Source organism: Rhinichthys klamathensis, unplaced genomic scaffold, assembly GCF_029890125.1.
Source record: "Rhinichthys klamathensis goyatoka isolate OS25496 unplaced genomic scaffold, OSU_Roscu_1.1 h1tg000011l_1, whole genome shotgun sequence".
NCBI classification, from domain to species: domain Eukaryota; kingdom Metazoa; phylum Chordata; class Actinopteri; order Cypriniformes; family Leuciscidae; genus Rhinichthys; species Rhinichthys klamathensis.
In genome coordinates, this window is record NW_026606564.1 from 15,384,638 (window position 1) to 15,456,726 (window position 72,089).

A 72,089-nucleotide genomic window follows, 5' to 3' on the forward strand; every position below is an offset into this window, starting at 1 on the left:
TTGTCTATATCAATATATGTTTGGAAAGAGTTTCTGATCTTTTGGCTGTTTTTTTCCATTTTTCTTTGTTTGATTCTTGATATACATTATATCCTTCCCAGGGTATTTTGCAAATATGATCCCCCCTTTATTTTCTGTAACTCATCAGTTCTAAGCAGCTGGGACAGTTATAGTCTCACACAACAATCCTCACAAACACACAATCTTCAATCCCCTTCCATGCAGTCAGAATGTCAAGAAACCCAACAAGGTATGCACTGTTTCAAAATATCCAATATGTATAAAGTTTATCTCTCACAATTATAAACTGCTGTTTTCATAGAATTCACACACAGGACCACACTGCTGCTGCTTGACCTCACACAGATGTATCTGCATCTGTACTATAGAAAAGATGGCATTTTACAAAAAGCTTGAGCAAGTTTTCAAAGAAAAAGGTTACAACATTGCGAAAAATTGCGAAAAAGTGTCGGTCAACAGGAGAGGTAAAAGTTACATGGGAGTATTACAAGGTTGGTGTGCTTTTTGTATCAAAATTACTGCAGAATCACTGAGTTTACATTTAAAATAATTTCTAAAGTGTCTCTATTTACATTGTTTCACATGTTTTCTCAAAGCAAATGGAAGACTTATTTGGGAAATGTGGAATTGGGAGTGCACCATCAGGCACAATATGCTCAACTCCTCTGTTCAACACTACCTCATCCCTACAGTGCCGAAGTCCTCAGTTGCACAGGCCACAAGCTCCCAAGAACAGCTTCACACAGAAGAGCAACCAGGTCCTCCCACTGCTGTGCCCTCCACAGAAATACACAGAAGGAGACAAACAAGATCCACATTCTGTGAAGTTTTTGAAGTGCATTCAGAGAGGAAAACAGCTGCTCTAGAATTACTAGTGCGGCCTGACTTAGAGCGCCGAAGAACGCTTAAAGAGAGGCGGAGAAGGGTGTTTGAAAAGTAATCTCTTACCTGCCTTGGAGAAATAATTGAACTCAAAAAAAATCAGTAAATCCCAAGAAATGATAATCGATCTATTAAAAAATAAAGTTGAACTTTAAAGTCCATTCCCATGTGTATCACATCATTTTTATTGCTCAACACATCATTATTATAGAGATAACACAAAACATTCCTCCCTAGACAGGGGACAGTGGTTGACTGGTAGAATACTCTGTCAATCATTTGATATTAAGTGCTTAATATCATTCTGTACAATCCCATCCACCAGCTCACAAAACAGTAAAATAAAAAAGCTTTGTTCTTAAGATAAGTTTAAGGCAAGTGTTGGATGTAGAACAAGTCATTGTGATGTTCACAGGCGGCCACAGATTGCATCTCTATGATGTGATGCATTTTTTTGAATGTGGGTTTCTGGTGGGTATGGGTCATCCTCCATATCATCTGCCTGCATATCCTCCTCAATGTGGTCATTGGATTTTAAATGCATGCTCAATGACTACACAAGCAGAATTCAGTTTCCTATTGAACAATCTCTGCCTGACAGTCAAGTGGCCACTGTCTCTGTATGGCTTCATTAGCTGAAGCAAAAGAGGGTATGCAGAATCTCCAATTATGTGCATGCCCTCAGGAACCAGGGAATGTGGATCTTCCTCAAGAAGTCTACCTCTGACAAACGAAATGCCCTTGAATCATGCCAGCTACCAGGGTGACCCACACTGACATGACAGAACCGCCGCTGACTGTCACAGAATCCTGTAAGTATAACAGAATAGAACTGTTTCCTATTGCTGTAGGCCAAAGGATTCTCACATTGGGGTTTTACCATTGGAATGTGGCATCCATCAACTGCACAGACAGTTTTAGGAAACCCAGCTGTTTCGAATTCTAACTGGGATATATGCAGGGCTTGTCCTCTGGGCCAGGAGATGTAATGTGACAAATGCGTTATTACAAGAGAACAGAAATCATGCAGGTGTGTTGAAACTGTAGATTTGGTTATCTGTCTGCCACTACTCTATAGGACTCTTAGTTGGAAAGAGTCCATAGAGATGCAAGTATACTGTTTGTCAGCGGCACCTTAGTCTGCTGTGTATTCATGTAGAAAGGACCAAGTGTATTTGTCACAGACGGTCAAAAAGTGAAGCGAGGATTCATGTGCAGGAAACTCAGGATAGTTATTAAACAAAACAAAACAAAACTACAAACCAAAACTCCCCGTGGGGGAAAACAAGACAGGCAAATGGCATCAAACAAGAAACACGATGGAACATAGACACCGAACCAGCACAGGACTGCAAACACAGGGAGACTAAATAGGAAGCAAACAAAAGAAGGTAACGAACAAGGCAGGTGGGGCAAATTAATCATTAATCAGGTAACAAGATGGGAGGGGCCAGACAATTGACAAGAGAGCACATGGCACAAGGAATACAAGACAAGCCATGTGCTCACAACAAACCAGACTAAACACATGACAAACCGGGAATGTCAGAGCTCTGTCACAGAACCCTTGACAGTATTTATAAGATCCTGCATTAGGAAGAGAAAAAATAGTTATCATATAATAAAAACATGGACACATGTATACATCTCACAGATGACAGCACAAGAGTTGAAGAATTCACACAGCATTTCTCATTGAAGAATTGACTACCCAGGGCTTAAGCAAAAAATGTAATGACTGTACATTTTCACAAACTATGTCCCCTTAGTACATTTCTGTGTTTTTCTTTGTTATGGACAATTTTTTGTATTTTCATAGCATGCTATTCTATCCCCCTATGTTATGGCTCGTTTCCACTGAGGCTTACGGTACGGTACGGTACAGTACACTACGGGTCGGGTCGGTACAGCATGATCCGGCTAGCGTTTCCACTGCCAACAGTCCCCTTACTTGATAGGCGTGGTGTTTGCCGGAGAGAAGCGATCGACGTCATTTTCGCGCGAAGAAAGCGACATAGTAAACAACAATGGATGACAGACAGCAGATCTTGTTCTTGCTTCTCGGGATGTTTGTCTCAAGAAACAAGTGCTGGCATTAGGCGTTTCTCAATACCAAGTAGCCACGCAAAGTCCGACTCAGGAGAATGATCCCGAGGACGCGAGTCCAGTAATTCTGCTGATGGAACAGCGCGCGTTCTTGAATGCGCCACTCAGCTCGCTCTGCCACTCCGAGTCCGGTTATGTACATTTTAGGCAACAATAAAACAAAATATGTTATAAAACACCACTCTGCTTCTTTTCGATTTAAATACATTTTAAACATTATAAGCACACAAATGTGGTTCAGGCAACGCATAGCCTATATTGATTATATTCACTGCATGTAACGTTATATTTATAACAAAACTAAATATAAAACACAATCCTGCCTCTTTTCGGTTAAATTTTAAAATATTAAACATATTCCAGGCAATGTATTGCATATTGCATTGGTACAAATGTTGCAATAAACAACATTACAGATGATCTTGTAATAAAATAAAATAAATGACAAAACTATCTATTTTTGTTGAATTTCAGTTTTATCAATAATAGCCATTATAAAAGTATAAGTAAAAGGTACAAAAATATATACAGTAAAGCTTTAATAACAAAGCAAACAATTCAGTCAAATATACAAATTCAGCGCTCAAATATATGAAACTTCACTTAGCCTTCTGCCAAAACTATTGGCCAGGGAACGAATTATAGATTCACGAGACCAAAGATCGCCTGTTAGGTCTGTACAAGACGAATTATATCTCATGTTTAACCACTACAGAGACGTCAGAGTCAGCGGCAAACATCAGAACGACTAGCCGAGGAAAGGCTGTTCCAGGCTGGGAACATGAGCGCCGAGCGCCCGGTGATTGCTTGGAATGGATCTTCAAATGATCATCAATCTATAAATAAACCACAGATTTGAGCTTTAAAAAACTACTTTCTCGCCTGAAAAACTCTTAAAACTACATTTCGTGACACAATAACAGTAGTATTATATTTTAACTGTATGCTTAATGCCCTTGTAGCACGCGCAAGTGACGATACTCTGTCAACCAATCAACGTTCTGCAGTGAGTCTAGCTCCACCTTTTAGTACCGTACCACTGTGCTAGGTACCCCAACGGAAGGGTACCCAAAAAGTGGTACGGTACGGTTCGGCTTTTTGGTACCATTCACAACTTTTGATAGTGGAAACGCAAATAATTGCGTACCGAACCGAACTGTTCCGTACCGTACCGCTCAGTGGAAACGAGGCATTATATAGTTATGTACATGCTGTTTTTTGTTTGCTTGGGGGAAAAACAAAATGGTCAAGTTAAAATTTATTTCAAATTTGATAATGAAAAAAAAAAATTTTACACTAAACAGCATATTCCTAACAGGATGTATTGCTTGCTTCTCACAACATGTAGGCCTACATACCTCCACATGCCCTCTAGAAAGTCTGAAATGACTTTGAAACTCAGAAGGACTGTACAATTCTCAACAAAGTCAGGAATTTTAGGGACATTCCTAGGAGAGAGAAAACATTTCTTATGACCCCCCCCCCCCCCCTCCCTCCCTCCCTCCCTCCCTCCCTCTCTCTCTCTCTCTCTCTCTCTCGCAAAAGCAACTTGCTATTGGCTTTATTTAAGTTTTAATGAAATCCTTTAAACCTTTCTTTTATTTGGAGCTGAATTATCTGCAGTCTGGCAGTTTATTTTTTACACGACATAAGTTTCATTAGATGCAAGTTGCAACATACCACTCTAGACCAGATAGATTTATATCCCTACCATTTACTGAATAAGCCATTTTAAGTAATGGGCACTGTTACCTTCGGTGATTCTCCTCATCATAACCATCTTCGTGTAAAAACAGTGCTATTTTAATTGCGATAAAGAACGCATTCTCTTCCATTGCTGATGTTTGCAGTCCACAACACAGATTCAGGAAGTGTCCGGCTTGCCTGCTCTTTTTTACTCCTCCCCTCACTGCAGCCGCCTACTCTCAACTAAATTTCAGACGAGGCAAGGCGCATCTCAAACAAGCCTAATTTCTCCTGAATTTTATGTATATCATGGTAGCCTATGTGCGTGCTGGTGTCTTTGAGTTTGAAATCTCCTTCATAAAAGCCCGCAGAAGAGATGGATTTTATATCTGCATTGAGCAGTGTTGGGGAGTAGTTAACTACAAGTAGCGACGCTACTAACTTAACTACATTTTTCAGTAGCTTGGCAGTAGCTCAGTTGCTTTTTAAACAGTGTAGCTTTTCCAGTAGCTAACTACTTTTGCAGCAAGTAGCGGTGTAGCGCGAGCAAAAGCTACATTGTGTTTTGTTGAGCCTGCGCAAATCAGCGCGATGCAAGGATATTCTTCTTCTTGTTAGATTACAAACTAATTTGTTTTGCCATTACCGCCACCTGTTGTTTAATCACGCATCTTGCGGCTAACGGTTCACTGACGTACAGAAGACCTCAAGCACAAATTTAAGGACGCACATACAGGTGATTAATGGCCATTTTAAAATGTATTAAAATGTATTAATTATCCTGCTTTATTGCTCTCTATGTTACATCAAATTTCTATTTCTGATTTAATTACAATGAACCGCCATGATCTGTCCGCGTTTGGTAATGAACATAAAAGACCACTAAACTAAAGTTTGCGCCATCGTGTTTCAGTTGAACAAAAAATGTAATCTTAGTTTGTTTATCGCACGACAAAGGCTTTGATCTAATTAAATTGCTGTATAGATTTGTTGTGACTGGATCCAGAGCGAACCGAACTGTGCTCACAAGCAGCTTGTGATTCAGGTTCTTCTTTCACAGTAAATTCTGCGAGCTCCATCACTGCATGTGAGCGAGTTTAACGTGCATTGTCAGTGCCACATGTGAGCGGTTGTTCAATGTATTTTCTTGCCAAAATGCAACCATCTCACAATCGGTATTTTTGAGAAAAAGTCTATACATGCAATTTACGTTGGATGTATATTTTGTTCTTGCAATGTTGTATTTGTTGCAATTTTGCACTTTTGACAAACAGTCTGAGATATTTGAGTGTTGTGTGTAATAAAACAATAAAAATCATAATTGTATTGCATTGTTTTAAATACTAAATATTTTACTTAAAACATTCCTCAGACACTTATTCAGTTATTTATAATATATGTTGTTCAAAAAAAGCAAAAGTAGTTTCAATGTAGCTAGCTACTTTTTGATCGTAACTTGTAGTGTAGCTAACTACTTTTCCAAAAGGGTAGCTTGACTGTAGTGTAGCTAACTACTTTTCCAAAAGGGTAGCTTGACTGTAGTTTAACTACTTTAACTAACGAGTAGCTTGTAGCTTGTCAAACTACAGTTTCAAAGTAGCTTCCCCAACACTGGCATTGAGAGAGAGAGGTGTCCCAGAGGAAAACCTGGCAAAAATGGAGGAAAATAAGGTATGTCACTTGCTACTATGGGGTTTACTTGTGCCATTGTAACTTCTGTTAATGGTTATTGAAATAGTTGCCTTGATAGCACCTGTTTTGAAAATTAATAGGCCCTATGCCTTATTAGCGGGATGAACACACAACATGTATCCAGTAATGTCGGATTTGAGAATCAATTACTTTTTCAAGTTAAGTCATCTTTATTTATATAACGTTTTATACAATATGGATTGTTTCAAAGCAGCTTTAAAGCGATACACAGGAAAATATTTATTTAAATATGCAAAGAGAATTCTATTCATAATTCCTCTGTAAAGCAGCTGTAAAGGAGATACGACTTTCGATTTTCCACCACTAGATGTCGCTGGAAAACTAGAAATCACTGACTTGTGTAATTGTTTGCTCTTTTTCATTTATGTCTATACATTTGTATGTATATGCAAACAATCCCCTGTAGATGGGCTTAATAGCTACTGAACAAAATTAATTTAAAATTCTATACTCTGCATCATCTCAAGGGGCTATTCCTCTTCAATAAATAAAATGTCAAATAATAATAATAACACATTGACAAAAACTGTGAATGTGTTCTTAAGGGTGTAACTGCAATTTTTAGATGATTTGTAGCCATTTTTTGCCTCATACATTTATATATTTTCACATAAAAAAAATAAGTTTTAAGCCAGTAATTTATATCTTTTGCTGTAGTGTGTCAGTAAGAAATATCAGCTTACATTTCCAAACATTCCTTTTGCTATTAATTGTTATAATCCAGTGACATTTTTGTATGCACTAGGAGTCTGACAGTAGCGTCTGATCCACACGGAGATCTGATCTCAACATCATTACCTCAAAAAAACTACAGAGGACAAAAACTGTTTTAAACACAAAGGGTGGTCACACCAAATATTGATTTAATTTAGTTAATATAAGTTAATTGATAAATACAATCTGTTTATGACATTATTTTTAAAAGCATCCTCACTTTAAAGCAAGTGTAAAAGCACAAGTGCCGAAAAATGTTCACTGTACTGTAGCTTTGTCTCAGTTTTTTTTTTGTTTCTTCATGTAATCAGAGACAGACTCGATGATGGTGAGATCAGATCATACCAGCTGCTGTCAGATTCATTGTGCATACAAAAATCTCACTGGATTATTAAAATTAATGGCAAAAGGAATGTTTGGAAATGTAAACTGATATTTCCTATCAGACACACTACAACTGTTATGATGCAGCAAGGATGAAGCGGAGAGTGAATCCAATAGCAAGCACTTTAATTAAACAAACAGGTAATCCAGGGAAAATTACATCGCAAGGAACTCAGGACAGGAACAAGGAACATCTACAGCAAACAAGCTAAACAAGATAACAAGGGGGCGTGGCTAATCAGAAACACATGGGGAGACTAATCAGCAAAACGGGGAACAGCTGAACAAGAAAAGACAGGGGAACACATGACAGACAAGAACAAGGAACAAAACACAAAACCCACACCGTGACAACAACAAAAGTTATAAATAACTGTCTCAAAACCATTTTTTTGGGGTGAAAATCCTAATGTTATATTTATATAATATGAATATATATAAATATGAATATAGGGAATTGCGGATCAGATAACTTCTATGTCCTTATTTTTGAAAACACTTTAACACCTAAATCAAAAGAATATTATGATGATATGTTTTAGATTGATCATGCTGTTGCCAGACTTCTGAATGAAGAGGAACTGTCTAAGTATATCCCTCGATATGGTGACAGGGTCTTTGCAAAGAACTGGATGCCGATAAATGCAGAGGATCATGGGAATGAAGACAGAAAACAGAAATTGATTAACCAAATAAGATAAAAAATTAAACTACCAGCAATTCAAAATCAGAAAAAAAGTATGGAGTTGGCAGTAAGAATGCTGAAAGCAAGACAAGGAAAATTGAGCTTGGTTCGATGAGCTACCAAGATGGCAGTTACAAACAAGTTAGAAGACCCAAAGGTGGTGGAACATGAGAAATTGTTGTTAAAAAAGAAGACACTGTTTCAAATGTTCTGGATATCGGGAGAAATCTTTTTTTCCCTGATGGTGAATCAGCAAAAGGGAATGCTGACGATTTCAACTTTATTGTTTGTGTCAGTGGGTCTGAAGAACCACTCAAAGAAGTTCAGACGGCTTGTACGAGGCAACACATTACAAAGTTCTTAGACTGTATGTGTGCACAAGACTGAAAGATCAGGATTCTGATCAGTGATGAAACTGACAGGAATCTGACTCTAAAGAAACTCCGGCTTACTTCCGGTGGCGGTTTCCCGGGTAATGATGTGAACACATCTTTTGACATGGTTTCTGACACACTTGTATATTCACCTGTACATGTTGATTATGTGGGGAACAAAACATTTGTTGAAACAATATTGGAAACAGTTCCATCCGAGTCAGATTCAGTCTTCATTCCAGGAAGCACATTCAATGAAGTTACAGATGCTGAAGGAACGGTTTCAGAAGTGCCACAAGATCCACCACAGGCAACTGATTCCCGGGAGCCAACGAACAATGACTCGTTCTTTGAAAATCCAAGACATGTGACTGAAAGTGAAACAGTTATGATTCGCAGAGTTCACTGTGTAAGTGATATGATTCAAGCTTCCTCAGACAAAAACATTCTGCATGCAAATGTAATGCAAACATTCTCCATGCAAACGGGTACTCGAAAATGGAGAGGAGGAAACTGGCATCGTTGATGGAGTTTTCCAGGACTGTATTACTGAATTCTGGGACACATTTTTTTGTTACAAGAACTCGTGGACCAACTTACAAGATACCTACTCTGCATCACATTTTCCAAGAAAGTGAGTGGGAAGCTGTTGCATGTATTTTTGCCATTGGATGGCTGCGTTTTGGTTACTTGCCAATTCAGCTGCTGGCACCCTCCTTCACCAATCCCTGCTGGCAATCCCTTCCTTCACCAGAAACCAGTCTAATGGAGGTGTTTTTCAATTACATTAGTCCAACAGAGAAGGATGTTTTAAGTGAAGCGCTCCAAGACTTCCAAAGTGCTGACATAGATGAAGTACTCAAGTGTTCTCAGCCGTCACATCTGCACAGTGCTACCTAATCAAAACAATCTCCAGAAAATACTGGAAGGAATTGCACAAAGAGATCGTGTAACAACCAGCCTACATAATAAAATGCTGGAAACCCATTCTGCGATCTATTGGGGAAACCATGACTGCTGAAAATCTGGACAAGATAACCGAAAATCTCCAACCAAAGGCAAGAAATGTGGCAAAATCCATTAAGTTCCCACAATCAATGTCCCGGTCCGAAACAATCGTATCAAATCATCTCTTGCGATTCATTAGGAAGAGAGACCAGAGAGAGCTTGGTCTTTTTCTCAGATACTGCACAGGGTCTGATTTAGTTCTCTCTAAGACAATTGAAGTACCATTTAAAGAAATGAGTGAGTTTCCAAGAAGGCCCATTGCCCACACTTGTACACAGCACCTGGAACTGGCAAGCGACTACAGCACCTATGCAGAATTTAGGGCAGAGTTTTGCTCTGTGTTAAACAGTGGAGTGTGGGTAATGGATATGTCATAGATATATGAAGGTTAAAGTTGAAGTGCCTGCATAAAAGAAAAAGATATCTATGAGTTGTTAAATTATCATTATAAACTCAAAGTAATGTTTTCATGTTTAAATGGTATATGCCATTTATGAAGTTGAAATAGGAGTAATTTTAAAAAGTACTGGTAATTGAATAGAGGGGTTGTCGATGAATTTTTACAGAAATTTAAATTTAGTTAGTTTGAATGGGACAGTTTGATGTTCTCCTGTCAGGTTTTTATTCCATATTTACACATTTTACCATTTATACATCCAACACTAAAACTAAATTTAAATCTATGGTTGAAGCAATATGGTTGCATATTAATTATTTTATTTGCATCAACTGATTCATATATTTTTGTAAACAATAGTGTACTACATTACCATTATAAATTGAAAGTAATGTTTTCATGTTATATCCAGTTCATGAAGTTAAAATGGGAGTCATTTTAAAAACTATTGTGAATAACATAGAATGGTTGCCTATGGGTTTTTAAATTTTTGCATTATTTCTAATATAAATTTAGTGGACTGATTTTTATGGGACAGTTTTGTTTTCCCATGAGGTTTTTCTTCCATGATTATTTATACATCCATAATAAATAATCTGTTGTTGAAGCAGCAGTTGCACTTAAATAGTTTTATTTGCATCAACTGATTCATTTATTTTTCTACACAGTTGTATGGATCTTTCTATTGCTGCATATTAAAACAAAGTTATTTGACTCATCCTTTGATGTTGTTTCGGTTCCCTTTCGAAAGGGAACTCGCACTGCGTCGATTGAAACTAAGGGGAACGCCTCAGGCGGTACAGGTGTCTGAAATCACAATCAAATCACAGCAATCCTATTGACCGGCGAAAGCCCATGAATCATTAACGTGCGACCTGGAAGTATATAAGGGCGCCTTGCAAACATGATAATCATCTTTTCGTCTTCAGGGACTGTTCTGTCTGTAAGCGCTTGAAATCAGGTAATTATGAAATGCACTGAGAAGGCTGAGTGCTTTCAGAAGTGTGCAGACCCGTGCTCAAGGTATTTGACGCCGAGTGACACACACGAACTGTGCGTTTTCTGTCTGGGAAGGAAGAGCGCGCACAGGCAGGTCTCGAGGAAAGAGAGTTCCTCGCAGGTCTTTGAGAAAGCTCCGCTCTCGTCTGGCCCTCTTATCAAGAGAAGAGTGTTCGGCATCTGGACCTCGCGGCTCGTGCTGAAGAAAAAAAGAAAAGCAGAGCAGCGACGTGCGTTATGGGGTTCCTAGATGGAGCTCGCCGATCCCCTTGAGAGGGATGTAATCCTCTCAGACGATGATGAAAGTTTTTCTATAAAAAAGAGAACTTAGTCAGGCAGCTAGTGCTCTTCCGGACGAACAGGAGATGGCTGATGAGGGTGGAATCTTCTCAGCCACCCTGCCTCGTGTATGCTGAGCATGGTTGGTGTTATGGAACGCGCCGTGGGCAGGCTGTAGCTGCCATGGCTGCGCATTGGGGGGGAATCGCTCGCGATAAGAGTGGATTCTCCCCGGTCATAAACCACCAGGTCAGGTGGTAGACAGGGCCAGAGAGCCAGTGTCGCCTCTCGTGCGCCGCCTCTGTGGAGGAGTAGGTCGCAGAAGAGGCGCGACTCCCACAAGAAGAGGGATCTGAGCACAACGCTCAGCACAAACGCAACCATTCGAGCACAAATGCACACAGCGTCAGTGATGGATCACCTCCCCTGAGGGCGTGATTATATCTCCTCTCTTCCCCGACTCCCCAGGCGCTTCTTTTATCAGGCCTGAGGCTGGCCCCATGATGAGAACAATGTTTTAATGGCCCGCCTCGGCTTGGTTTGTGAGTCTGCCTCTTTCAGGCATGTAAAGGTGGTAGACCCCATGTTCATAAAGAACTGTCTGGTGAGTCTTCACTTCGCACGCCGCAGGTGAGCTGAGTTGGTCTTCTTTAAGAGTAATTTTTGTGTGCATCTAACACTAAAATGTATCTCTCTACAGAGCTCGTTCCCTGTATAGAGTTATGGGGTCATGTCAATGTCATAAGGTAAGGTAAAAGTTTTTGGTACTAGGGCCCTGAAGTTCCCCTGTTAGGAGTCTAGAACAATAGAGAGAAGCACCAGTTGTATGGGCTTCTTTTGTGAGTATGTGATGGCTTCCCTTAAAGCGAGGTGTGCCACCACTCATTCTAGTTGTAAAACTATGTTTATAGCTTAGGCTTCCTCTCATGGTGAAAGCATTTGAAGCCGCCGCTCATTCATATGAAATATGTTATCGGTGGAGAGTTTTGCTCAATTTTTTTCACATAGAAGCAAAATAGACTTAAAACACTCCGTCATTTATGGTCATACATACTTAAGAAATATGAAAAAATAAACTGTAAAATGTCTACTTTTTTATGTGTCCACTTACAATCGAAACAAAACATTGTGCTTTTGAAAAAAAAAAAAGAGAAAATAAACAGGCTGTCACGTGTAAGGAGAGAGGACCCAAAAGCAAAAGGCAGTTTGACAATACTTAATAGATGACAAACAGTTCAGGAAAAAAAACACAGGTGTCCGCAAGGCATCTAAATCCAACAGAAAGTCTCTCGGTATTAAATCCAACAGAAGAAGGTCTCAGTCTAAGGGAACAGAAAGTCTCTCAGTAATAATGGAACAGAAATACGCGGTCAGGACTCGACAAGGACAGAGGCTGAAACAGCAGGCAAACAGGTACATAACATATGGCAATAATCTGACAAAGAACAAAAGAAAGGAAAGCCTAGAAATGGAGAGTCTAATCAGAGAAAGTTGGAAACAGTTGAGGAGGAGAGAGAGTGATGAGATGAGGTGATGAGAAACAGCTGAGAGCGAATGAGATAATGAATGAGAATGTGTGTGTGCAAAAGGATGTAATAATGAGTGTGACCAGAAGAGGGAGGAAGAGTGTAAGAGAAGAATACCAGGATCATGACACAGGTTGTGCTTTCTGCCTCTCCATGAACTTTTTTTCTGGAGCACATCTCTAAACTTAAACAAAACTCAGCGAATACTATTCACCCAGGCATGAGCAATACATCTTTATGATCATTTAAGTGTCTACTATTAAATGATCTACCGTATTTTCCGCACTATACGGCGCACCGGATTATAAGGCGCACCTTCAATGAATGACCTATTTTAGAAAATTTTTCATATATAGGGCGCACCGGAATATAAGGCGCATAAGATACTGCAGTCAAACGTTTGACTGGGTTTGCGTTATGCATCCACTAGATGTCAACAAATGTCAACAAAACAGTCAGATAGTCAAACTTTATTAAGCGTTCTGACAACTCGGTTCACTCCCATGGTAACGTTGTTCAAACATTAAAGGAAAACTCCGGTCAATTTTAACATTGAGCTCATTTTTTGTAAATTGGGAGTGCTGTCAGTACAGATAACAACGACAAAAACCGGTGTTGCCTACACCGTGTTATCCTCTTTTTAAAATTTGCACCCTGTTGACTTAAACTGGACCAGTTTTAAACATGCTTTTAGCCTCTTAACAACCTTAATGTGTCATTACAAGTGCACAGCCGAGCCATGTGAGTGAACACGGTGAATCTGACTGCACATACCCGTATTTTCTTCCTGTTTTCGGTCGAAGTCCACAGTAGGCGATTGTCGAGTGCGCGCGCGCGCGATCATTGGTAACTAAGCGACAGTGGAGACTCAGACTGTCAGCTGATGACGGGGCTGTGTGGTGTTCTGAGAATATCAGCTCAAATGGATAGTTCATCCGAATCAGATGTTGAACACACGGAGGAGGTTTGATCGCGCGCGCGAACTCGACAATCGACTATTGTGGACTTCGGCCGAAAACAGGAAGTAAATACGGGTATGTGAGCTGGCTGAATAAAGCTTTCTTTTACTGTCTATGGAATAAAGAGATTATTCCTGCCTTCGTGAAAGCTCGAATCACAGTTGAGACTGATATATCAGCCCAGGGCAGGCATCCACGATCCATTGGCAAATAGTGGCGTAAGTTGCTCGGCGCTGTCTCCCCGTCTTGGTGAACGTGTGTTCCCCATCCATATATAAGGCGCTCCGGATTATAAAGCGCACTGTCGTTTTTTGAGAAAATTAATGGCTTTTAAGTGCGCCTTATAGTGCGGAAAATACGGTAATTCAAAACGAAAACAAATATTCTCTGTTTATGTAATCTGTATGAAAAGAGAGAGATATCAGTCGTTCTCATTATCGTTCTCACAGCTCATTATCTGCTAATGTGAACACGCCCACGGAGAGTGCGTCCTATTCAAATGCAAATGTTCTGAGTCAATCCATGCAAACCTGTGAACCACATCAGGTCGATAAAACACAATAAGTTTAAGCAGATTCATGGTACTTTACGTTCTCTTGCGACGCTTTAAGGAATAATACTATCGTAATAATAATCCTGGAAAATTTACCTCAGAAGTGCTGGTTTAGTTTTTATTCTTAAGTGCTTTGTTCTACTCACAATATGGAATAGTGTCTGTAAATCGCAAAAAGACTGTTTAACTGATCCAGAGGAACAGAAAAGCTGAAATGAAGAACAGGGCTCCAGTAACCTTCCTCTCCTTTGTCTTGACATATAATAATAAAATGAGACCTCTTGGCAAAATGACTGGTGCCGTGATTCAGGGACAAAGCTTAATTTCCAAGTCTACACTAGGAAATGCCCTGCTTATGGAAAACAATGCACAAAATGCAAATCACTTTTCCAAACACACTTTTCCGTGTTTCTCAAAAGAAAAAGACAAAAACAAAAGAAGTATGCCTTAAGTGAAAGAGACTGACTTGAATGAAACACATAGTGTTTCATGGTGTGATAACATGTGAAAATATGCCGTGTGATAATGCAGCGAATGCAGATCAGTTCTTTTTAATGCAAAGTGATAAATCTGTGAATGCTGTGACCAATGATAAATTGATTGTGCCAACTGAAATTGATGGGTCAGGGATTCCAATGAAATTGGATATTTGAGCAAAAGTGAATTAGAACCTTATGAGTGATATAAAGTCAATGAAGTAATAACCACACATCCAAAACAAGAGTGTACAACTAAAAGCATACAATGGACACACGATTGATACTAAAGGGGTGTGCAGACTTAAAGTGGAAGTGAGAAATAGAATTCACATTTGATGTTTATCATTGTACCAGAAGGCCATGATTCTCTACTTGGAGAACAAGCATGTGAGCATTTGTCAATGGTGTCATGCCTAAATGACTACCGCCCTGTTGCACTCACCCCAGTGATCATGAAGTGCTTTGAAAAACTGGTCATGGCTCACCTCAAAGCATTCATTCCATCCACACTGGACCCTCAACAATATGCATACAAACATAACCGCTCATTTAACACAATCATCCCATATACACTAATTGAAAAACTGTCAGCACTTGGATTAAGCACATCAATGTGCAACTGGGTTCTTGACTTCCTGAGCAACAGACCACAGGTTGTTAAAATCAATACACAGACCTCTCAGCCCATCACACTGAGCACAGGTGCACCACAAGACTGTGTAATGAGTCCACTGTTATACACCCTTCTGACCAATGACTGCACTGCAAAAAAAAACAAAAAAAACAAAGCAACAGCATTGTGAAGTTTGCAGATGACACTACAGTTGTGGGGCTTATCATCAAGAATGACGAAGTAGCCTACAGGGATGAAGTGGACCAACTCATAGCCTGATGTGACTATAATAATCTCGCCTTGATTGTCAACAAGACAAAAGAAATGATAGTTGACTTTAGACGCACCAAAGCCCCACACCAGCCCTTATCCATCAAAGGCACAGAAGTCGAAACAACACAGAAGTTTAAAGTCCCTGTAAAGTCAAAATTAAGTATGTGTTTTGAGTTTGTCACACCACAGAAAAATTTGTTATTAGTCACCCAGCCAAATTTGAATGTTAAAAAAAGCCAGCAAGTACATAAAATAAGCTATCAAAATCTTGAAAAAATGAGCAGTATTCTCTGCTCTCAAACGCTGGGGGCGTGTCCGCTGGCTGCGCTGAAACCACGCCCACTCGCGGGAAAGCTGCCGTCGCCACACTCAACTCTACAGCCGGAATGGATGCTCGCACGGTGGGCACGCACTGCCGATGATGGCACCAGTTGTCGGCGCGACGGGAGGATGAAGGCTGAGGCGGGAGTCGGTTCAGCCCCATTCACCAGTAACAGCGGATTATCAGTGAATCCCAGACAGTTATCTCCGACGAAAGTTTATAAAACTATCCCGTGTAAAATGATCACCGGGTTTTGGAGGTGATCCTCAGCTCTCCATCAAGGTGGCTCTTCACAAAATTAATCCACTTCTTCTTGATGTAATCGTTTTTCGGAAATTTAAACAAGGACACCGATCTGTTTTGTACGTGATCCGGTGATCGCATCCAGCTAGTACGCATTTCCGTGACGAAGGCATAGCTAGTAGCTAGCAATCTGTAGGCTGTGTTACTAATAATAGTACTGACAGTAACTCGCGATTGAGCGGCAAACTGATGTGAATGTGCTCTATAATATTGTTAGGAGCGGCCAGCCTCAGGGGCTCCAGTGCGTCATCAAGTAGGGGCGTGTCCACGAGGTCAGGGGCTCCAGTGCGTCATCGAGCCCTGTTTTAGCCCCGCCCAGAAAATCCGGAAAATAGCAATGGTGAAAAACTGTTTAACGGTCTAACTCCACAATTCAGTACTTCACAGTTCACAGTCTTTGTAATATGTTTTAGCAATACATTTCTAACATTTATAATGTGTTTAGATTTTTTTTTTGAAATTGCCTTTACAGGGACTTTAAATTCCTGGGCCCAGTGGTGTATCCAGGACATTTTTACTGGGGTGGCCAAGATGGGACACAAAGCTAGAGTGGGATGGCCATGGCATAGCGAAATTTAATGCGTGTACATACGCAGCCGACCGCAGTTTCGAATCCCGGTCCTTTGCTGCATGTCACATCCCCTCTCTCTCCCATGATTTCCTGTCTCGTAACTGTCAAATAAAGGTGTCTATGCTGTTAAATTTTTTTTTTTTTTTTACAGCCATTTTTTTATTCCATTTCCCCCTTTCACAGTCCTCAAGTATCTCTGGTTATTTTAACATGTCTATTTTTAATCAGTAATTATGTTCAGGATAGGGTACACATTTTCTAAGAGCTAGGCTATTTCCTTGTGGTGGATTAAAGTCCTCGTCTCTTCACACATGTGTTTGTCCATGTGTGTGTGTGTGTATTTATGCATTATGAACATTTTATTATTGTTCTTCTGTCTTTTACAACTGTTTTAACTGTTGTTCTTGTGTAGTGATGTTTCAGACAGTTGTAATTACTGGAGTGACAAACAACTTGAATCTGAGCCTACATGGTAAATTCAAACTATCCAAGCATGACTTACCATCCTGTGCAGGAGGAGCTGACTGGTCTTCATCACTACTGCTGGACCTAGTCTGACTTGACTGAGCCTTTTCACTGCTGCTGGTAGAAGCTGTGGCTGGCTCTAACTCTTTTCTTTTTTTGAAGAAGCAGCTCTGAATATCTCTGCTTCTCTTCATATTCTCTTAACCCTAACCCTGGGGGAAATGTAATTCAATCAATCAATCAATCAATCAATTCACTTTGAAGTAATAGCTATAACTACAAACGTCAAGCAGGATCATTGTCAATTTGGGTTAGAATCAGTGTGCAAAATACAGATGTTCGTGGGGCTCTGGAACCCCTTAAATAACAGCTTTGACTCCAATAAAATGTCAAAAAGAAAGGAGGTGTCAACAATGTGCCTAATTATGTCTATTTATAGCAGGGTTCCTCAAACTCGGTCCTGGAGGGCCACTGTCCTGCAGGGTTTAGCTCCAACCCTGATCAAACACACCTGTGAGTTTCTAGTGATCCTGAAGACCTTGATTAGCTTGCTCAGGTGTGTTTGATCAGGGTTGGAGCTAAACCCTGCAGGACAGTGGCCCTCCAGGACCGAGTTTGAGGAACCCTGATTTACAGGATCTACAAAGGTTTATTTTTACATAACTGCATAACTAAACTATTTTTATAACTACTCTTTCCACTCACTTTTAATAACACAATTAACACATATTGCATCTCAAGCATTTGTGTCATTTGAATGCAATTTGCTCTGCCTCTGCCTTTAAACATCTACAAATATGTGAACTGTGAAGATGAGCTAATTGATACAAACAAAAAGTCCTTTATCTCCAAGAGAAAAAAGTCTTTAAACAGCCCTTAAATCACAGAACAAATAAATAAGTCACAGCTTTTCTTCTGTTATGTCTACATTAATCTAGACTGTCACACTATATTTCACACACCGGTTGGCCAAACATATATAACATTAGCTCTATTGAACACACACATCTGCAAAAAACACCCTCAGTCTTCAGTCCAGAAAATAACGTTTCATATTTCATGGCGGTATCCATATAACAATAATAAAAGTGCTAGACAAAGTTTTTCTACACATTCAGAGGGAACTACGTTATAACTAAGCATTAAATTACCAAATCTCTCAATCGACAGATTCCAGCGTTTTTATCGTTGTTGTATTGTTGCTGTTGTAACTGTGACCGCCCTCCTGTTTCACGGACCAGCAGCAGCAACAGGTGCAGCGCGTGCTCGTCTCATGGGTCACCTGACCTGGATGGCCAAACGTCCGCTGAGCAGAAATCAGCTCTCACAGCCTCAGTATGACCATTACTGTGTTAGTTAAAAATGTAAAACTGGCTCTAAATCAGTTGATCAGCTGTCATCATTGATTTAAAGCATTTCTCTTGTTTCTTGTGTTGACGAACTTGACCAACTACCTATCAGATCTGGGGTGGCCACAGGGGTGGCCAATGAGCTTTCAGGGGTGGCCCCGGCCACCCCCTTAGAATCGCCACTGCGGGCCTGCACATACTGTATCCAGTGATCTCACATGGTCATCGAACACCTCGTCCTTAGTAAAGAAGGCCCAACAACGCCTGTATTTTCTAAGAAGGCTGATGAGAGCTAGCCTGGCTCCGCCCTCCTACGCACTTCCGCTCAATTTCATTTTCCTTCAGTACTACGTCTGGGATTGTGCTGTAGACTTTGGTTTTCTCCGATCAATTTTTTGTAGGGCCAATCAGCGAACAGAGGGAGTGGCTGAGAACGATGACGTCGTGCGTTATTTTGAGTTGTAGTTCAGTAATGGCAGCGGAGAAAGATGCGAGCGAAGCCATTCGGTCCGTTGTAGCAACACTGCCGAATATTAAGAAGTTAAAGCCGGAGCAAGAACAATCTTTGCTTAGGTTTATTTTGGCCATGATGTTGTGGCCCTCTTCCCCACGGGGTTCGACATACATCACGAGCAAACGTTAGCGATTGGTGGCAGAACCAGATTGACTCTGGGCAGATCCAATAGTTTTAGACTTCAATAGAGTACCCGCCTACAAGGAAGTTAACGATTGTCAATGGAGCGGTGCCAGACTCTCTGTACAAATGAAATGTACGAGAGTCTGGTAGAACCAGGCTAGATGAGAGCAGGCATGACCCCCCTTTATCCTCACTGCTTTCTACAGATGTGTCATTAAGAGTGTACTAACCAGCTGTATCACGGGCATTTTTTTTTCTCACCACCCTCAACAACCCCCCAGAAAAGGCATGAGTATTTATCATACCAAAGATGTTATTATGAGAAAGTGGCTCACATACTGTAAGAAAGAAAACTCACTGTACTGCACAGTATGTTTGGTATATGCAAAGCCATCTGCAAATGAAAGTGCATTCATTAAGGGGGGAATGACAGCCTGGAAGCATGTACATCAGAGAATAGAAGAGCACGAAAGAAGCCACGTTCACAGAGACAGTGCAGAAGCATATTTGATGATGGCCAGTCAAGCAGACATAGCAAGCTTACTAAGTGGAAAACAAGTGTCTCTTCAACGTGACCAAGTCAGAAAGACTTGAAACTTAAACTGGAATGTCACTGTTTCTGTCACTGCGACTTCCCGAACAGGCGCACGCACGCACACATCACTTTTGAAGTAAAATTGAAACTTGAGGATGCGGTGCATCGTAATGCATCGTGATATCGAATTGAACTGAATCGATGACATGATAATCGTAATCTAACTGAACCATGAGACCAGTGTAGGTTCACACCCCTAATAGAAAGTGCATCCCTTTTCTCCATTGTGAACGATGTTGCTTTATTTATCAAGGACTCATACAAGCGTATGAAAATGTGGGAAGAAGTGAGTGATGACAAGCCACACAGACGGCTGTCTTCTATCGGGGAGACAAGATGGTGGGCCAAGGACCAGGCCCTAAGCAAGATATTTAGCTGTTTTGGTAACCCAGACAAAGCTTTGTTGATTTAATCATAACACTGAAAAGAATAGTGGAAGATATGTCAATCAAGGCACATGTCAGAGCAAGAGCTAAGGTGTACATGGAGTCCCTACTGAAGCATGCGACGGTGCTGACAGCGCAGATATTCTTGAGAATCTTTGAGATTACCTCACCACTCTCCAGATACCTCCAGACCAGTGGCATGGACCTAGTCACTGCTCATCGACTAGTTATGGGGGCCCAAGACAGCCAAAAATCCTGCAACAGGGACATGGATGGTGTCACAAAAGCTGCAAATGTCTTTGTTGAATGGGCTAACAAGGAGCTAGAGGAGAATGGATCTAAAGAGGTGGTTCAGGGGGCTCTACCTGAAAAAAATCAGAAAGAAGAACTCCATGCCAGGTGAAGTAGCAGAGGAAGAACATTCGTTGAATACAGAGGATAAGTACAGGATCAAGGTCCACAATGTCATTTTGGACACAGTGACTCAGAGCATTCAGACTCGCTATTCTGCAAATGGAGCTCTTTATAATGATTTTGCATGCCTCGACCCAAGGAATTTTGGTACACTAAGAGATAGGGGGCTTCCATCTGAATCACTCAAACACCTCAGTAAATGCCTCGACGAAAGAGCAACATCTGGAAGGCTCAATGCCGAGCTCTTTCGTCTTGCCAACCAGTGGGAGAGACTGAATAACACCAGCTGCACCTCCTGTAAAGACTTTGCAATTTGTTTTTTATCATATCCTCTCCAAATACAACCTCCTCACTGATGCCTATTATGTCATTGGACTGGCCTACAAGTTCTTGCCTACACTTTCTTTCAGTCAAGTGACCTGTGAGAGGACCTTTTCTACACTCAAGTTTGTAAAGAACAGACTGAGGAGCACCCTGACACACGAGCGTCTTGAGGCATTCATGCTAATGTGCACAGAGAAAGAGATCCTAATAACTTTAGACAACGATAATATATAAATATATCCAAATATTTGCTTTGATAAGCTAATTGTTTTTATTCTCTATTATTGCACACATACACGCATACACACATGTGCTACATAATTTAAGAGCAGGAGAAATAGGAGAAGCAGGAGAAGGGAGAGGAAGAGGAGGAGGAGGATCAGCAGGAGGAGAGAGGAGGAGGAGGAGAGAGGAGGAGGAGGAGAGAGGAGGAGCAGGAACCAGGAAACAGACAGGTAGAGGGACAGTGTGCAGGGCTGGGTAGGCAATCATATTAGGCATATCAATCAATCAAAGCTTTATTAAGGACACACACACACAAATAGAAAATAAAGCAATATATTACATATTTACATATAGGATAAAATACCAATAGTTCCACATACTAGATAATAACCTGACTGAAGCACAGATTGAATTAGAAAATGTATTATTCTTAGTCATATTTATTACCGATGTTCTTCTCATGCATATGTAGCTCTACAATCAGTAAGCAGAGGCAGGGTCCAGCACAGGGGAAGCTGAGCCAGGGAGAGTTGAAAGTGAGGACACACACACACAAAAATCTCTATTTTATGGGACTGCATTGAGGCAGGTGTCATCCTAAAGTTTCTTGAAGGTCTTCAGCGCAATCTGATTCTCTTTATACCATAAAAACACTATTAGAATTAAAATTACTGCAAAAAATCCTTCTGCTCGTGCACCAAGGGCACTCGCGTAAAAGGTCTCTCCATCTTAAAGTACCGGGCTGAATTTCAGTCCCAGTACGTCCCTGGATGCACTTATCCTTTGCTCTGATTCCTCGATTCTGTTCTCAAGACTTTTAACCACCTCCTTAACTTCTTTCACTGATGCGTCTATTCTCTCTAGCTTAAAGTCAACATCTTGTCTCAAGGCCCTCATCTCCACTAGTATTTCAGCCGCCATATCGGCGCACACTGTAGCGTCCTTTTCCGACAAGCCAGTGTTAGTTTCCTCCTTTTTGTTATTAACTATTAACATAACATGAGCAAAGTGGGTTGAGTGTTTTTTTAGGTGAAAAAGGCATATGCTACTGAGGGAGCTCAAGAAATGATCTCGTGATAATGTTTCAGTTTGTAAAACAAGGAGACACAGAGTTGAATTGGCTAAATGTTGAGAATACATTTGAATCAGTTATTTGAACTAAATCAGATGATAAAACCCAAGATAGAGTAACTATTTCTAAGAAATAGCAGGATGTCGAGTAGACATGTAACATATTTTGTTGCAAAGACATCTTCAGCTCGTAATACTTTTAAGTTTGTGTCCTTATGTCAGCTCATACGAGCTGAAGATGTCTTTGCCACAAAAAGTGTTACATGTCTACTCGACATCCTGCTATTTCTTAGAAACAGTTCCTCTGTCTTGGGTCTAGAGAATGAGACTTTTTTTGTCTCCTTATATGATGTACTGTAGATCTCTCTCAATTAGCATAACAGGAAAACAGCAGAATGAGGTGTGAGTGATGTATAAAAAAGCAGCCTGCACTAGGCGAGGTTTCCCTTCACTGCAGACAACTCTGATGTCTGTATGTGAATGGCCTTCTTGCAAGAATAAAGCACTTCAAAGACAAGTAGGTTTGGATTTCATTGCAGTCTCACCACTAAATAGATAATTTCCGCAACAACAGTATGAACATTCTATTGTCTTACATGATGATATCAACTTCAAAACACAACTATTATGACCAGATCATATTTTCTCGCCATAACAAATGTGCTTTACAAAGTTGGAGCAGCCAGAGAAAAACTAATATTAAAGGTCCCCTGACATGAAATTTTCACTTTCTGAGGTTTTTTAACATTAATATGAGTTCCCCTAGCTTGTATATGGTGCCCCAGTGCTAGAAATTTCAATCGGTTTAAACCGAGCTTTGGCTATCTTTCTCTGCCTTTGAGAAAATGAAATCTCAGACGGGCTGATCTTGAATCTCCTCTGTACATCTAAAGTAAAAGATCAAGTATAGTATACAAATTATTTTAAGTTACTGGGACGCCAGAGTCACTGTCGAGCCCTCTTGAGGTGTCGTGGGCTAGTCGACGAAACACTGAGGATGGAAGGTGCCCACTTGAAGACCCTAGAGATGTCCCCTACTCAGCTCAATCCAGACTGTTGTCGTGCTGGTCCACTGGTGAGACCACACTGTAGTTGCAGCCATTGTGTGTGCTGACGCGCCAAGTACACTGCAGCCGTTAACGCCGGACAGAAGGAGATTCACATCACCATATGGAAGGAAGCGTAAATGGATGGAGAAGCATAGGTTACTGTAAAGCTACGTCTTAGTTTGTGCTTATCTTGGCGAAAGCTGAGTACAAATCAGCATGAAGTTTTAACATCTACTCTCGTGTAATGGAAATCATTTATAAAATTATAAAATAACACCATGTCAGGGGACCTTTAAAAAGTCAAGGGGTAAGAGCTCAACTAAAGCAAACACCGATCACCATCATGGTGACTTCAAACAAAACATAATTAAAACATCACCATCTAAACCTCTGTAAATTCTCAATAAGAACTTTTGTAGATGTATGATAAGTGTAATAATGTGTAATAGCTGGAAGTCAGTTGTAGTTGTTGTGTCTCTTTTTTTCTGTTCTTCTTGTTTCTCTTTTCTTTAGTGATTCTGCTTATTAACATCAGGGGTCACCACCAATAGTCAATTATCACTCAATTAATCCCCTAAATATCTCATGAACTTCAACACTGCTTCAGTGTTACTTTAACACTCTGTAGTGTGGACATATATGTACATGTCACAGCTCCACCAGATCTACAGACTCCGCCCACTCGTTCACTCTCCCCTGATTACTGATTCTCCACACCTGTACCTTGTCACCTGTTCACCATATAACATTCACTTGCACCTCACATCCTTGTCTGATCTCGTCTTTCCATGGACACACAGACATACCTCAATCCTTATCTGTTCCACTTACCTGTTATCCTCGTCATCCGCTCCCGTTCCACAGACCTTCGACCATCTCCAAAGACTGTCATCAGTGTTTACCATCCAGCTCGTTCCGATCTCCACCTGTGAACAACATTACTGTTATTCATCAGCTAAGTTCCTTTCATCTGATCATTATTGTGTTCAACTTACCATTTACATCTGCTGGCATTTACATCTGCTGGCTTCCGTGCTTCAGTTCAAAATAAACATCTGTTATATTTTACTCACCTGTCTGCTTCGAAAGATTCAGCCAGATGACAAGCGTTTATTTCCTTCACAGAACGCACTCAGGATCGCTGCCTGCCTGGGAGTAGTGCTCCCTAACGACAAACGCTTTCTATTAAAACTAGTGCCTGCCCATTCTGTAAGAGGCCAGCGTTCAGTGACTCTACAAGTGCTACTTAAGTAGCCAAATCTTTCGTCAGTCAGGCTCGTTGGTCTAGGGGTATGATTCTCGCTTTGGGTGCGAGAGGTCCCGGGTTCAAATCCCGGACGAGCCCAGCAGTTTCAGAACAAGCAACAAGTCGGCTCTTTCCTTTGCAGCACTGAGCCAAACTGTCGTGGTTTTGAAATCCTTTCTGCTGCTTGTGTTCATCTGTACGACAACTTGGCACAGATTCAGCCAGATGACAAGCATTTATTTCCTTCACAGAACGTACTCAGGATCGCTGCCTGCCTGGGAGTACGGCTCCCTAACGACAAACGCTTTCTATTAAAAATAGTGCCTGCTCGTTCTGTTAGAGGCCAGCGTTCGTTGACTGTACAAGTGTACGCAAGTAGCCCTATCCTTAATCAGGCAGGCTCGTTGGTCTAGGGGTATGATTCTCGCTTTGGGTGCGAGAGGTCCCGGGTTCAAATCCCGGATGAGCCCAGCAGTTTCAGAACAAGCAACAAGTCGGCTCTTTCCTTTGCAGCACTGAGCCAAACTGTCGTGGTTTTGAAATCCTTTCTGCTGCTTGTGTTCATCTGTACGACAACTTGGCACAGATTCAGCCAGATGACAAGCATTTATTTCCTTCACAGAACGTACTCAGGATCGCTGCCTGCCTGGGAGTACGGCTCCCTAACGACAAACGCTTTCTATTAAAAATAGTGCCTGCTCGTTCTGTTAGAGGCCAGCGTTCGTTGACTGTACAAGTGTACGCAAGTAGCCCTATCCTTAATCAGGCAGGCTCGTTGGTCTAGGGGTATGATTCTCGCTTCGGGTGCGAGAGGTCCCGGGTTCAAATCCCGGACGAGCCCAGCGGTTTAGGAACAAGCAGCAGGAGCAATCAGTTGGCTCGTTCCTTTTGCAGCACTGAGCCAAGCTCAAAACTGTCGTGTTTTTGAAACCCTTCCTGCTGCTTGTGTTCATCTGTACTACAACATAGCCAAGATTCAGCCAGATGACAAGTGTTTATTTCCTTCACAGAATGTACTCAGGATCACTGCCTGCCTGGGAGTACGGCTCCCTAACGACAAACGCTTTCTGTTAAAAATAGTGCCTGCTCATTCTGTTAGAGGCCAGCGTTCGGTGACTGTACAAGTGTACGCAAGTAGCCCAATCCTTCACCAAGCAAGCTCGTTGGTCTTGGGGTATGATTCTCGCTTCGGGTGCGAGAGGTCCTGGGTTCAAATCCCGGACAAGCCCTCTCACCTTTAGTAAGGGTTCTCTGACTCTGTATGCAATTGCTGCTTTTCTTTATCAACCACTTCTTATCTGGCCATAGTACTTGACATCACGTTCTGCAGCATCAGAGGCTGATGCTTTGGCCAAATTAAACTTTTTGAAGGCCTGTAGATGCTGTAGTGGGATTCAAACCATTTCATATGGCTCTTAACTGAATTATCATGGCTCTTTTGTGGAATCGCTAAGCACAGATATACTTGTTGTTCTGTGGAGTTTCTTTGAACAAATTATCATTGACTTTTTGCAGCATCGGCTTAGAGCTAGCTCAACAAGCACGCCCTAGGTGGGAGGCTGATGCCTTATAGTTCAAAGTCAAGCCTACGGCATAACCTTTACGCAGCTGATTACATTTAGAGCCCGCCATTTCTGTTCCATGTGTTTTTCTCCAATTACACAGCCATTTTGGTTATATGGACAAAACAAACGAATCAATGATGTTTTGGATGACTAGATTCATTTATAGTTCAGGACTCTTTCCCACCTGTTTTGTTTGTAGTCTGCCTCTCTGCTTTCGGACGTAAAGCCTTCGTCGTAGGTCCAGTGCGAAAGCAAGAAGTGGGCTTTTCCCCTTAGGCCACTGGGCCTCTTGCGCACAGTGCTTTGTGTAATTTCAGCCTGAAAGGGCACATGCACGGGGATGCCAGAATGATTCACACGAAAACCCACCACAGCTATCAGAAGTTTTGACGGTTCTATGCTAATTCAGATCTTGCGGTCATTGTTGTTTTGAACAAACCATCCTTGATTTTGTCCAACAACCAACTTAAACAAAGCCCATTAAAGACACCCCAGGTGGGACTTGAACCCACAATCTTGAGCTATGGAGGCTGATGCCTTATCCATTAGGTAACTGGGCCTTGTCTGGCAAGCTTTGCCTTTGATCTGTAATATGCCTTCAAATGGTTTCTAAATCTCAAAGTAGTACACTTTCGTATCTCGACGTCAGGTTGTGAGCCGTCTTTGAGGTAGGCTTCTCTGAATTTCTGAAGCCTCTCGAAAGACTTACCGTTGAAGAGGCTCGTTGGTCTAGGGGTATGAATCTCGCTTTGGGTGCGAGAGGTCCCGGGTTCAAATCCCGGACGAACCCGGCGATTTCAGAACAAGCAGCAGGAGCAGCCAGTTGGTTCCTTCCTTTTGCAGCACTGAGCCAAACTCAAAACTCTTTTGTTTTTGAAACCCTTACGGCTGTGTGTGTTCATCTGTACTACAACATAGCGAAGATTCAGCCAGATTACAAGCGTTTATTTCTTCACAGAATGTACTCAGGATCGCTGCCTGCCTGGGAGTACGGCTCCCTAACGACAAACGCTTTCTATTAAAACTTGTGCCTGCCCATTCTGTAAGAGGCCAGCGTTCAGGGACTCTACAAGTGCTACACAAGTAGCCAAATCTTCCACCAGTCAGGCTCGTTGGTCTAAGGGTATGATTCTCGCTTTGGGTGCGAGAGGTCCCGCGTTCAAATCCTGGACGAGCCCAGCAGTTTCAGAACATGCAGCCAGTCGGCTCCTTCCTTTTCAGCACTGAGCCAAACTGTTGTGGTTTTTAAATCCTTTCTGCTGCTTGTGTTCATCTGTACGACAACTTGGCACAGATTCAGCCAGATGACAAATGTTTATTTCCTTCACAGAACGTACTCAGGATCGCTGCCTGCCTGGGAGTACGGCTCCCTAACGACAAACGCTTTCTATTAAAAATAGTGCCTGCTCATTCTGTTAGAGGCCAACTTTCGGTGACTGTGTACAAGTGTATGCAAGTAGCCCTATCCTGCATCATGCAGGCACGTTGGTTTAAGGGTATGATTCTCGCTTCGGGTGCGAGAGATCCCGGGTTCAAATCCCGGACGAGCCCAGCGGTTTAGGAACAAGCAGCAGGAGCAGCTAGTTGGCTCCTTCCTTTTGCAGCACTGAGCCAAGCTCAAAACTGTCGTGTTTTTGAAACCCTTACTGCTGCATGTGTTCATCTGTACTACAACATAGCCAAGATTCATCCAGATGACAAGCGCTTATTTCCTTGCACAGAACGTACTCAGAAATGCTGCCTGGCAGGGAGTTTGGCTCCCTGACGACAAACGCTTTCTATTAAAACTAGTGCCTGCCCATTCTGTAAGAGGCCAGCGTTCAGTGACTCCGCAAGTAGCCAAATATTCTGCCAGTCAGGATCGTTGGTCTAGGGGTATGATTCTCGCTTCGGGTGCGAGAGGTCCAGGTTTCAAATCCTGGATGAGCTCTCTCAAATTTAGTATGAGTTCAAAGTTTCTCTTAGTCTGTTTGCTATTGCTGCTTTTTTAATCAACCACTTCATATCTGACCATTAACTGCCATGCACATAGTACTTGACATCACGTTCTGCAGCGTCAGAGGCTGATGCTTCAGCCAAATTGAACTTTTTGCAGGCCTGTAGATGCCGTGGTGGGATTCAAACCAATTTTACATTGCTCTTAATTGAATTACCGTGGCTCTTTTGCAGAAACGCTAAGCACAGGTATAATTGTTCTGTGGAGTTTCTTTGAACAAATTATCATTGACTTTTTGCAGCATCGGCTTAGAGCTAGCTCAACAAGCACGCCCTAGGTGGGAGGCTTCCATAGAAGTCAATGGCTACCTTCAACTGTCTGGTTACCAACATTCTTAAAATATCTTCTTTTGTGTTCAACAGAAGAAAGAAACTCATACAGGTTTAGAACAACATGAGGGTGAGTAAGTAATGACAACATTTTAATTTTTGGGTGAACTATCCCTCTAAGCCAGGGTTTAGGAATGTACAGTGTGAAACGTTAGCTTATGAATAACCAGGATTAATTATTAACTCCGAGTAAAGCATGAGCAATATGAATCAAGATAACCCAGGATTACATTTTCCCAGGGTTTCAATTGACCCTGGGTTAACTATTTAAATAGTGAAACGCCCTATTTACTTTTAAGGTTAGTTAAATTCATAAAATTGTATATCAATCTTTAATTTACATGCTTTAATGTACAACTAATTTGTTTCAATTGAGCATTTTAGATAGTTGTGTAATAGAGAAGTCGGTTATTCCATCACTTACCCGAGTGTGATTATTGTGAAATACTTACCTGATATATGATATACAGTATATGGAGGAGCTGGAGGCTGACAAGGGACGGCTCAGGGAGCCAAGGAAGATCGTCTCTTGTGGCCTTGCCAAGGAAGCCAGGCTCGGCCACTATGGCCAGGGACGTATAGGAGGAGACTCTGGCGTGGCAGCAATCTTAGCTGAAGACCCAGGCATTTGGCCATCTTGGCTGAAGAATCAGGTGTGGCGGCCATCTTGGCTGGAGAATCAGGCGTGGCAGCCATCTTAGCTGAAGAATCAGGCATTGGGTCTGGGGTTGGAGATAGAGCCCTGCACGGGCCTCAAATCTAGGCCCTAGCCCGGCCCTGCCCCGAGACGCTCAGGCCCTAGCCCGGCCCGTGTCCGACAGCTCATCAGAATGATCAGCCCGAGTCCGACCCGAGCCCGTAAAAAAAAAAGAAAAAAAAAGAAAGATAAACAGCCTGACCTATGTTGCAGTCAGTAAACCAGATATATTTTGTTTTCAATGGCAAAGTATTTACCGGTAAGTTTATTTTCATTTCTTTATAAAGTTAATTAAGAAAAAACAACAAAAAAAATTATGACGACCAAGCAGCCGACAGCGAGTTAAACATGTTTGATCCATTGATTGATTTATAGCCTCTCAAATCAACACTTTACTTGGCTACAATAAAATCCATAGATATAAAACAACTTAAGCATATCACACAGACAGTTAACGTTAGTTTAAACGTTTATTGTCATTTTTGAAAAGCTGAGGCAAACTGCTCTGCTGCTCAGTCGCAACAGCGCTCGCAAACTAAATGAATTTTATAATATAGGCTACAATACAGAGAATGCAATCTAAACAAATCAAATAAATTACATTAAAACAAACATGCAGGTTATCTTACCTCAAAAATCAAGTCTTCACTACAGAACATGGCCATTTCCAATAGTTTCCAACAGACTCATGAAAATAAAGTCCAATCAAACAAAAAACAACCTCCTCCTAACATGGCTAAGAACAGTCTCAGAGCATCGTGAAGAAAAAGCACAGCATCCACAGTGGAAGGTTTTAATCCAGTCGTACTTTTTCCAGCTGCGCTGAAGTCACGCTCGCTACCATAGCGGGACACTAGAACGAGCCGGTCGCGCGAATCTCAGATCGCGCTGCCGGGAAACCTGTGTGTGTGTGTGTGTGCGTGAGCATGAGCAGACTGTCATGTGTCAGTCATATGTCAGTGTGATAGGTTATAAAACGTCTTTCTATGTTTGCTTTTCAATCGTCATCTTCTCATGTTTTATTTTAATTAATGTCTAAAATAGGCTATAAAAAAGATAAGCCTAAAACAGGCCCGAGGCCCGGCCCGCGTGTGAACTATGACGTGAAAATTGGCCCGAAGCCCGGCCCTAGGAGCATAAATAAGTCGGGGCCCGTCGGGCTCGGGCTGAAATGCAGGCCTCTAGTTGGAGATGACTCTGGAGTGGTCAAGATGGTCCCAATGTGCAGGGATGTGGAGGGCTTTCATTTTAAATATACGTATGTGTGTGTTTATACGTTGTTTGTTCTCTGCTTGCTCTGTTCCTCTCTTTTGTCACGAGACAGGTGCTCTAATCAGCTGCATGCAATCTGGGGATGTCTGCGATGATTGGATAACGAGGAAGGAGCGGAGATATAAGGAATGGTGGATCTGTGGAGAAGAGAGAGAAACTTCTCTTCGCCAGGACAATTCTCCCTCCTGTTCGCTCAGACTCATTTGTTGTGTTCTTTTGTTGATCTGGTGCGGAGTAAGTGAACTCAGAACTTTGTGGTGTATTTAAACAGAAAGTGAATTGAAGTTGCTTGAATACTTTCCTGCTTTATATTGAGTATGTGACGACCTCTGCCACTGCTTTTGAGAATTGCAGTTTGGTACCGGAGCCCACTAATTGCCTCAATTGGCAGTCAACTGGAAACACCTGTGACCGTGCCTTAGACGCTTCTTAAGAGATCACCAACTGAGCCAAGGGAGAGGGAACTTTGGTTTTGGACTTTGCTTTTGGACTTTGCCTTTTGCTTGCGTTGTATTTTGTTACTTTTTGCATTTACATTTCAACTTCAACATTGCATTACACTTTCGACCATGCATCTTGCTTTACACACTGATCTTGCTGATGAATACAGAAACACTTCTATTTTGTTTAAATGTTTTAATTTTATTATTTAGTTTTGTATTACTTTTGTAGTTAAATAAACATTACTTTTGAGCCTACAATTTGGTTTACGTGTGTCCCTTGTTTTTGTTGCTTCCCTTGAGCCAAGGGTCGTAACAAATTGGGGGCTCGTCCTTGCTTTGGTTATTTGATTGCGTAAAAAAAAAAATTTGGATGTTTAGTTTGATAATTGATTATTTGTTGGACACACAAAAATGTTTTTGTGCCAAAGTCAATTTGTTCACCGTGTGAAATCACCAGTTGGTAAGTACATGTGCAATATTGTTTTTTGAACGTGAGTTTTCTCTGATAGGCATAGGGGCATGTTTCTTTTGAGACGTGTCGGATTTGTTATTTTTGTGTAGTGTTGTGGTGAAAGTGGGTAGTAGTAATTATCTCGGGAGCACATCCGTGGTGTTGAAGGCGTCGCTGGTTTGACCAGTTGCGTTTTTCACCCAGCGGGCTATAGTGCATAAATACCCCCCACCAGTAATCGCATGAAGACTAGGGTTGAGTTAGGTAGAGGTACTGGAAAGGTAGAGGGAAAACTCTCGTTATTTGATTGCACTGTGCTGAATAAATTATTCTGGTCATTTTAGCATGGCTGATATTGATGAGTTTGTTAGTTCACCTTCTCATGAATTTTTGGACAGGTGTACTAAAGAGCAATTATTAAGTATTGCTGAACGTTATGAAATTGTGATTAAAGATAAAAGGCTCAAAGATAATGTTAAAGTAGCTTTGAAAATTGAGTTGATTGAAAAAGGTTTCTTAGACACCGAGATGGAGGAATATGTACCAGTGGCATCTGAATTAAAAAGTAATTTGTCTTTTGAACAGCAAAAAGAGCTGCTACAATTAAAGATGGACCATGAGAAGTTAAAACTGCGTGCGGAACAAGGTAAAATGGATTTAGAAAAGGCAAAATTGGATTTGGAGTTTCTCAAGCTCAACCTGATGAAAGAAGGTAAGCTTTTTAGTTCTGGTCAGGAACAGAGTGTGTTGTTTTCAATCAATTCAAACTTAAAACTTATTCCTAAATTCAATGAAGAAGATCCTGATACTTTCTTTAATCTATTTGAACGCATGGCAGAATTAAGGAACTGGTCAGATGATGATTGTGTTGCGCTGTTACAGTGTGTGTTAACTGGGAAAGCACAAGTAGCATTTTCTTCATTGTCGGTTGATGATTGTAAAGATTATGATAAAGTTAAATCTCTAATCTTAAAAGCATATGAATGTGTACCCGAAGCATACAGACAGCGTTTTCGATTGCAGAAAAAAGACCAGTTGCAAACAAACTTAGAATTTGTGCGTGATCTGAGAAAACACTTTAATCATTGGTGTTCAGCATTAGACATTAAAACATTGGAGGATTTAATTCACTTGATGGTGTTGGAACAATTTAAAAATTCCGTCCCGAGCCGTATAGCTATGTATATTAGTGAGCATAATGTTAAAACGCCAGAGGAAGCGGCAATGTTGGCCGATGATTTTGTACTGACGCACAAAACCACTTTTGTGGATTGGCATGCTCGTGATGTTCAGTATGTAAAGTCTCCGTCTAAGAGTAACCGTGTTTTCACTGGAAATTTTGACCCAAGCAAGATTTGCAATTACTGTCATGAGAAAGGACATTGGAAAGCAGATTGTCCTGTCCTTAAAAATAAATTCAAACATAATGCACAAAATTCACATGCTAAGCCTTCTGCTCTTGCGGCACCAGTTCTGTCTTCAGGGAGTGAAGTTGTTGAAAGTAAAACACTTGATGTTGATTTCTCTTCTTACTCGCCTTTTATTACAGAGGGGCGTGTATCCCTGGTTGGAGAGAAAGAGGAAATCCCTGTTAAAATCTTGCGGGATACTGGCGCAATGGATTCATTTATTTTGGAATCCGTATTGCCTTTTTCCTCGCAGTCTCATACTGGTGAGAGTGTGTTAATTCGTGGAATAGGACTGAATACTCTGTCTGTGCCTCTTCATAGGGTAAGGCTTCAGTCCGATTTGATTCAAGGTGAGGTTGTAGTGGGAGTACGACCAGCTTTGCCAGTTGAGGGGGTCCATATTATTTTGGGAAATGGACTGGTAGGTGAACGTGTGTGGGCTGATACGTCAGTGTTTCCCATAGTGACCACTGATAATAAAATTGAAGCTGAACTGAGTTCTTTGTGCCAGGATTCAGCGTGTGTTGTGACTCGTGCAATGAAACGTGCCAATGAGGATGAAGTGTGTGATCAAAAAGAGATAAAATCTGATAAAATCTGCACTAAGTTGTTTATGCCTGATTTGTCTGCCTTGTCTTTTCCTGTTTCTGCAGAGGATTTAGGAATAGAACAGCGGACTGACTCCTCTTTGGATGAACTCTTCCAGAGTGCTGTTCTTCCGGTAGAGGAGTGTGACGTTTCCCGTTGATATTTCGTTCACAATGGAGTGTTGTTGAGAAAATGGAGTCCTCACAAAGATTTTGTTGGGGATCCTGTTTTCCAAGTAGTTGTTCCTACTAAATTTCGACAAATGATGATAGAAATTGCGCATGATCAATTAGGTCATCAGGGGGTGCGTAAGACTTATGATCGCCTGTTGCGATATTTTTTTTGGCCGCGATTAAAACGAGACATCTCTGCTTATATTAAGAGATGTAAAACCTGCCAATTAACGAGTAAACCGAACCAGGTGTTGAAACCTGCTCCGTTGAAACCAATTCAGGCTACTGGTGAACCTTTCGAGCATCTTATTGTTGATTGCGTAGGGCCACTTCCCCGTTCGAAGTCTGGTAGCAGTTATTTATTCACTGTGATGTGTTTGAACACACGTTTTCCTGCGGCATATCCACTGCGTACCATTACGTCTCGTTCTATTGTGAAAGCTTTAACCCAGTTTATATCCGTTTTTGGTATTCCAAAAATCATCCAAAGTGATCAAGGTTCGAATCTCACTTCGCATCTCTTCCAGCAGGTGTTAAAACAGCTGCACATTAAGCATAATCAATCTACTGCGTATCATGCACAAAGTCAGGGTGCATTGGAGAGATTCCACCAGTCGTTAAAGTCACTTCTCCGTGCGTACTGTGTGCAGCTGGATAGAGATTGGGAAGAGGGTTTACCATGGATGATGTTAGCTGCACGTGAAGTAGTCCAGGAGAGTACGGGTTTCAGCCCTAACGACTTGGTCTTTGGCCATAATGTTCGTGGACTGTTGTCTGTATTTCAGCAGGTTGGTAAAGCTGTAGAGCCTCCTAAAAACTTGGCGTCATATGTTTTGGGGTTTAAAAATCGACTCATCCAGGTTAGAGAACTAGCTAAATTAAATCTGGGAAAACATCAGAAAAACATGAAGCAATTCTATGATCGTACGGTTGAACATCGAGTGTTTGTACCAGGCGATCAAGTTCTTGTCTTACGGCCTATTGTATCTTCTCCTTTTGAAGCAAAATTTGATGGCCCATTTGTTGTACAACGAAAGTTGACTGATGAAAATTATGATGTCTCAATGCCATCACGGAAAAAGTCAGTTAAACGGTGCCATGTAAATCTATTAAAACCGTATTATGAAAAAGAAACCAAACCTGTAGAAAATTTGACACCTTTGCATCCAGCACTTTCGGCCGTTTCTATCGGTGGGGGTAATATGAGTTTGGTGGGTGAGGAAGAGGAGACCATTTCGCCCGATGATTGTGTTTTTCGCGGCCGTTTGAATAATTCAGAGTCCTTGCACAACTTGGAGTTTACTCTCCGTCATTTATCTCCTGTAAGATGCCAGGAGTTATGTGACCTATTACATAGTTTTCCCGAATTATTTGATGATGTGCCATCGCGTACAGATTGGGTTGAACATGATATCGATGTTGGGGATGCAAAACCTATTAAACAGCGTTTTTATCGTGTTGCACCTGAAAAACGGGAATTGATGGAGAGGGAAATTAAGTATATGCAGGATCACGATATTGCAGTACCTTCTTTTTCTGAATGGGCTTCCCCGTGTATTTTAGTTGGAAAGTCGGACGGTACTGTAAGATTTTGTACGGATTTCCGTAAAGTTAATGCATTAACAAAACCGGACTGTTTTCCTTTGCCCCGCGTCGAGGACTGTGTGGACCAGGTTGGCTCAGCCAAGTTCGTCAGCAAGTTTGACTTGCTGAAGGGCTATTGGCAGGTGCCTTTAACCAAGAGAGCACAAGAAATTTCATCTTTTGTCACTCCGTCAGGATTACATTCTTACCGGGTCATGAGTTTTGGCCTGCGAAATGCTCCGGCGACTTTTCAACGCCTCATGAACCGAGTAATTTGTGGCCTTGAGGGTTGTGCCGTCTATTTGGACGATTTAGTCGTTTTTAGTGATAGTTGGGAGTCTCATTTAAAACGGTTGCGTTCGGTGTTGAGACGTTTGTCTGATGCTCGACTTACAGTGAACTTGGCCAAATGTGAGTTTGCGAAGGCGACCGTGACGTATCTCGGGAAGGTGGTAGGGAACGGCGAAGTGCGTCCGATACAGGCTAAAGTGCAAGCCATTCAGAATTTTCCTTCCCCAACGACAAAGAAAGAGCTTATGAGGTTTTTAGGGTTGGTAGGATATTATCGATCTTTTTGTCAATTTTTCTACGGTGGTGGCACCGTTGACCGACTTGTTAAAGGGTAAGACGAAGTTTTTATGGTCTTACAGTTGCGAATTGGCTTTTGAGAACGTGAAATCCTTGCTGTGTTCAGCGCCTGTGCTTATGGCTCCGTGCTTTGACAAACCTTTCACGTTGCACGTCGATGCCAGTAATGTTGGAGCTGGAGCTGTCCTTCAGCAATCTGATGTGGATGGAGTAGACCATCCAGTTAGTTTCTTTTCGAGAAAGTTTAACACATACCAACGTAATTATTCTGTGGTCGAAAAGGAAGCGTTAGCCCTTATTTGGGCCTTGCAGCACTTTTCTGTTTATCTTAATTCCTGTGCACCTATTGTGATCTACACGGATCATAATCCATTAACCTTTCTCAACTCTTTGCAGTGTCCGAATCAGAGGTTGGTTCGGTGGTCCTTATTTTTGCAATCCTTCTGTCTGGATATTCGACATATACGAGGATCGGAAAATGTGGTAGCTGATGCGCTGTCACGCGCTCCTGATGCACTCTAATCTATTGGATTTGAATTTATTCTCTTTGGCGTTTTTGGGAGCTGTCTTCGGCCCTGTACTTGGGTGTATACTTTGCCTGTTTATTGAGATTTGTTTGTTTTGTTACAGGGATCTTTGTGGGAGTCCCTGTCTTATGGGGAGGGGTGTGACGACCTCTGCCACTGCTTTTGAGAATTGCAGTTTGGTACCGGAGCCCACTAATTGCCTCAATTGGCAGTCAACTGGAAACACCTGTGACCGTGCCTTAGACGCTTCTTAAGAGATCACCAACTGAGCCAAGGGAGAGGGAACTTTGGTTTTGGACTTTGCTTTTGGACTTTGCCTTTTGCTTGCGTTGTATTTTGTTACTTTTTGCATTTACATTTCAACTTCAACATTGCATTACACTTTCGACCATGCATCTTGCTTTACACACTGATCTTGCTGATGAATACAGAAACACTTCTATTTTGTTTAAATGTTTTAATTTTATTATTTAGTTTTGTATTACTTTTGTAGTTAAATAAACATTACTTTTGAGCCTACAATTTGGTTTACGTGTGTCCCTTGTTTTTGTTGCTTCCCTTGAGCCAAGGGTCGTAACAAGTATGTTTGTCTAAGTATTCTCATTATTCTTTTGAAGTAAGGGAATGTAGGGGGAGGGTGCCATTTTTGTTTGTACTTCTCTTTTTCCCCCCTCCTGTTTATGGGCATATAGGAAGAGAGGGAAGTTTAATGTATTTTCTTTTTAGGATTATCATGTTCTACTGTAGGTAAATTTAATAATAATTTTGGATTAGTTAAGTTTTGTTTGTTATTTTGGCCTAGCTCTCCCCTGAAGTTGTATTCCCTATGTTTGTTAATTTCCGTTAGTTTCCGTTATTCACAACCCAGAAGAGAGATCTCTCTTGCACTTTAGGGCTTTTCTAATTTTATTTTCAAATTTGAGTTTGGCTTCCAAGAATTATAAAAACAAGAATTTTGAGTTAAAGTGATTATTATGCTGCATCCCGTCTAGCGCACCTTCCTTTCCTTCACAATGCTTTCGTTCCTCCCTAAAAGCTCAAACTTAACCTGTCATCTAAAATAGTGATTGTCGTAAAATGCAGTCTACTGTTGCTAAAGACGGAGTGGGACGCAAACAAAGTACTTTGGGCCTTAAAGGTCAAATATAAACAGACAAAATGACCGACTTGGCAAGTATTCACTTAAACACAGTCATTTATGTTAAGTGGATGTAAATAGTTGGGATAAAATCTGATGTGTCTGTATATAGTATCCATGCATTAGTTCTTAAAGTGACAGTAGCCTAATAAACCTTCTACTGTCTGTCATTAATGTTAATCAAACAACAAAAGAAAAAGAGAAAAATATCACTCAATGCTCATGACTGAATCCTTTATAGCTTTAATAAACATTAATCCATCAATTTATACAGTGAAGACTATGCAGTGTTATTTTACATTTGATTAATTTGATTAATCAATTCAATTTCTTTTGTAGGCTATATATTATTTACCTGAATACTACTTTTAGACCTTATTGAAAGGTGTTTATTTCATTTTCATTTCTTTTTGTATTTGTTTGTTGTTTGTACGTTGTTTCTGGGTGTTATACTTTGTAAGAATAATGCAAGTTCCTTTGGTCAGCATATAAACGCACAAAGTTTGTGTATGAACTCAGAGAAAGTGAGAAAGCTGGACATAAAGTCGTAATTTCTCCAGTAAATTGCCTTTCTCTCCTATGTCTTAACAATTGATAATAAATAATAACAATTGATCTCTTGGCAAAATAACTGGTGTTCGGTCCCGTGATTTAACAACAGGGATAAAAGCTTAATTCCCAGTCTACACTTTAGTATAAAAATTATACAGTATATAAACTTATCTAACACTAAAAATGCCTTTATACTAGTGCATTTACAAATAGATGTTTTATATTCATTAAGGTTTTTTTTTTTATAATAGTAATTTGTTCAAACATGCTGTTTCTTTTGCTGTATATTGTTTATTTTACATTTCAGAATAAAAAGTCGTATTAATTCTGTTCTTAATTTATTGCTGGGTTTTCTCTCTCTCCTAAAACCCATTAAAGTACCGGGTCAATCAGCAGCATTAAGAGTAATACTGTTAACATACCCATTTCAATACCCATGATACCCATCCCTTCTTTTAAGCAAGAAGACAGATCCATCTCATTAGTTTTCACATTTTTGTATTTGCTTTGGGTAATTATTGATTAAATGTTACATTTTTATTAATACATTGTTATTGTTACTTTTTATATTTGATCAACTATCATTCTTTTATTGTCTTATTTTATCAACTATCATACTTTTGTCTGCTGATTGCATTTGCATCGGGAAGCGGTCATTTTATAATTTTATCTGAAATCCATGAGGTAATATGTTTGCCTTTTGGGCTTTCTGTTTTAAATTTCTCAATGCTTTAACTGCCTATAAACTATATTTTACTCCACACATGACTGATATTGAATGAATCTGTTTGTCTACATTATATTGATGATCTGCCTTTGCAGGCTGCAGCAGGTGTACTTGAGATCAGATCATTTACTCTGATCTTGCAGATCGAGGCAGGGCTGCGCGTGTCAACCGGATGTGCAGGCTGCAGCAGGTCCTTCTCTGGTTAAATGTTACTGTATTTCAGCTTTTTCATTTCTGTTCAAGTTAAAGTTGTTCTAACTCATTGTGTAGTTAGACTCTGAGTTCACAGAACGTCACCTAGAAGTTTACCTAAAAATCAATCATTTTTACAGTGTAGTGTAGTCTGATTCAAATTGAATTTGAATGCAAATTAATTTTGTTTAGATTTGTTAATCCTTTGCTTGCAATTAATGCAATTAAATGTGTTTAATTGACTTATACCAACAATGATGTTAAAAGTATCATGTACACAGATGTAAAGTACAGTGCATTACTTAAATTAAGCACAAATAAAGTACTCCTCTCATAAATTACATTTTATTGTCAAATATTATGTAGAAAACTGACACTTGTAGTCGAGTTCATAGAGCAGGAGCTGGTGAAAGTATTGATAAATGTATTGAAGTTTAGAGGAAAAATACATTTCAAAAGCATTAATTAAATTTTAATCATTTTAAAAATGGGCACATAAGTGTGTTTAGAAATATTGTAATGAAAGTGTACTTTCTTTAAGTAAAACTTAAGTAGACATTATTACAAAGTGCATTTTTAAACACTTAGGTGTGTTTAGAAATATTTTCATTAAAGTGTACTTTCTAAGTACACTTAAGTGGCCTTTAATTTTAGTTATATAAAAATTTGAAGCATATTAAATAAAAGAATGCTTTCAATACAATTTAGCACACTTTTTTTTCACAAGGGATCCGTCGCTACTGACGGTGTGATTTTCAATTTGTTACACCACCACCCCAAAAAGTTTTTGGCACCAGCCACCACTAGTTAAACGTGCAAATTACCGCTAACCTGCTTTTCATGTCATCACATACATCAGGCGGGGAATACTGGTGTAAAAACCACAAATCAAAGGACTTTTTACTAATTTCACAGCTCAACAGCACCAAACAGATAGTGTCTGTTTGTAAGATGGATGTTAGTGGTTCATAAAAATAAAATAAAAATTTGTTTGATTTATTTTAAAAGTGGAATAAGATTAATCTGTCAAACACTAGTGCCGATGTTCATTTGAAGCAATGCTATCTGCTCTGAGTTTTCTCTCGGAGAGGATCCCACAGCATCTTCTCTGTTTATCTCTCTCCCTCTGTTCCCTGTAAAAAAAGAAGAAAGAAAGAATCACAGATGGTGTAGAGACAATGACTTGATGCTGAAACTACATGTAGTGTGTTAGTGTTTCTACATCTGCAATACACCGATGTAAAGAGTGTAAAAATCATATATTTTTATCAATACACTGATATAAAGAGTGTGGAAATCAGGGATTTGTATCTGATCAAAGACAAATTTAAGTTAAATATCAGTCTTTTTTATATGGACTGTTTATATATGTTTATGTTTTCTTTTTAATACTGGGGAATGGATGACTTCTAACTTTGAACTAAACCATTTTTATTTTAGAAATTTGTACTAAACATTACTAGCAGATTATATATTTATCTACTGAAATTGGATTTTATTTTGTAGAAAACTGTGTGCATCTTCACAGGGATCTGATCACTGATCATTAACTTGAGCCACTCACCATGAACAGTAACTCGGAATTGCGTATATTTGGTCTCTCTGCTGCTAATGATCTTGAGTTTATAAAGTCCAGAGTCAGTGATTGTGGTGTTTGTGATGATCAGAGATCCAGTCTGATGGTCCAGCTCCAGTCTGTCTCTGAATCTCCCACCAACACCATCATATGTAGATGTCCTCTCATTCTCTATATCAGCTTTAGCTATGAGATTGTCTTTGGGGCCGAACATCCACAGTATCAGAGCATCTCTCTGTAGTTCACTAACATCAGTGTTTAGTTTGGCACAATCTCCCTCCATCACTGACACTTTGTTTTCTTCATTTGTCACAACAGACAGTATAAAGAAGAGAAAGAGAGAAAATGTGTGCAGATTAACATCTCAGGTGCACTGAATGCTCAGGCTAAGTCATAGAACTTGAAATACATTTAGATGAATTTCATGTTCATTCCTGTCTCCTTATTTAAGCCCTGCTTTTAAGAGTTTGATTTATCAACATTTTTGCCAGTCATTACAATCTGCTAGTGGAATTTACTTGTTTTACTTTCTGCATATTCACTCCTGTACAGTAGAGGGCGCCGCTCAAACACACCTCTCCGCTGCTGATATTCTGGATTAAAAAATATTAGGATACAGGAGAAGGAAGTTCAACACTCTTATTTCTAAATATAATCTTAAGTATTTTTTGCTTATTAGTATGGTTGAATTAGATAATTGAAGGTTAGCAGCAAAGACATTGGTTAATAAAGTGAGATTAAATACATAAAGTATATTGGTGTTATTTAATAGTTATTTATAAAAGTTGAGTAAAATTCTGAGATTGCATTTTACTGTTTTTATTCATTTTGAGGAATACTGAATGTTTTCTTGCACGTGAGATGAGTAAATGCATGTTCACATTTAGTCTAACTAAAATAACCATCATGTTTACACAACGAACACACACCTCCTCACTTTATTCCTCTCAACATGGGGACAGGAGAGCTTTCAGTCATTAAATGTGAAAAAGTAACTAGTGTTACTTATTAGAAAAATTAACTTACATTTTTTTTGGAAATTGAAGTAATGCGTAACTAGTAAAGTAACGCATTACTTCAATTTCCAAAAAAATATTTTAAATATTATGTAACTCAAGTTACTTGTACTGAGTTTCCCCCAACACTGATCTTTACTTTCAAGATTCTCCATTCTGAAAAGTGCATTGTCTTGTATGTACTGAAAAAAGTCTGTATTCCCAAGTTTCTAACGCACTGCAGAAAAATGCTGTCAACAGCAAAGTCACACAATACAGACCTATAGCGGGTTAGATGCAGTTTGTCTTTGAAGGTTAGTTCATTTCAGAGCATCAAAATTGTAGATCTAAACAAATCATTATCACGTTAAAAGACATGATATTCTCACCTTTGGCAATAATAGCAAATCTCTTGCATATATTCCCTGTGTGGCTGATGATCTGAAGTTCATAAACATCAGAATGTGCGATGCTGATGTTCCAGATGGTCAGAGATCCGGTCCGATGATCCAGCTGAAGTCTGTCCCTGAATCTCACATCATTACCACGATACACTGAGTCCTTCCTGTGTGGCTGATAATCTGAAGTTTATAAACATCAGAATGTGCGATGCTGATGTTCCAGATGGTCAGAGATCCGGTCCGATGATCCAGCTGAAGTCTGTCCCTGAATCTCACATCATTACCACGATACACTGAGGTCTTACCGGTGGCTCTGTTGATTTTAGCAATGCAAGTGTCATTATCTCCATGTGTCCACAGTATCTTACTGTCTTCCTCTAGGTCGGTTATATCAGTGTTTAGAGTGACTGAGTCTCCCGCTGTCACTTTCAGTGTATCCACTTCATGCCACGGCACCACATGCAATAGAAAAAATATGATCATAAGAGTGTGCATGTGAACATCCCAGTTCACTGAATGCTGAATATAAGGGTATCATAATTTCAATAAAAGACTTGAGCTACTCACACCATACTGTAACTCTAAACGTCTTATACGAGACTTTATCTCTGCTGCTGATTTGTAGGTGATAATCTCCAGAGTCTGTGATTTTGGTGTTTGTGATACTGAGAGATCCAGTCTGATCATCCATCTGTAGTCTGTCTCCGAATCTCCCATCAGGATCGGTTGTTTGATTGGTGTTTCTATCTCTTTTAGCTATAATGGTGTCTTCAGATGCAAACCTCCAGAGAATCTGATCATCCCTCTGTAGTTCACTAACACCAGTGTCTAGAGTGACGTTTTCTCCCTCTGAGAATCGTAGTGAGTCCACTGCATGAAGAAATGTGAACATGAGAACAAATAAGAGTGAGCTGGTGAAACTGAGTTTACTGAATACTGAACACAAGGCATATGTGCAATGTTAAGCGCATTCAGCTTTATATGTTTTAATATCATCCTCTGGTGCTCTTACAATTTTACATTTGTTTTAGAATTTTTTTACTTTATCGGAATGGTACGAAACTTGGTAAAGGTTTTGGCACTTGCTATGTGAAAAAAAAAATCATGGACATGATGATTCGAACAAGTTAAATGGTCCTGAAAGAAATAGTCACACTTGTGCTCCTCGAGGTCAAAAATGAGCGCATTGGAAATTAATGGGAGACGAATTTCATCTAGTGGAAACTTTTGGTTCTGCAGCCAAACAACATCTCACTGAAAGCTCATTTTCTGAGATATCAGGCTCACATTTTGAACACAACTTGTTTATGGCTTTGATTTTCATTACAGTTTTAGAGTAAAACATATTTTTGAAAATACACTCCCCTAAAGGATTATTAGGAACACAATACTAATACTGTGTTTGACCCCCTTTCGCCTTCAGAACTGCCTTAATTCTACGTGGCATTGATTCAACAAGGTGCTGTAAGCATTCTTTAGAAATGTTGGCCCATATTGATAGGATAGCATCTTGCAGTTGATGGAGATTTGTGGGATGCACATCCAGGGCACGAAGCTCCCGTTCCACCACATCCCAAAGATGCTCTATTGGGTTGAGATCTGGTGACTGTGGTGGCCATTTTAGTACAGTGAACTCATTGTCATGTTCAAGAAACCAATTTGAAATGATTCGAGCTTTGTGACATGGTGCATTATCCTGCTGGAAGTAGCCATCAGAGGATGGGTACATGGTGGCCATAAAGAGATGGACATGGTCAGAAACAATGCTCAGGTAGGCCGTGGCATTTAAACGATGCCCAATTGGCACTAAGGGGCCTAAAGTGTGCCAAGAAAACATCCCCCACACCATTACACCACCACCACCAGCCTGCACAGTGGTAACAAGGCATGATGGATCCATGTTCTCATTCTGTTTACGCCAAATTCTGACTCTAACATCTGAATGTCTCAACAGAAATCAAGACTCATCAGACCAGGCAACATTTTTCCAGTATTCAACTGTCCAATTTTGGTGAGCTCTTGCAAATTGTAGCCTCTTTTTCCTATTTGCAGTGGAGATGAGTGGTACCCGGTGGGGTCTTCTGCTGTTGTAGCCCATCCGCCTCAAGGTTGTGTGTGTTGTGGCTTCACAAATGCTTTGCTGCATACCTCGGTTGTAACGAGTGGTTATTTCAGTCAAAGTTGCTCTTCTATCAGCTTGAATCAGTCGGCCCATTCTCCCCTGACCTCTAGCATCAACAAGGCATTTTCGCCCACAGGACTGCCGCATACTGGATGTTTTTCCCTTTTCACACCATTCTTTGTAAACCCTAGAAATGGTTCTGCGTGAAAATCCCAGTAACTGAGCAGATTGTCAAATACTCAGACCGGCCCGTCTGGCACCAACAACCATGCCATGCTCAAAATTGCTTAAATCACCTTTCTTTCCCATTCTGACATTCAGTTTGGAGTTCAGGAGATTGTCTTGACCAGGACCACACCCCTAAATGCATTGAAGCAACTGCCATGTGATTGGTTGATTAGATAATTGCATTAATGAGAAATTGAACAGGTGTTCCTAATAATCCTTTAGGTGAGTCTATATATTTCATATAGAAAATAGTATTTTTTCATAATCTGCCAAGGGTCATCTTTGAAAAGAGATCAAACTTAAGTCTGTGCTCTAAAGCATCCAAGATTTACCACAGTTTAAATTGGAAATCTAATCTGGAAGGTCTATGCTCAAAAAGTGAATAAATGGATTATAAATTCATATAAATATCAGATTTTAAATATAATTTAAAACCATAAAATCCCTTAAAAAACAAAATATTAAATAAAAAACATTATCGCTCTAAAATATAGTACATTAAAATCATTGAAATAAAATGTTTTTATTGAAATAAAATAATTTCTGTGATTTTTACCGCCACACGAAGAGCACCAGAGGATTAATAGTTTATACGTTTAATAACTCCGACCAGATTCAAACCTGAATCCCCATGAGCAAACAGTTCATCATGTCAAAAGCATGCGGATACCATCTGCAACACTGCTCTGACCACATTAAGGTGAATTGTTAATTAAATCTGTGGAAGACCATCATGCGAAGATAAGTGGATGAAAAATGTAGAAAGTGATTTGAATTGAAAATGTTTTTTGACTAAAGTCAACAATAAAATCACAATTGACCCGGTTTTCTTATTGCATGTTGCCTGTCTAATTATGAACGATTAGCACATGAACGTGTCATAAAAAATTTCATAATTTAACCAAAATGTAATAACTTGCTCCTTACTTTCTTCATGCTCTGATTCAAAGTCGAAAACACACCTCTTCTCTGCTGATATTAAATATTAAACAGCATATAAATCAAAACTGGCTAATGCTACTGAATGAAATGTCAACCCAGGACGAGCTTTAGGACTGTCAAGCGAGTTTGACTTGTTTGATTTGTGCAGACATTCAGTCTATTAGTTTGAACCTGCTAACTGTCTAGCCACGCCCTAGCAACCATTTAGAGCACCCTACCAACCCAAACCCAAAGAGGGATATCTTCAAATCTGAACGTCAGAGTTGGTTTATATCATTCATACTGACAAGCAGCCTTTGGAGTATCATCATCATTGGCAGCTGCCAAGACACTCCCTAGACTCCCCACTCGCCGTTTCATGACTTTGGAAGTAAGCTAACACACCCTCAGTGATTGGCCCCTAATAACATGCAGCAAAAGCAACAAGGCTAGAGTTGATAATACTGTTTATACTGAAAGATTGAGCTACTCACCATAGAGAACAACCTTGAATCTTTTGGATTTGGTCTCTCTGGTGCTGAAGAGCTTCCACTGATAATCTCCTGAGTGTGTGATTTTGACGTCTCTGATGGTGAGATCTCCAGTCTCACTGTTCAGCTGCAATCGGTCTCTGAATCTCTCGTCATCTCCAAGTGAGGTCTCATTGGTCTTTACAGAAATTTGAGCGATGACATAGCCTCTAGGTCCGAAACTCCAGAGTATTTTATCATATCTCTGTAGATCAGTTATACCAGTGTGTAGAGTGACAGAATCTCCCTCTGTAACTTCTTTTGTCTTCCTTTCATCTATTCACAGCACCCAGGGAAGGAAAAGGAAATTTTTCAGAAATAAAATGTATATAACTGTCAGTGATATCAGCAAGCAGACGAGTCCGACTGGTAACCCGAAGGTTGCGGGTTAAATTCTCAGTACCAGGAGGAAATGACTGAGTTCCCTTTGAGCAAAACACCTAACCCGAAATCAACCAAGAACTCCATCGATGTTAATCTGAAAAGCTGTAGTTTAATAGCTTGTAAATGCCCAGTTCTCTCAGGCTACATCTACATTAATCCGGATACATTTGAAAACGGCGTTTTCGCTTAAAAATGCTCTCCGTCCACGTGTTTTCCAACGTTTCAGTGTGGATGAGAAACTTTTGGAAAATGCTAAATTCACCTTTCTGCGCATGCATAAAACCTCACAAAAGCTCACTGAGACAATACAGACGGGAAAATAAATGAAGTTATAGCACAATTCTTCGGACAGGATCGTTTTATTTAGCAAAATATCTCACCATTCACTGATTCATATTCATAGATATTCACTCTCAGTTACCATATGTTTGGTCTAAAACGCAACTGCTCTGATGTTTTGATGCAGGACAGCAAATGTGAGTAAATTCTGTATCTTTGCAGGACTGTGATATGAAGAGTGTGCAAAGTAACATATTTTAGCAACAATGTGAAAGTGAATAGCACATAACAGTCACAATACCGGTATAAACATGAATATCTATTGGTACAATATGCCATCACATGACTAAACTTACATCATCATTTGTAAATACATCCGTTTTGACAGTCCACACTACAACGCAAAAACAAATTTTCAAATGTATCCACTTTGGAGAGCGTTTTCAAAAAGCTTAATTTTCATTAAAGCTGCAGTCCGTAGCTTTTCCTCTTTGTCGCCATCTCTCTGTTCGAAATCTGTAACGGCAGTGATTCGCGGAATTATCATCTTTACGTGGGTTGTAAATCGACATGAAACAGCGCGGATGAACACAGTGTTTTGAGGCGAGTGGTGCTGTCAGTCACCGCGCTGTGTGGATACTGTCATACAGAATCACAGATTCACTTTTTGAAAGTTTGACCAACATAAGAATTTTCATAAGAAAATGTCTTCTGAACAAGTAAGTAACATCCATTTTTGTTCTGACCAACTAAGGGAGAAAAAGCATTCGACATGATAAGCTTCGTTAGATTTAATCAACGCGATTTACAGCAACCGTGCAAATTATAGCCTACTTTGTTCTCAAATTGTTCATGTTAACTACATCAGCATTGCGTGACTAATGTTAAATTTAATGTGTTTTATGGTTACCTGTGTAGTTCAGAATTCATATTCTCCATAATAGCAAAACGAGAAAGGCACAACAAAGGAAACTCCATAACTGTGTGAATTAGGAAAACGTACTGTTACACGATTGAACTATTGAAATGTCTTAACTTACTTGTTCAGCAGAAAAAAGCCGTCTCTTCTTCCGTTTTGAACCCCTTCAAAACACGGAGTTCACGCACTTTTCAAAAGCCCCGCCGATGTTTAAATCCTTGTGTTCGCATGAGACGGTTTCTTTCTCTTTCTCTAGCCACCTTAAATCCGAAGTACGAAGTCTTTTGGGTTTTATAACTGCTGAATCTCCAGTTGACACTGATGATTGTTGTTTGGATCTTTCTGGATGCCATAAGTTTAATTATGTAAAGTGCTGCAAGAAAAGCCTATACATCTAAACATCTCCTCACGCGCAGTATAGCCGGCTAGCCGAAACTCCTTCTTTATGTGTACGGGTGTGACGTCATGACGCAAAGACATGCTCGAATTTCCCGCGGAAACCCACCAGTACCACTGGAATTAAAATCATTATTACAAGCTAACCGTTTTGAATCTAGCTATGGCAAGCAGATAGTTTTGACCACTGGCAGAATAAGTTTTTTTTAATATAATTATTTTGGATTATTTTTAACTTAAAAAAGCTACGGACTGCAGCTTTAATAAAAACGCTGTCTTAGTGTTTCAAACGAAAACTTACTAGTGTAGACAAGGCCTCAATCTCTCTAGAGAACACAATAATGGTTTCTTACTCTTATGGTGTTAAATTATTTCCTTGAAATCTTTTAATGACTTATGGTGCGTTCACGTGCTATGGTAATTATGGTAAATACCAAAAGCCGACGTGAAAAATGCACATGAACACCCCCTCATGTGGTATTTTCCACTAGGCAGCTCGTAGAATATTTTGATGCACGAGTTGCCGAGATGAGATAACCTTTGACCTTTTCAAAATGGCGGAGAGCAACGCGAGAGTCGTGAATGATAAAAATATGTACTATTCATGATCTAGAAAATATACAGCATATTATTTACCGTTTGAGTTTTGATAAATCATTTTCTTGCTGTAGCAGATGACTTAAGCAATCTAAAATAGTTTTAGCTAAATAACAGGTCTGGATCGCCATCTTTTTACCACATTACGACAACAAAAGCACTTGAACGCAACACACTGGTAAATACCAGTTCACAAGTGGAAAATATCATGTTTTCCATAGCACGTGAACGCACCATAAAATAGATCAAGGAGGAAACTTGACTCTGTACTACTTACCCTTTAGTCGAGAGTACTTGCGGCGATAGTAACACACACCAGCGGTTACAGCTGCAGCCACAACTAGCAGCACACAGAAACAGAGTGTGGCTAAACCTCCTGAAGAAGGACCTGGCTCAGGAACAGCTAGAGAGAGACAGTCATTAGTGTAAATAAGTCCTGTACGTCTGAGCTTACATGAAAACTATATGAGTTAAATACAATCTCAACAAATCTGAGGGATTAAGGGTGTGTTTACACGACAACAATGTACTAAAAACAGACAACAACGTTGTCAAAACGATCCCCGTTCACACGGATCTGCGAATATGACTAAAAAGGCTTTATTATGCATGCCAGGCCAGTAGTTGGTGATGTCCCTTATTCAATAATCACGCAAGCACGTAATACATATGGGTGAACATGTAATATGAATGCGCACAACGTCACCGTTGTCACAGATTCGCGTTTTTGTAGTTTGCACAGAGACGATAACGGCATCGTTTTAAAAAGCTTTCGTTCTCAAGCCCCAAAAATGCAGTTGTCGTGTAAATGAACGGGCAAAATGCATACAAAGTTTTCCGGTTTCAGTTTAAAACGGTGTTTTAGATTTAGATTAGTGATGAATCACTGAACTACATTTTCTGAGATTTTAACAGAATCGGTTGTGTTGCATATTACAGCTGTGGAATAGAATCGTTTTTTCAATGTATTGCGATGCTGAAGTGAACAATTCTGCATTGATACATAAAAACATACGTTAATTAAAAAGGCCTATCATACATATTAATGTACTATTAATGTGTTTCATTGTAGGCTAATTAAATTCAAACTCACATAGAGATCGACCGATATTGTTTTTTTTTTTATAACCGATACCAATTATTTGTCTGATAACCGATATATAGAACCGATATTTATTTGTTTTATTTTTTGCTATAAAATTGCAACATTTCTTTTAAATACAGTGTACTGTCACTAAAATGTAGTTTTTAAAATAAAATCTTTGATAAGGTAAACAAAAAAGTAATGAATAATAATTTTATGTAATAATAGCAAGTAAATAATTCTAAAAAAAACAACAACAACGCCTGAACACATTCTAAACACACTCCTCTTAAATGAGTGTGTGCTCCCGCTTAGGCGTTGACACAGAGTGCTTCGCTGACAGATATTCAAGAGTTGAGGGCTGGGCGACACCTAAGTCGCACCGCTGCTTCCCGTGGGCTCCCTCCACATGAAGCCAGTTTCACTGTAAGCCCGGTTCGTTGTGTCGGCTTGCTGCGCCATTCCCCTCCTATGGACTGGATACGTGCGCAATTCTTGCTCCAGTTGAGTTTCCCTTTTTAGCCGAACCCAGTCGAGTTCCTCCATACCCTTCGGCAATGGACATGGCGGAACGTCCGAAGCCAGGCCTATCACTCGTATGCACTGGTGGAACCAGTGGGATCACGCTCAGACTACGTCTCCATTCCCTCCTTCAGGGAACGAGGGTTACATACGTAACCGAGACGTTTCTTTACTTTAAATGAAGATGATTGCGTGTTAAGCGTCTGCGACATACTTTCACTTTGATTTGCGATAATTTTTGGCGAGTTGGCTTGATGAATAGACGCTCAGCTGCTCATCTGCGGTAATACATGTTGCAGTAGGGTCGTCGTCATATCTGACTATAACATGACATATAGCCTATAACACGCTCTCACACGTTTACTTTTTTAGCATTTTTGGGAGGAGTAAAATTTACATGGTGGTTTCAACAACCAGATGCATTTACACTTGTCCAGTTTTGTCTGGAATGCGGCCCAGACCTCCTCCTGAAGTGGTGTGAGCGATCGGATTCAAATCCGTCTCGAATGCGTTTCGGAGGGCATTTAAATCTGGTCTTTTCACGATCGGATAGCTATCCGATCACAGAAAACGCATGAAGTGGCCAGGTGTAAACAGCCCCTCAGTCTAGTTCTGTAGGCTACACAATCATGGGGAACACTGCTGACTTGACAGCTGTTCAAAAGACGACCATTGACATCTTGCACAAGGAGGGCAAGACACAAAAGGTCATTGCTAAAGAGGCTGGCTGTTCACAGAGCTCTGTGTCCAAGCACATTAATAGAGAGGCGAAGGGAAGGAAAATATGTGGTAGAAAAAAGTGTACAAGCAATAGGGATAACTGCACCCTGGAGAGGATTGTGAAACAAAACCCATTCAAAAATGTGGGGGAGATTCACAAAGAGTGGACGTGCGCTGGAGTCAGTGCTTCAAGAACCACAAAGCACAGACGTATGCAAGACATGGGTTTCAGCTTTCGCATTCCTTGTGTCAAGCCACTCTTGAAAAAGACACAGCGTCAGAAGCGTCTCGCCTGGGCTAAAGACAAAAAGGACTGGACTGCAGAATCCACGTTGCTTGAAGTCCATTGTAAAGTTTCCACAGTCAGCGATGGTTTGGGGTGCCATGTCATCTGCTGGTGTTGGTCCACTGTGTTTTCTGAGGTCCCAGGTCAACGCAGTCGTCTACCAGGAAGTTTTAGAGCACTTCATGCTTCCTGCTGCTGACCAACTTTATGGAGATGCAGATTTCATTTTCCAACAGGACTTGGCATCTGCACACAGTGCCAAAGCTACCAGTACCTGGTTTAAGGACCACGGTATCCCTGTTCTTAATTGGCCAGCAAACTCGCCTGACCTTAACCCTATAGAAAATCTATGGTGTATTGGGAAGAGGAAGATGCGATACGCCAGACCCAACAATGCAGAAGAGCTGAAGGCCACTATCAGAGCAACCTGGGCTCTCATAACACTTGAGCAGTGCCACAGACTGATCGACTCCATGCCACGTCGCATTGCTGCTGTAATTCAGGCAAAAGGAGCCCCAACTAAGTATTGAGTGCTGTACATGCTCATACTTTTCAAGTTCATACTTTTCAGTTGGCCAACATTTCTAAAAATCCTTTTTTTTTGTATTGGTCTTAAGTAATATTCTAATTAATTAAATATTGTGATGAATAGAAGGAAATTATTTCAATTTGGGTATGTTTAACGTACACACTTAGTCTGTGTGAATGGGTGCTTCCTAATGATATTAATGTGTACAGGTGATGCGTGTGAAGCTGATTATTCAAGAAAGAAAAAGAAAGAAAGGACAAGCAATAGTGGTGGGCAGATCGAGGCTTTGTGAACACTGAAACAGTTTAATCAAATGTGCCGTATTGTGCCGAGGCTATGAAAACAATCTGACACCCGTCTTCACGGTGACCCCTAATTTTTTGGATAGGTTTTTAGCATTTTTTGTTTGAATTTTGAGCATTTTTAAGTGTTTCTGTGTACTAAAGCATACCTTGCATTATATTCATTCCTCAAACTGACCCGCGAGGGAAGGATTTGTTACTTTTTAAATTTCAACCACAAAACTACCCCAAAACTATTTTTTTTTGTGTGTGTGTATTCGTGGTTCAAGTGCAACAAAAATCCTAGGGTCTTGGACGCTCTCTGATGAACACTCAATTTTTACATTTAAAAAAAAAAACTTGTAATGACAAAGGGAATTATATTGTATATTCCCCGCTAAATGTGAGCCCGTCTACGTGGGGTCCAAGGGGGGTAACGTGTTTTATGAGATTGTGTTGTGTTTTAGTCATTATTAAAGAATTGTGTGTTAACTGTCATCCTTGTGTCCTGTTCTTGTATTCCATGCGGTTGTTACAATATAATTTAAGGAGTTTTAAATAAGTGGATTTTGTTAAAAGCTGCATACGGTGCATCTGATCATCAAACCGGTGAGTGAACAACATCAACACGACTTCACGATACTAGGACCGGTTACATTTGGTGCCGTTGACCCCGGATGGGGATGAGGTTAAGGGGGGTGAGTGTAACTGTGGTAGGCCAGTAAGAGCTGTTGTTTGTCCAACTGACTGTGGTCATCCAGCCTTATTAGTGCATCCACCTCCCACACCAGAGACCCTGGTTCGAGTAGGACCGGTGACACAAATACACTTGATTGCTTAAGTGTTTATGACAGTGATGAATGGATATTCTTAATTTACTATATATTTTAAAAAATATATAATATATATAAAATATATAAATACCTAAAAATTTCAAGGTATTTCACACAAAAAGAATCATGAATGCAAACATTATAAATGTTAAAATCTTTTCACACATGTTCTATAATACATCACCATATAATTTGAACAAATCATTGTTAGTATTAATTAATTACCAAGCATAAAAAAATGCAACGTAAGAAGGATCGTTAAAATGTAAAAATCTACTCACCAACAAAAACATTGAATCTCTTGTAGAAGGTCTCTTTAGTGTTGGTGATCTGTAGTTGATACACTCCTGTATCTGTGGTTCTGGTGTTTGTGATGGTCAGAGATCCAGTCTGATCATCCAGCCGTAGTCTGTCATCACTGCATGAGATCTTATGGATTGTAATGTTGATTTCAGCTACGAAAGTGTCTGGAATCAACGGTCCAAACATCCAAAGAATCGCATCATGTTTCTGTATTTCATTAACACCAGTATGTAGAGTAACGGATTCTCCCTCTTTCTTGTTTGTTATCCCAGCAAAAAACACATCTGGAGAACAAACAGGAACAGATTTCAGATTTCACTGCTGAAAGTTATCAGTGTTGGGGAAGCTACTTTGAAACTGTAGTTTGACAAGCTACAAGCTACTCGTTAGTTAAAGTAGTTAAACTACAGTCAAGCTATCCTTTTGGAAAAGTAGTTAGCTACACTACAAGTTACGATCAAAAAGTAGCTAGCTACATTGAAACTACTTTTGCTTTTTTTAACAACATATATTATAAATAACTGAATAAGTGTCTGAGGAATGTTTTAAGTAAACAATGCAATACAATTATGATTTTTATTGTTTTATTACACACAACACTCAAATATCTCAGACTGTTTGTCAAAAGTGCAAAATTGCAACAAATACAACATTGCAAGAACAAAATATACATCCAACGTAAATTGCATGTATAGACTTTTTCTCAAAAATACCGATTGTGAGATGGTTGCATTTTGGCAAGAAAATACATTGAACAAGCGCTCACATGTGGCACTGACAATGCACGTTAAACTCGCTCACATGCAGTGATGGAGCTCGCAGAATTTACTGTGAAAGAAGAACCTGAATCACAAGCTGCTTGTGAGCACAGTTCGGTTCGCTCTGGATCCAGTCACAACACATCTATACACCAATTTAATTAGATCAAAGCCTTTGTCGTGCGATAAACAAACTAAGATTACATTTTTTGTTCAACTGACAAACACGATGGCGCAAACTTTAGTTTAGTGGTCTTTTATGTTCATTACCAAACTGGCGGACAGATCATGGCGGTTCATTGTAATTAAATCAGAAATAGAAATTTGATGTAACATAGAGAGCAATAAAGCAGGATAATTAATACATTTAAAGTGGCCATTAATCACCTGTATGTGCGTCCTTAAATTTGTGCTTGAGGTCTTCTGTACGTCAGTGAACCGTTAGCCGCAAGATGCGTGAATAAACAACAGGTGGCGGTAATGGCAAAACAAATTAGTTTGTAATCTAACAAGAAGAAGAATATCCTTGCATCGCGCTGATTCGCGCAGGCTCAACAAAACACAATGTAGCTTTTGCTCGCGCTACACCGCTACTTGCTGCAAAAAGTAGTTAGCTACTGGAAAAGCTACACTGTTTAAAAAGCAACTGAGCTACTGCCAAGCTACTGAAAAATGAAGTTAAGTTAGTAGCGTCGCTACTTGTAGTTAACTACTCCCCAACACTGAAAGTTATGCATGTGTCACTAGCCGCGTTTTCATTACCCTTCAAATTACGCGAATTAAAATTGCGAATTGAAAATACGCCCATTGGAAACACATCAATTTCGCAATTCCTCTCATATATCGCAAAAAAGTTTTTATGCTCGTATGAGGTGGTTTTTCAGGCAATTTCGAAAAACTACAATGGAAAAAAGTTTTTGCGCATTAACAGGTCATCTGGTGTACGTAAAAGTCGATCATTCTTTAAAGATGGCGCAGTATATTTGAACAGAAGATGAGGCAGAGTTATTCATTAAACTCATAAAAGACAAAAGTATCAGTATGGAATACTTGTGTGGAATAAAAGTATGGAATACTTGATTCTAAACAACAAAGAAATGCCACAGTTTATCAAGAGCTTAAGCAAATATGAGGGAGAAACACCCAGAAACTCCTCTCATGTGCCGCTCCCAGTATAAGAGTCTTTCCTCTACATTAATGTTTGAAAACACAACTACTTCTCCTTCCATTGAAATAATGGCTAGTGCAGTGGCTGCGATAAACCAACCAATATCCACCGGCATGATATTTGGAATGATTATCGTGAGAGGAAAAAATTAAGTTTTAGGCGCATAACATGCAATGGAAACACAGTCATTTCTAAATAGTTTTTTGTCAATTTGCTCAATTATGCAATGGAAACGCGGCTACTGTAATTGTGTGCAAACAACAGACCAAATAAAATGATTAGACCTGCGCTACTCACCATGGACGGTCACACTGAACGTCTTGTAAGAGGTCTCAGTACTGATGATCTTTAGCTGATAATCTCCAGAGTGTTTGGTCCTGACGTCACTGATGCTGAGGGAACCAGTCTGAATGTCCAGCTGCAGTCGGTCTCCGAATCTCCCATCATCGACATCATAAAATGAAATCCTCTGACTTTTTCCATTGAGTTTAGCGATAATAGAGCTTTGAGCTCCATACATCCACAACATCAGATCAACCTTGTGTATTTCAGTAAGGTAAGTGTGTAAAGTAATAGAATCTCCCTCCAAAACTGACTGTTTCTTTGCTTCTGCTGCCTCACCAGACACACCTGCGAACAGGAACAGTTCCTCAAAGATTCATCCTTGATAAGGCTGATGTCGTCGATATCATCAGTTCGAACATTCATTCTGTAACTGCAACGGTAACACTTTATAATACTGTTCCTTCATTAATGAATGACTACACAGGAACCCATGAGTAATGCACTATAAACATTCTAGTAACTACTATAGACCAATTTTCAGTTGGTAAACATGGTGACGTTTTTCTGTGGGCGGAGCTTAGGTGGTGGCAGAACGATCCCTCTGGCCGCTTCACTAACGTAAAGTCTGCAAGTTTTGTTAGCTTGTTTTTAACAATGACTGGAGAAAATCCGATTTTATCTTAATGTGCAAGGTCGCTCACTGTCCAGGACCGCGATTGTTATTTGCAAAAGTTAATTTTAACGGACGGAACCGGCCGACCCTTACACTCATTGATTGAGGATCTGACAGGATTAACGTTAACGCTACCTCCGGTTGAGTGGCCTGACTTCTACACCTACCTGATAGAGAAACGGAGGGCATGTAAATCTTTAGATGCCTATAACTATGTGCTGAATGGTCAAGTACAAGACTTGTGTGGTACGATCCGCAGTTCTGCCGAGCCAGCGCGATGAAGACGACAATGTAAAGAGTGACATTACGGTGCAATTTTAATGAGGCGAATATTTTCTAGAAATAAAAAATTGCAGATAAAGCATATTCATTTTTCATTGATTCTTGCACCCAACAACACAACAAGATGACATTTAATAAGAAGAAGAATAATTTAAGATCCTTATTTTGTAGCCGAATCTGTGCTGGTTTGTATTTGCCGCCTCCAGTTTTCACTTTGTTCTGCCACCAGCTAGCGCCGTGACGTAACTGTGACGTCGGCTGGAAATTGGTCTATTAACTAACAAGAAACTCTGGATAATAAATTAGTAAATAATAGTGCTCTGTTGAATGTGGTAGTTCACTATTAGCTAATCAATAAGTACTACTTTTTTCATTCCTGAGAACTACTATACAGGTTCATAATTAACATGAATAAAGCATAATTTATAATAAAAGGTAACGGTAACTTACTAGTAATGAATCAAGTGTTACATCTTTCTAGTATTCTAAAGTGAAAAACATGATAACTACCTAATATTGAATGAAGTCATTGTAAGCTATTGAGGATTTTGAATAGTAATTCCTTCTGATGGATTTGGAAACACTTGACTTTAGTCATTACTAAGGGGTTACCATTAGCTTATAATATACATAATATATTATTAATATTAATTATGAACCTGTATATAGTAGTTTTTAGCAGTCTTTAGTGAGGTATGTAAAATAGTTACTGATTAGCTAATAGTGAACAACCACATTCGACTGAGCGCTATTAATTACTAATTCATTAATCAGAGTTTCTTGTTAGTTAATAGTAGTTACTAGAATGTTAATAGTGCATTACTCATTTGTTCCTGTGTAGTTATTCATTAATGATGGAACAGAATTATAAAGTGTTACCACTGCAACTATGCAGATCAGTAAATGTAAAAAGTCACATTTCAAATATAGAAAGTTATGGATAAAAGCATAAAAATAAAATCTGACTTTAATGAATACTGATCAAAGTTACTGCAGAGGTGAATAAATAACAGACAGACGTCTGGAAGGAGAAATTAAATATCTATGATTATATATGTATAGAAGCTGTTTGATAGTAGAAAACAAATATATAGGTGCTGGTCATATAATTAGAATATCATCAAAAAGTTGATTTATTTCAGTAATTCCATTCAAAAAGTGACACTTGGATATTATATTCATTCATTCCACACATATATTTCAAGTGTTCATTCCTTTTAATAGAAGGCACAAATTAAATTAAATTTATATCTGTCATTTAATGCAAAAATAAAAAGTCCAGTTAATCTGTACTCGAAAACATTCAGCATTTTGCGGTAGTTGGCAGTGTTAGGGTGGGGCAGAGACAACAGGAACCCAAGAGCAGATCAACTGAAAATAGGATTTATTGTCCAAACAGGTTGAAGGAACACAATACAAAACAAAATAAATTAGTAGCCGAGCCACCAAGTAAGGGAGCGAGACAGAGGCGAAATCCAATGGACAGGCTGAGGTCAAAACCAGTAGCAGAACAACCGTTTCAGGGAAAAAGCCAAGGCAATAATCCAGGACGAGCGCAGGGGGGTCACAAACCGGTTGAGGAAGCTGAGATGAGATAGGGAACAGGAACTAGGCAAATAAAACAGCAAAACAAAATAAATAATCAGACAAGGCTTTAAAGGGTCTAGAAGCAACCAAAACAATACTTTCAGGCGAGGGGACAGTGGTGAAACGGACGGAAACCAAGGCACACTGACAAAGAAACAAAGAAAGAGAGAAGCAAGTAGTGGAGAAAATCAGTGCAAAAAATGAGAAACAGGTGTGTGAGCACTGAGAGTGAGAGCACTAATTAGGATAGGATTCAGCTGTGATGGTAGAGTGAGGTGAACTGACAATCAAGACACAAGATAAACACAGCAGAAAGGCTGAAGATCAAACCAGAGTCCTGACAGGCAGATTACAAATTGTGTTTATAAAATTACATATATTTTTACACTATGGCATTTGTTTTATGTGTTGCCGCCTTTATCATATTCACATTGTTGCTAATGGGGATTAAAATGAGAACATGTTTTTATCCTGTGTAATGAGTTTATTAAGTATGATAGAATTGTTGCAAATTTATTTTGGCAAGTTGCAAATAATTGAATGTGAAACATTCAGTGTTTCATTTTTCAGTTGCACTGACAGATCTTACAGTCTAGGATTAAGAAACAAAAAAAAAAAGGTCTCAGTTCACTCAGTATTACTTGATTTATTCCACCACTGCCTCAATTACAATTAAGTACAATTAATTGTATTCAGTTGTGTTGTAGGTAACTAACAGTCCAGTACTTTATAGTCAAATTCGTTTGTTAGTTGCCTGGACACCCATGAAAATATGCGGGCTCCGCCACTGGAATAAAAACAATAGAAGTCAATGGAAAGTCCTCATAATGATAGTAATACCAAGATGAAAGTGTATTTTTTAGGGCCTGTTAGTGGTCACTATTGAAGTTTTTCTTTATTCAATATATGGTGTAACAAATGCAAAATATTGACCTGCAAAACTAACAGCAAAATATCTGATGTAAAAGCAAAAGCGGTGAAAAGAATACAAAGAAACTGTACATGGATCTGCGGATGACTTGAATGTGAATTAAGGAAATCTCCCCCTCAGGCAAACCAGGTGGCCAAATATGGTCCCTGCAGGATGATAGGTGTTTCCAGTCTGGAAAAGGCTGAATAACATGACTACATTTTCTGGAATGATAGTTCTTCTCGTGCTCACTCGCCGTGTTTAGACGAGAGGAAGGGAATTTGCATGTCTGATTTGCAACTTCACTTGTGGATGAGCAAGACCAGAAAGTGAAAGCAAGATACATACTGAAACGTTATCAACAAAGATTTACCACTCACCGTTCAAAAATGCCAGGATCACAGAGAGTAAAACAATGTTCCTCGTTCCGCTGTAGACTTCTGTGAAATCTGCTTTAATAAACATGATCTTGCGGTGGAGGCATCAGCTCCTCCTCTCTCGTACATGAGCCGCACATAAAGAGACAGGGGAAGCTGCAGCTTGGAGTAATGGACGTGTTGACAGGGTAGGGTGTGTCAAAAGGTAGTGGGGGGAGGGCGTGTCAAAAGGTTTCTCATTGGTGAAAGGAGTTTCCTCCTGGCAACTGCGTTGGCCAATCAGCAGTAACCATACTTCTAAGTCATTTCCTTTAGCTAAAAAAAAATACTTAATTTCCTTTAGACTGAAAGAAGATGGCGTTGGTAATGCATGTATACGAATCATAATTTGTTGTTTCCTTTGCGTTACATCTTTCAGCTTTGGTAATTATTTAGTTGTTGTGGACATGTTACAATGAGACGAAGCAATGACTGCGTTTGCATTGAAGACTTCAGAGTCGGCGATTTGTATCGATGTCCGTTTTGTGCAACCAGTGTTTTTAGACCATGTGAAATGCACAAGATACATAGTCATTTGCAAAGCCACAGACTTCGCACGGTTCATCATGAACGCAAGTATAGAGGGTTTGCACCTACGTCACGGTTTGGTCAGTTACCTTGGGCAAGCTTCTTAGTCGTGGACTGACGACCTCATAATTCTTCCTTCTATTTCTTATCCCGACATAGACTGTTCAGACTGTCAGTCCAAATCTGATTTTTGTTAATATCCGATTGAAATCTGATCAGAATTAGAACAGCAAAAAAAATCACACGAATAATGTTGTTATAGGAAACATGCTGAAAGTCGCTGCCGAAACAAGGCTGTGTTGTTGCAAAGTTCCGGGACGAGCAGAAAAATATTATTTTTGAAACATATTTTGAAACCGGTGGTGACGAGCGCAGAAAAAAAGCTGTGCATAGCAGCCTCCTACAGCGCGGCGGCTACACATTTCCATGTTGTAAAATTTAAATAAGACAACATCTCTATTGCAAATGCAAACCCCTCCATCAACGCAACGTCATTGCCATAGAAACCAATGCAGATATTCCGGAAAATGAAAGAGCTGCATGGACACACAAATCGGATCTGAACAGTTGCGATACACCGTGTGGACAGGCCTAAGAGGTGCGACAGGCCTAAGGCCCAGCAGAAAGACCATTTCGCTGTAATGAGTAATGTGGACATCATTTTAGATCAGATTCCAATCGGATACAAAAATAATCGGATTTGGACTTCAAATAATAGCCATTGTCAACACTTCATGAGCTGATGCTGTGCCGTCAACATGGCCGACTTCCGGATTGATGACGTGTTGTGAAAACCCTCTATAAGTTCGGTTGTGATATGCATATCTGTTACCTTACAGATAATTTGTTAAGGTTATAGATGATAACGTGAACGGTGATGTTACGTATCATAATTGGAAACTTTTAAAAACATGGCCAGTGAATATGATGAGAATAAAAAAAACATTATGCCTTCAATGACTAACCCATAATGATTGAAAAAGAAAAAGAAATCAAATCACATTTCTTGGAAAATTAAATGTTACCATGTTCAAATATGTTCACCATGTTTTACACCTATTTTTCCTTTTAATGCACATCTAAAAACTTGTGAATGTGGAATTTGTAGTTGTAATTTCATAGATATAAACAATACCAATCGTCATTTACAATTTTATAAAGATGTATGTATGCTTTGCAATAAAACACATTTTTCCAGCCATGGACCCAACAGGATGCCTTGCTGATGTATGGTTGAATATTAAGTATTTCGGTAACACTTTAGAATAATGGTCCGTAGTTAACAAGTAGCTATGCAGGAAGTAATAGGTAGTACTGCATTAACACCAAACTTAATACTATTAACTAATAGTTTCAACCTTGTCATCCTGCAGGAACTACTAGTGATGTGGCCCATTATTCTAAAGTGAAAAACATGTTAACTCCTCACTAACTACTCAAGCGTTACCTTGTCATCCCGCAGGAACTACTAGTGATGTGGCCCATTATTCTAAAGTGAAAAACATGTTAACTCCTCACTAACTACTCAGGCGTTACCTTGTCATCCCGCAGGAACTACTCGTGATGTGGCCCATTATTCTAAAGTGAAAAACATGTTAACTCCTCACTAACTACTCAAGCGTTACCTTGTCATCCCGCAGGAACTACTCGTGATGTGGCCCATTATTCTAAAGTGAAAAACATGTTAACTCCTCACTAACTACTCAGGCGTTACCTTGTCATCCCGCAGTAACTACTAGTGATGTGGCCCATTATTCTAAAGTGAAAAACATGTTAACTCCTCACTAACTACTCAGGCGTTACCTTGTCATCCCGCAGGAACTACTCGTGATGTGGCCCATTATTCTAAAGTGAAAAACATGTTAACTCCTCACTAACTACTCAGGCGTTACCTTGTCATCCCGCAGTAACTACTAGTGATGTGGCCCATTATTTCAAAGTGAAAAACATGTTCTCACTGACATGTCACCCCACAAAAACTATATAAAACATAAAACAACTGCAGTGATTGGGTCCAACATTTTTTAATTATATGCACTGGAAGATTTCCATGTAATCGTAAAAGAAAATAGTGCATTATGCAAAAAATGCACAACTGGGCGTGCAAGAATAAAGCACTGTTCAAAATATAATATCTGAATTAAACATTGTAAATTTGTACAATGATGAAACCTAGCCATAAACTAAACAAATATTCTGTATTTTGGAATTAAACATTCAACACATTCAACAAACTGTGATGAGAAACTGAGTCAAACATAATGGCTGAATAAAATAAAATAAAAACATTCAAACACAATTCGATTCTGAGGATAGAATGTACATACATCTACTGGCAACATGTTTTTTTGTTTTTTGTGGAATGTCTATTAGCTCCCCATTTTTCTTTTTTTCCTCTATGGCACTGCACACTGGTTCCTCTGTGCACAACTGTCGGCAACGGTCTGCAAAGTCGGACAGCTTCTGCCCTTTTTGAAACGCAGCACGTAATTTATTGTACGCTGTGATGTCACAGGCTTCCAACTCAGCAATGGCAGACGTATCGACAATCGTTTTCCTATCCGCACCGCACTTTTGGTATGCCTCCGTTTTGGTAGGTACTTCAGGACCTTTTTGTATTTTCCTATGACTTGCTCTGGTAAAAATACTGACAAAGAACAAAACACTAAAATCCATTCATAACAATTTCCTCCAAATAACATAATTTTGTAGTTTTTCTCAAAGCATATATGCAGACTCGACATGGGAGTAGCATTTCATACATTACAGAATATATTTTATTAATAAATACATTTATAAATATAGGAATTTGTTTGCTAGTCAAGGCAGACCACCTGAATTCTGAAGTGAGTGTAAAGCCACAGCCACCCATGCATATTTAAGGGCTTCGGAGTATAATAAATAATACATAACCGTATAATATAATACCATACAAAATATTAAAAGATACTGTTAATTTACTTTTGCGCTACACTATAAAATGTTTTGTACTGAGCCAATGTCCTAAAGGTCACATATCTTCATGTTCCCTTTCGAAAGTGAACTTGCACCGCGTCGATGATGCTATTGGGGAACGTGCCCCCTTTACACGAACCAGTGTCTGAAAAACTATGCAATCACGGCAATCGAAATTAACCGGCTTGTGACGTCACTACTAGAGTGACCAAAAAGTATAAAAGCGGCGCCTAGAGAACATGTCATCCTCTTTTCGTCTTCGGTACTGTTCTGTCTGATTTACAATCATCTGAAAAAGGTAAGAACAATTATGGCAAGTGATAAGCGTTTCAAGAAGTGTGTGGATCCGTGTCTAAGATATTGACATCAGATGACACACACAACTTGTGCCAACTGTGAGTTTTTTCCCTTGAGAAAACTTTGCTCTTGTTTGCCCTGTTCTCAAGGGAAGAGGGACAGACATCTGTGCCGGGCGATTCCGGTCCAGCTAGTGCTGAGGCAGCTAGTAACAGAGGCAGTGCGAGTTCCCTTTTGAAAGGGAACGTCTAGGTTACGACTGTAACCTCTGTGCCCTGAGAACAGGGAACGAGACACTGCATCGTTAGCCATGCCTCGGGGATGCCTGCTTAACAGTCCCTTCAGAAGTGGATGACATGTTCTCTAGTCGCCCCTTTTATATTTCCGGGTCGCACTAGCAGTGAAGTTATAGGCTGTCGCCGGTCAAATTCGATTGCCGTGATTGGATAGTTTTTCAGACACCGGTTCACATGGAGGGCATTCCCCATAGCGTCATCTACGCAGTGTGAGTTCCCTACTCTCAGGGAACAAAGGTACGTTATCAACATCTACAGTACAAGAGATAACCAAACTTGAATTTTCTGAATGTAAGAGAAGCAAGAACAAAGTGCACATTAATTAAAAAGAATGTTGAAAGGCCATTGAACATACCTCTTCTCAGGGGTGGAGTGGGACCAAAAAATCTACCGGGACATTTCGTAGACCACCGGCCCTCGTCGCTGGCAGGGCCGGAGTAAGAGTTCAGAGGCCCCTGGCCACAATGTCTTGTAGGTCCCCTCTTAGGCAGGCCAAATGTATATTTTGTCCAAGGACATTTTAATATGGCATTTACAGTTTTACTGACTTAAAAGGAACTTTGTTGTACTATGCTGGAGTAAAGTTCATGGTTGTTCTTTCACATAGTATTTTGTAAAACTATGTTGGGTGGACCTCTGTCCCTCTGGGGGGGTTGGGGGGCATGCTCCCCCGCAAGAAAATGTTGAACTTTTTAAGGTTAAATGCCAATCTGGTGCTCTTTGAGAGGTCAAAATTAAGAGCTTCAACCCATGAACTGCTCATTGAACAAAGAAAAAGCATTGACTTGTACCAGGGCTCAAACATCTTTTTAGTTATGAGAGTCTCAGTCTACATTACATTATCAATGGTGTTTTAGGATGCCAAACAATTATTATAATAATGTAATAATGATTTATATAATTATTCAAGTCAAGTCAAGTCAAGTCAAATATATTTATGTAGTGCTTTTCACAATACAGATTGTATCAAAGCTGCTTCACAGTATCAATCAAAACAACTTAACAGTGTTTGTTTATTACTGGAAAAAGACATCCAAGTTTGGTAGAGCTGATCAGTGGTATGATGGGTCATTTAATTTGAATATCCCCAACTGAGCAAGCCAAAGGCAACAGTGGCAAGGAACCGAAAAACTCCATCAAGTGACCCGATGGTGTCCTAAAACTCCATCAGATGACCCAATGGAGAAAAAAAAAACCTTGGGAGAACCCAGGCTCAGTCGGGGCCAGTTCTCCTCTGGCGTTTATGAAGTAGAGGCCGAATTTACAGTAACTGTAAGATAAAAAAATTATATGAAGGCCTAGCTAAATAGATGCGTCTTTAGTCTAGTTTTAAACTGGGAGAGCGAGTCTGAGCAACAAACAATATCAGGAAGGCTATTCCAGAGCTTCGGAGCTAAATGTGAAAATGCTCTCCCTCCTTTGGTGGATCTGGATATCCTAGGAATGACCAGAAGCCTCGAATTTAGTGATCTTAAAGAGCGCAATGGATTATAGGGCGATAGAAGATCCGTTAAATAGACTGGAGCTAAACCATTTAGAGCTTTATAAGTCAAAAGCAATACCTTCACGGCCGCATTAACAATAGGGCTAGGCGGGGCTAAAGCCCCGGGGCCCGAGCAAGGAGGGGGCCCGTGATTGGCTGTGGAGTAGATACTAGCCATCTGATTGCCAAAGCCTTACCACGCAACGCCCCCCACAAATTAGCCCTGTTATTTAGTGGCGCTTTGCCGTATATTCCATGCATTATCATGGAATCATTATCATTAATATTATAGTGACCGTTCGCAAAGACCCGCCTTTTTTAGTTACTGTGTGACAAGCCAGTACTGCTCTCACGAGTCACGCACATCATGTTCTCACTCACGCAGTGAAAAATACATCACGGGGCAAAGACTAACGTTACACCGAGTGACTACGAGAGAGAGAGATCAGAGCAGCTTACTGTTGATATGAAACAAAGTCTCAACTTTCAAATATTGTCATTTAAACAATACCGTTTTCAAGTTCAAGTCCACCGACGTTAATCTACTGACAGCTTTGTTGTCGGACAAAATTGCGTATTCGGCGTTATGATTGGCCAGTTCGCCTGTCAATCAAACCCCCGTGGGCAGCAAGGAATGGTGAATTGAAACGTCACGTTTTAATTTGATTTAACAAATACATTTATTCTATATTTAACTTGTGAACGATCTACCTGCTGCTGCACGTAGGCCTATAAATGGCTGCCTGCGCCTTATTAGAATATACGCATCAACCAATCAATCGCCTCCACTCTTCACTTCATTCTATTCTTAAAACACATGCGTCCTCATCGACCCCACAAATTTTCGGTAAGTTTGATTATTAACCTGATGGATGTATGATGCTTTTTGTGTTTGATCAAACTCTATTTTCGCCTAAAGGGCTGGCGATAATATATCCGGTAGAAATATGTACATTTTCCTGCGCCATCATGATACAAGTTTATAATTTAAACGCGTTTTTAAACATTGTGGTTTGGATACAAATTATTTTAAACTGCTCAGGCACAGTAAGCAGCGGGAGAGAATTCATTTTGGTTTTGAGACCATGGTGAACTTGAGACAGTTTTGCACAGCGCACTTGAGTTCCGACCCTGAGGTCTTAAAGTGACAGAAGCTGCTAATAAAGCTGCTGTCGCCATTTGTGCAATAATGTTAATCAAACATTAGAAATAAAGTTATTTACTGCCCTTGACTGAATCACTTTTGTAAAATTAATAAGAATGAATGTTGAATTTATAGTGAAAACTATGTATTATTTATTTGATTACTTTATACAATATAATATTATTCAGTGCTTTAAGTTTTTTAAGTAGGTCGATTTCTTATGTGCCTTTGTTCTATTGTTATTTGTGACTCTTGTCATCAGTAAGCTTGAGATTCTTTTCTTAAGCTACTATTATTTTTTGTGATATTGAAATTGGTCACAAGAATTATGAAATTTGAGTGGCATAAAATTTTGATATGATAAAAAATCGTATTAAAAGTAATATAACTTAACTGTGAAGAATATCATAGATGAATAAAATGACTCGTATAATGATAGAACATTTAGCTCATGTAGTTGGTGACCTAAAGTGGTGGTGGGGGGGCCCTGCAGAGCTCATAGCCCCGGGGCCCAGTGAGCTCTTAATGCGGCCCTGAATACCTTGTAATTAATACGGAACTTTATAGGTAACCAATGAAGTGATGATAGAATCGGTGTTATATGATCATATTTTCTTGATCTAGTAAGAACTCTAGCGGCTGCATTTTGGACTAACTGTAGCTTGTTTATTGAAGATGCAGGACAACCAGCTAATAAAGCATCCACTTTTCTGCATCAGAGACTGATAGCATATTACGTAGCTTAGCAATGTTTCTAAGGTGGAAAAAGGCTGTTTTTGTAACATATGAAATATGCTTTTCAAAAGACAGATTGCAGTCTAATGTAACACCCAGGTCTTTTACTGTAGCGCATAAAGTAACAGGGCATCCTAATATGTTAAAGTCGTGCTGTGAAAGGTTTTGTGGACGGTTTTTAGAACCGATAAGTATTACCTCTGTCTTGTCTGGATTTAATAAAAGAAAATTATGCGTCATCCAATCTTTTATATGTTTAACACAATCTGTCAATTTGGATAACTACTGACTGGTTATTTCTTAACTCATGTGACACACCGCATGAACGAATTGACACTTTTACATCCTATCTGTTGTTTAATGAAAGTAAAATCACTCGAACTAAAATTGTTAGAATATTTCCTAATAACAATTTATGGATGTCTAGTGATCTTAAGGAATGTATTCGTGAGAAAAAACATGCGTTTAAAAATGGTAATTTTGAGTTACTCAAGAAAAAAAGAAGCGAACTAAGATCGAAACTGAGTAAAGCAAAAATAGAATATAAGGATAAAGTCGAATGTCATTATTTCTCAGGAAATGCCAAGAAAGCATGGGAAGGTTTAAATGTGATGATGGGTCGGGAAACAAAGCAAAACCGTACCCCCCTGTCACACTCCTCTCCATCTCTTGGAAATGATCTAAATGTCTTTTTCAGTCGTTTTGACAAAAATGATTTTAGTGTTGAACGTGACAGTGTGTGTAGGTCCATTTCGGGATATGTCCCTATTACACTGAATGAACATGAGATTATAGCCAGCCTGTCCAGTTTTAAGCCCAACTCAGCCCCAGTATGTTGACATGACCTAAAGATAAAGATGAGTTAATAATATTGAGAAGAGGCTCTTCCACTATAGGTAACACTTCTTTCAATAGTTTAGTTGGTATAGGATCTAATAAACATGTTGTTGTTTTAGATGAAGTGTTACGTTTATTTAACTCTTTTTGTTCTATGGTTGTAAAGCATTGTAATTGTTCTTGCGGGGTGATAATTGCGGCTGAATTATAAGGCGTGAGCAAAGATTGAGCGTTTACGATTGTGATTCTGATGCTTTCAATTTTCTCGGTGAAGAAGTTCATGAAATCATTACTACTAAACTGTAACGAGGTATTTTGTTCAGACGACGTCTGTTTATTTGTTAGTCTAGCCACGGTATTAAATAAAAACCTTGGATTATTTCGGTTGTTTTCTATTAGTGTCACGGATTTTCAGGAACGAACCCAATTGCAGACAGTTTGCTGACACACAAGGTTTATTGATAACAAAAACCCACGAGGGGGCAAAACAGGACTGGACCAGAGCACAACAAAACTAAGACACGATGACAAACAAAATACTGACTTGACAAGAAGCAAACTCACAAATAATAGAACAGGTCTTCAGGTGAAATACTCACAGGGATATACACGCAAAGTTAGACAATGTACCGACACAGGAGAGCAAACACAAGGGGATAAAATAGGGGAACACTAATGACAAAGACAGGTGAAGCAGACTAGACAAGGACAGGTGAAACTGACTAGACAATAATGACAAGACGAGGGTAATTAGGGGGCGGAGTTACATAACGAGACATCACAAGCACATGGCCAAAACACAAGACCATGTGCTTGCACACAAAACATGATTCTGTCATGATCCTGCCTCAAGACTAGAGAAAATCAAGGACACGAGGGCAGAATCATGACAGAACCCCCACCTTAAGGAGCGGCTACCAGACGCTCCTCAAGGGGACATCAAACACGGGACATGACAGACTGAGACATCGACACAAACCAACAAAACATGACAAATAACAGTAACGGCAAACACGAAAACACAACAACAGGGTTAGGATGAAACATCAAAAATAATAAACAAGGAAGGGGAGGCGGAGGCACAACAAAGTTCTTGGGGAACTGTCCAGGGTGGGTAGGTGGGACGGTGGTCTTGGGTTTACGGGATGTGGGCTTAGGATGAGGATTCCGGGCGGACTTGGGTGGAGGCACACGAAGAGATGCCTTGGGGGAAGCAGACTGGGACAGGGTGACACGAGGAGAAGCGCTGGGGAAACTTGACTGGGACAGGGCAGGAGGCGGCACGGGACAAATGACAGGGAGAGAGGTAGACGACTGAGGAACGGAGAAGGGCAACAACGGAACTGGTTGCGGAGCCACCACAAAGGGATCAGTGTTCACTGAAGCTGAACCAGAATTAGCGCTCTTATCCACAGACTCGGAAGATGTGCTCATATCAGACCTGGAAGCGCTGTCTGTAGCGGGCTCGGCGACTGAGCTGACTGCAGCGGGCTCGGCGACTGCGCTGACTGCAGCGGGCTCGGCGACTGCGCTGACTGCAGCGGGCTCGGCGACTGCGCTGACTGCAGCGGGCTCGGCGACTGCGCTGACTGCAGCGGGCTCTGTGACGACACTTGACGAAGGACAGGAGGCTCCCCTCCTTCTCCTCTTTCTCCTAGATCGAGAAGCAGAGGCCGTAGCCGGGCTTGTGACCGGTTGGGGAAGCACGGTGGTAACTGTGCTGGGCGAAGGAGGAGATATATCAGGCCGGATAGACTCCGACGCTGAGGACTCAGAAGGAGAGTCCCACGAGGTTCGCCGCCCTCGCTTCCCACGGAGGTCAGCAGGTGCAGATGGAGCGCCAGGAGTCGTGAGAGAACCAGCCTGGTCCCCGAGCGTCGCGACGCCGATCAAACGACCCTCGGGAATAGCTGGCAGGCAGGCGGCAGGCGAAAACCATGGGAAAGCCATCTCTGACTCCTCCCGGGAGAAATGATCAAAAACCTGAGCGAAGTTCTTTGGGTTCAGGCAGCAGCTGAGTCAGATCAGATAAGCTATTTGAGAAATGATCTATGGTGGATGGAAGAATTGTTCTACCTGGTCGATAACGTGGCGCATCATGACATATTACAGCAGTACGTAATATGCAAGTTACCATGTAATGGTCCGTGACATCATCACTTTGTGGAATAATATCTATATCGGTTGGATCGGTTCCATATGATATAAATAAATCGAGTGTATGATTAAGACGATGAGTTGGTCCGGTGACGTTTTGCTTGACCCCGAAGGAGTTTAATAAATCTGTGAACGCAGCCCCTAACGCATCATTTAAATTATCTACGTGTATGTTAAAATCTCCAACAATTAATGCTTTATCGACGTTGACCAATAGATCTGATAGAAAGTCTGCAAACTCTTTTAGGAAATCGGTGTAAGGCCCTGGAGGTCTATATACGGTAGCCAATGCTAGAGATAATAGGGATTTTTTTCTTACATCTAAGAGCGTAACATTTAGCATTATTCCTATTACGTAAAATCCATATAGCCTATAAATGTAGGCTACTGTATAAATGAAAATGAATATTTCAAAAGTATATTTTAGCCTATTACACTAGTATAGGAAAATTAAAATACTTTTGTCCTAATTTCTTCACTTGCAAGAAATAAACCCTTGAGCTTTTATTTTGGAGAAAACACCAGATCACCATGCTGATCGCGTGAGCAAAGAGCGCACTTTTCTTTCAATCACTCAGCACAAACAGAATGGCCATATACTTAATTAAAGTCTTGTGCTGTTTTATAAAGGCACAAAGCCATATCATGTTCATATCAGAAAGATTTCGGCAAAAGGCGGATTCGAACTCGGGTCGAGCGCGTCAAAAGCTGTCCTCTAGCACTTCACGCCCTACGACCTACGCCACTGGAGCTTTTTCGTGACGGGCGTCTATTTGCTAAAAAGACAGGCACTTAGTGCAAATATACGCTCCGTTATCGAAAATGTAAAAAAAACTTTTTTCCCCCCTCGCTTGGGCCCCAAGTGCGCATGGCGAACTTGCAATGTATAACTATTATCAGACCGGCCCTCGCAGCCTCGAAACACTACCGGCCCACGGTGTTGAGCAGAGACAGAGAGGCTGCACAGTGACAGTTTGACCAGCGGAAGCGGCCGCACATCAGGCCGCCAGATGGCATTGCTAATATAACATAATATAATATCACTATAACTATTATCAGACCGGCCCTCACGGCCTCAAAACAATACCGGCCCAACGGGAAAAGTCCCGACTCTCCCGATTGCCACTCCCCTACTGCCTCTTCTGCTTTTTGCACTTTTCTGTGTTTTCATTCCCTTCTTGTACTTCTTAGTCTTATGAGGTGTTGAAGAAGAGTCGGAGGAAGATGAGGACTGGAAGGAACTCGAAGGAGAGTCATCTCTTTTGGTCTTCTTGCTTCCCTTTCTGTACTTTTTCTTTTCTGCTCACACATGGTCCTCATCAGAAGAATCTGTGACCTCTTTGGTTCTTTTGTTTCTTTAGTTGACAGTGCTGTAAAAAAAGAAGAATCATTTAGAGTAATTTTTATTAGCGCAGAGCAGTCAAACCATTCCTGAAGCATTCTGCACATTTTGAATGTCACCCTTATTGGACACACCCAGTTCAGGTCATAGTGTGCTAATCAGCAATGAGTTAATTTAACTATGTTAAATAAGGGAGACCTACAAAATGTGCATTGCTGGGGAGGTTTCAGGAACAGTGTGAAGACTCACGGTGCAGTGCTTTTTACAATAGGCATTATTTTAAACCAGCTTTCCACAAACAGAAATCACAAAAGTTTGGAACAAAATGGAAATAAGGAAATGATAATCAAATTACAGTTTACACAGAGAGTACACATGTTTTTACTTTTACACTAACATGGTGTTATTAAAGAATGGTGTCTCAATATTGAGCTGACAGCACCCTCTATAACTTACAATTAGGATTCTACAACCACCACGGGACGGCAGAGGACAAGATACCTAGACCGCATCTCAGATGCAAGTGGTGGACCAAGAAATGTATTTGAAATTAATAGAAACTGTGCTATATGTGGAATAATTCATGGAGGTTTAAGAATAAGATGTTTTTTGATGAATCAATGGCTGAATCTATGTTCAAATTGTACTGTGATACAAAATGTAAAAATGGATGAGATTGGAGGAGTGACTATATCTCAACGTGGGAAGAAAATGGACATTAGTGGTCCATGGGTGCCCGAGAGCTTTCTGACGTGGTGTATAGAAATGAAATTTAGAGTCTGTAAAATCAGTGAAATTCAATCTATGCAGGTGGGTCCTAAAAATAGTTACACAGCCACATCTTATCACCTCGAGACGAGAATGTACCAAAAGAAAAGGAAAACTAGAGGCTTAATAATGCTCTTCAGAGTCACTTCACAAGCTTTTCCCCGTTTCATCTGAGCAAAATACTGGCAAATACACACTGAAACTGTCTGATTACATTTGCAAAGAAAGTTTTAATTCATTTCAAAAGACACCATATTTGATGATACATTTAATTTAAATCATAAAACATATAAACATAAAAAACACACTTTACGGAAAAATAAATAAATGTTGGGCCCTAAATTAAAAGGTAGCTTATGTGGAGTTTAATTGTGAACAAACAAATTATGATGATATTTTTGGCCATATCACTGAGCTCTATTTTTGAACCATGAATCATTTGTGTCCTAATACAGAACAAAAGGATTGAATGTATAATAAATACAAACCTCAGGATGTCAGTCATTTACAATATCCAGCATCTTAGATAATAGTCCAGAAACAGGGAAAATAGCAGACGCACTGTTGAAATGTCTATTTAAGAGGTTTTAAACAGGATTTAGAGATATATGTGGTATAATATCCCGCTCCAGTGCAGTAGGTGTCGGTGTGACACTGTTCAGCTGTTCCAAACCCTCCTGTAAAATACACGAAGAAGGAGCAAAACGAAAAGTAACAACACCT

General features: G+C 40.1%; 1 protein-coding gene and 4 non-coding genes across 5 annotated transcripts; 4 read left to right on the forward strand and 1 right to left on the reverse strand.

Annotated features, from left to right (window-relative positions):
• The first annotated feature begins 24,635 nt into the window (after window positions 1-24,635).
• trnap-ugg (transfer RNA proline (anticodon UGG)) lies at window positions 24,636-24,707 on the forward strand. The gene has a single exon. It is a non-coding gene; the product is annotated as a tRNA-Pro (tRNA).
• A 299-nt stretch (window positions 24,708-25,006) lies between these two features.
• On the forward strand, window positions 25,007-25,078 carry trnap-ugg (transfer RNA proline (anticodon UGG)). The gene has a single exon. It is a non-coding gene; the product is annotated as a tRNA-Pro (tRNA).
• A 299-nt stretch (window positions 25,079-25,377) lies between these two features.
• On the forward strand, window positions 25,378-25,449 carry trnap-cgg (transfer RNA proline (anticodon CGG)). The gene has a single exon. It is a non-coding gene; the product is annotated as a tRNA-Pro (tRNA).
• A 1,442-nt stretch (window positions 25,450-26,891) lies between these two features.
• Window positions 26,892-26,963, forward strand: trnap-ugg (transfer RNA proline (anticodon UGG)). The gene has a single exon. It is a non-coding gene; the product is annotated as a tRNA-Pro (tRNA).
• A 12,902-nt stretch (window positions 26,964-39,865) lies between these two features.
• On the reverse strand, window positions 39,866-58,941 carry LOC130096041 (uncharacterized). Its single transcript, XM_056262672.1, has 10 exons — window positions 58,789-58,941; window positions 54,969-55,301; window positions 52,724-53,029; window positions 48,465-48,590; window positions 45,577-45,888; window positions 42,379-42,681; window positions 41,956-42,251; window positions 41,800-41,851; window positions 40,404-40,715; window positions 39,866-39,972 (listed from the first exon to the last, which is right to left on the reverse strand). The coding sequence occupies exons 1-10, from the start codon at window positions 58,871-58,873 to the stop codon at window positions 39,866-39,868; spliced, it is 2,232 nt and encodes a 743-aa protein (XP_056118647.1). The 5' UTR covers window positions 58,874-58,941.
• Between the last annotated feature and the right edge of the window lie 13,148 nt (window positions 58,942-72,089).

Excerpts from the sequence above, each read along its gene's own strand:
- LOC130096041 (XM_056262672.1), bottom strand. The coding sequence starts at position 58,873 with ATGTTTATTAAAGCAGATTTCACAGAAGTCTACAGCGGAACGAGGAAC. Across the intron at positions 55,302-58,788 it reads GATCCTGGCATTTTTGAACG|GTGTGTCTGGTGAGGCAGCA; the intron begins GTGAGTGGTAAA and ends TCCTGTTCGCAG. Across the intron at positions 40,716-41,799 it reads ATTTGCTATTATTGCCAAAG|AAAACAAAGTGTCAGTGATG; the intron begins GTGAGAATATCA and ends TGACAAATGAAG.